The 72,089-nt window shown below is 44.6% G+C and overlaps 3 protein-coding genes across 3 annotated transcripts; 1 reads left to right on the top strand and 2 right to left on the bottom strand.

The window, feature by feature from the left end:
* The first annotated feature begins 34,524 nt into the window (after positions 1 to 34,524).
* Positions 34,525 to 35,140, top strand: LOC147990843 (uncharacterized). The gene has a single exon (XM_087518571.1). The coding sequence runs from the start codon at positions 34,621 to 34,623 to the stop codon at positions 34,954 to 34,956; it is 336 nt and encodes a 111-aa protein (XP_087374697.1). The 5' UTR covers positions 34,525 to 34,620; the 3' UTR covers positions 34,957 to 35,140.
* Positions 35,141 to 35,340: 200 nt separating this feature from the next.
* On the bottom strand, positions 35,341 to 39,273 carry LOC125506368 (uncharacterized). The gene is made up of 5 exons (XM_048671197.2): positions 38,357 to 39,273; positions 38,182 to 38,224; positions 37,960 to 38,057; positions 36,367 to 36,683; positions 35,341 to 36,261 (listed from the first exon to the last, which is right to left on the bottom strand). Exons 1-5 carry the CDS (start codon positions 38,392 to 38,394, stop codon positions 35,483 to 35,485), a joined length of 1,275 nt encoding a protein of 424 aa, XP_048527154.1. The 5' UTR covers positions 38,395 to 39,273; the 3' UTR covers positions 35,341 to 35,482.
* A 226-nt stretch (positions 39,274 to 39,499) lies between these two features.
* On the bottom strand, positions 39,500 to 41,372 carry EMB2768 (Tyrosyl-tRNA synthetase, class Ib, bacterial/mitochondrial). Its single transcript, XM_048671171.2, has one exon. The coding sequence runs from the start codon at positions 41,264 to 41,266 to the stop codon at positions 39,728 to 39,730; it is 1,539 nt and encodes a 512-aa protein (XP_048527128.1). The 5' UTR covers positions 41,267 to 41,372; the 3' UTR covers positions 39,500 to 39,727.
* Between the last annotated feature and the right edge of the window lie 30,717 nt (positions 41,373 to 72,089).

Here is a 72,089-nt window from a genome sequence, read left to right on the forward strand (position 1 = left end):
GCCAGGGAAACCATATCGTGGGGCAGTACGTGGATGAGTTCAGTAAGTTAGCTCGTTATGCCCCAGATGATGTGTCCATAGATGCCGCAAAGTAGGAGAAGTTGATGGAAGGGCTGAATGATGCGCTGAATATGCAGTAGATGGTGGCAACATTTACTAACTACCAGGAGATGGTAGACAAGGCTCTTATGATTGAAGGCAAGCAACAGTAGATAGAGAGCTGCAAAAGGAAGTATGGATATGGGAAGTACAACTCTGGAGCTCAGTAGAAGCCTCGTTTTACTCCAAACTCAGGAGGACATACCCATCATAACCATGGAGGCCACACTCACAATGGAGGGAGTTTACATAACCACAATGGCCCCAAGAATGGTAATGGCGATGGAGGAAACAATGGTCAGAACCATTTCAACCCCACTACACCCGCCAAGAAGTATCTAAGTCACATTACTTGTTTTAAGTGCGGGAAGACTGGACACTACGCCACCGAGTGTCCTGAAGCAAAGAATGGAAATGGCAATGGAAGCTCAGGGAAGAAGCCAAACCCTTTCACCAGAGGTCAGGTGAACCACATCAACATGGAGGAAGTTGAAGAGCAGCCTGATGCAGTGATTGGTAAGTTTTTTATTAAGTCATTTACCGCTCTCATTCTTTTTGACACTGGTGCATCGCATTCATACACACTGGTGCGCATCGGTCCTAAACAAACGGGTTTTAACCCATTTCCGCGACGCCATTTGGAACCATCGCCAAGTGAGTGTGGGCGATAGGGGGTCCTTCCCACACGGCCCGAAAACCATCGGGGATATGCCCTCTTGGCACGCAGGCTTGGCAAAATGAGAACGTGTGCGATCAGCAAGGGCTCAAATATGGAAATATGTACAATAGAGATAAAAAAATACAATTATACAACAAAATTATTTCCGGTCGCAAGTACATCCCACACAGTCAGTCCCCGCTAAACGTTTCCGTTCGTATGTACATCCAACACAGTCTCTCCAAGGAAAACGTTTCCGTTCACAGGTACATCACACACAATTTTTCCCGTTAAATCGTTTGCGTTATTGAATGTATCACCCATGGTGCATAGAAGAAACTGTGTGGCAAAGGTTGTCCATCACACACACTTTTTATGTGGTAAACATTTGCGCAAGGTGGCCTAATGCAAACAACTTTCAAGAGAAAGCCGTGGTGCAGTGGAGATTGATCGCACACGTAGTGGATCCTAGAAACGTTTCTGATCTCCACGTATATCGCACACATTACGCTTTCGCAAACCGTGTGCAGTGTAATCCCTAATTAATCCATAATTTAAAAATCACATGTTTTGAATTTGAAAGTAGGCAATCACTTATTTCATATCCAACCATGTTTATTACAAATATAGGTTCAACCACGAATCCATAATTCGATGCACAGGTACATATACTAAAGAACTACAGAAGCACCAAGTAAAGAATGATGAACCACAGTTGTACTAAGGACTGTAAAGAGAGAGGCGAAAGACATTCTGGTTGCTAGAGAAGGTGAAGTGGAATGCCCATATTGTGCCCTCCTCCATGCGTAAGGCGCTCACGACTCTAGGCCAACCCCTTGTGATGGCTGCCCATCCATCCTTCACTATCTTCATTAGGACTTCTCGATGCTCCTTGTAGTCTAGATGAAATACTTAATCCTTCATTGTGTGTCCACCAATCATGTACTTTGCGAGGTAATATTGAGTGAACTGCTTCGGGAACCACTGGAATGAAAAAGATTTAGACATTGTTGTCTAGCAACTCATTATGGGCAGTAAAAAGAGAAGGCTGCAGAGTTTGTAGTTACCACCCTACAGCTCGCTGTTGTGTTGGATAGAACATAAACAAATAATTTGCTTGCCACCATTCGTATCTTTTTGCTAATAATCCTTATCAGTTTCCTCACTTGATGCTTGTTCATCAATATCTCATTGCCCCATACGCAAAAAGGGTCGATGCATGGATCCTTGCCAAGGGCATATGTACCTACAAGAAACAAGTCAATATTAGAAGCTAACTAGTGTCCAGGCCTGGATCTATATGCACTACATTATGGAACGATGGGGGGAGTACAAGCCGAGGGATGAAGCTAACCTTGGCGAAAAATGGTGGCCACTCCCGTTGTTGTCCTGCATAAGTAGTGGAAAGGCATGATAAGTACAGCAATCTTAACATCAAACAAATATAGCAAAGGTAAACAACATCATCTCCAAATGATAGCTTGAATGTGTTGGTTTCAGCATGCTATTAAAGCAGATATAAAATGGAAGGCAATGTTACCGACACCAGGCTTAACAACCATCAAATATTGCAATTCGAACCGGTATTGTTGAAAATGAATAGAACGTAGGTAATACTTAAACATCACACTGCATAAATGTGTAAAACTGAAATAAAGGGCATGTGTTAACTACACCAGGAATAACTGGAACCAAATATAGCCGTTCAAACTGGTATTGATGTAGTCGAGCGGCACAGTTCCGACTTGCACATAATGAACACCGCGTTGTGAATGACTGAAATAAACAAGGCATAAATGACCAGTATAACAACCAAATATAGCCATTGAAAACTGGACAGAGTCTCACTGCAACCAACCTAACAAGCAAATACACATAAACAGGGCATATGCTTGAAAACTGGACAAATGCTCACTACAACCAACCTAACAAGCAGATAAAGATAAACAAGGCATCTGCTTGATAACTGGACAAATGCTAAAAAAAGCAACCTAACAACCAAATACAGATAAACAAGGCATCTGCTTGATAACTGGACAAATGCTAAAAAAATGAAACCTAACAACCAAATACAGATAAACAAGGCATCTGCTTGATAACAGGACAAATGCTAAAAAAGCAACCTAACAACCAAATACAAATAAACAAGGTATCTGCTTGATAACTGGACAAATACTCACTTCAACCAAACTAAGAACCAAATACAGATAAACAAGGCATCTGCTCGATAACTAAAAAAATGCTCACTCCAACCAACCTAACAACCAAATACAGATAAACGAGGCATCTACTCACTATAAACAACCAAATATAGCCATTCGTGAAACTAAAGTGGACAATTCATACTTAAACATCACATAGACCTATTGAACAATACATTTTTGCATAACTGAAATAGTTAAACACGGCACAGTTAAAGCACCGCACGGCAAATGCTACTACAAAAAAGGGTATAGGTTGGCAATCTAGAAAAGGTAAGATTTGCTGATAGAATGTTGCCTCACATTTCATGGATGGGATCCTTCCAGTTGGAAGAGCACAGACCCATGGTGCCCTCTCTAATGTCACAAATGGGTTGTTTCACCTTGGAAGAACCTTCGTGGGTGCCCTCCTCGAGGTCGTGGTCATGGTCGATGAGATCTGACTTAGCGATTGAGGATACCAAGCCACCGCCATAGAACGTGTCCTTCAGAAATGACAAAATGGGCTCGATGGTGTATAAAGCTTGCAAATCCTTGACCGCTTGGCAGAGGAGATTAGCGGTAGGGCCATCGAAGAGATTGACGGTGGTTGAACCAGAGGGGTTGGGGATGGACCCCTTAACCTATGACATGGCCCGTGTGAAGCCGTCGGTGTGGACGAGCTTGATGTCGTAGCCAGCTTTCTCGAGATAGAGTAATACGCTAGCCCATGGAGATGAAGCCTTCGGCATGGCAACATAGTCAATGTCTTCGCCGGCTTCCGCTGCGATGTGTTGCTCCGGGATCAACAGGTCGGGGCGAACAGCGGCCACCTTGCTAATGTCCGCCGGAGAGGCCATGATAAACCTCTTCTTGGCCGAACGCTCATCGGGCTCCCCGGGATACGTGGTCGAGCTTAGGCTGTGACATTCTGGAGCAGGGGATGTGGATCTAGCGGGGAGGGACACTGCATGCCTCATCTAAAAACTCAGGGGAGTGGGGCGATGGTATGGGAATCGCTGGGTAACCTGAACTTTATTATCTAAGCTAGGAGGAACGTGCAGACCGGCAGGGGTTGGCGGCGGCGCCAGCGGCGGCCGCGAGCTAGGGTTCAAGGGAGGGAGGGGGCGGGTGGGGGACTATGGAGGGGGGTTGGTGTTTGAGGATACACCACGTCTACTGAAAATTTTAGTAATGGTGGGTGGATATGGTGGTGGACGAGGGAGGGTGACGGTTCAAATGCCTCGGCTACTACAATTTTACTATAAGGTCGGTGCTGGAGGAGTGTGGGCGACGGTTGAAGTACGACGGCTACTAAAATTTGGGTAAAGGAATTGATGCGGGGTGGGAGTGCCCAAGATCGCGCACGGTCCAATAACAATATGCGTGTATGATAATAAGGAAAAGTGGCGCGGATCCACCGATTTTTGCAACGCTCAAGGCGGGTAGTTCTTTTATATTTCTAGCTAGCTGGTCTATCGCACACAGTTCGTCCTAATTTCCAAATAAACTTACCCACCTTTAGCTTGCACAGGTGATGGTTTTACAGCGCACTTGCATCGCACATGGTTAAGCCAGTACCTCCACTCTTTGCTCACGCTTGCGCGGTCGTGGTGATTTCAGTGCACTTGCATCGCACACGGTTTAGCCAGTACCTCCACCCTTTGCTCGCGCTTCCGCGGTCGTGGTGATTTCAGTGCACTTGCATCGTGCACGGTTGAGCCAGTACCTCCACCTTAATTTGCTCGCGCTTGCGCGGTCGTGGTGATTTCAGCGCACTTGCATCACGCACGGTTGAACCAGTACCTCCACCTTAATTTTCTCACGCTTGCGCGGTCGTGGTGATTTCAGCGCACTTGCATCGCACACGGTTGAGCCAGTACCTCCACCTTAATTTGGTCGCACTTGCGCGGTCGTGGTGATCCACATCGCACTTGTATCGCACACGGTTAAGATATTATACCTCGTGTCCGTTGAGGGTCATTAGAGGCTTTGCAGCAAAAAATAACGTTAGAGAGGGTCCAAAGACAGCCACACCAGCATGTGGCCCAAATATATATATGAGTGAAAAGGGTGGTATGTGATGTTCAAAATTCCAATGCACAACTTTGACCCCGCGGGCCCATGGTTGGGCGTGTCATTGAAGATCGATGAGAGGGGCCAGAAGTCAAGAACCACCTGGGAGTGGCCAAATATATGTACGAATATTGGGGATGTTTAAAACTTTAAATACACAATGCATAACTTTGGTGGCACCTGCCTCACAAACCCGAAAGCACCCTAACAACCACCTAGATAGGATATATATAATGACATAATGTCGTACCTAGCTAGGATGCTTGGCCCACCACCTCCCACTTCGTGTTAGCGGGGCGGATGCACGTATTGATCGATACTTTGCTCATATATGCATGTCGCCATGACCTACCATAAGATGGACCAATGAATCTTTCGTTTGGTCAAATGATAGTTGTTGTTGTCGATAAACCACTTGGGCCAATAGATTGGACCATCATAAAAATCGCACGAGAGGGACCACAAAACCAGCACCTCTTGCATGTGGCCCAAAATGATGTACGTTGGGAAGGGGCGATGTGTGTTTTCAATATAGAATAATGTACAATTTAGATGTGGTGCCTACCTCTCGATACAGACAACAACCATGAAGGCAAGGTAGTTAAGGACGAGATACACACGCAGGGTTTGATGTAGGTCGAACCCAGCAATCCGAGCATCTGGGAGGGAATCCTGACAACGCATGAGCTCGAGCTTTGGTTGACCGACATTTGACGGTGACCGGCCCTAACACGAACTAGGAGGAATCCATTCATAGCCAACACATACCCCTCATTATTGGTCAAAGGGATGATATATATACACTCGGGGAGCCCATAGATATTCGTGTCGTCACAAAAAACCCCACACAAGGGAGACGTGGTCGATCAGAAGACCCCGTATACACTGCATGTGGCCCGAAAATATGTATGGGTATGATGGTGTATGATGTGTTTAAATCCCAAATGCACAACTTCGATAGGCCATGCCAACTACATTACAAACCGAACACCGTACCCGACTCCAAGCCTAGTTCAATACCTATGATGTCAGTTTCCCAACTTCGAGGCGGCGGCGGTGGGGAGGGAGGGTCGTCCCACGCATGCGCTCAAACTTTATTTTGTCTAGCATGGGACACATCTATATATATACATATATACATCTATACACCTATATAGTGTGTGAATAACTATGAAAGTTGCTTGTTGGATGAAGCCAATCCAACGGTAGATAGATGGCAAATCCGAGCACTACTGGCCGTTGGATATCATCTACATTCCACCAGATTTTGCCACATATGCAATCTAGAAGACTCCATGGTTGAACTTAAGCATAATGCACAAACCTCAAAACACAAGCACTTCTCCTTTGTTCTCTAGAATCTTCCATATCTTAATTGCCCAAACCTTTTTTCTAAATGAATTGTCACGTTTTGTTTTTACCTTTACAATGCACAATTCCGTGAATCTTAAAATAGTTTTTTTATAAAACTATTTGATTTTGGATGAGATGAACTATAAGAATTAAATGAACATCTACATCATGCATATTTGGGAGAAGAGGCGGGAAACCGATGAGAGGAGTGGCGAGAAACGGTAGCCTGTTTTGAATGAAAACCTAGTAGAGAAGGAAGCGTGAGCTACACGAGCATGCGCACAGTGCTTACCCATGTACTCCATGTGCTGTCGAAAGGGCTCAGGGTTGTCGTTCGATCTGGGAGCATCCAACGGTGCACACGTATGATCCGTGGGGTTTGGGTTCTGGCCAGTCAGAATGTAGTACTTAGATCATAAGTGCAGCGGGGGGGTATCATACGGAAATCAACATTCGGTGGAAACCGGTGAAAACCACGAGAAAAAGATGTTTTGAAGTTTCAAAAAAATGCAAGATGTTAAGAGGATGATGTTTTATTGCCACACAAAATTTCAAGTTGAAACACATTACGAGATGTGAGCTATAAAAAAGATAAAATCAGTGTTGAATAGTGCCGAATAGTAATGTCACTATTGAGGGCAAAATTTGTATTTTTCATAGCTCACATCTCGTAATGTTTTTCAACTTGAAATTTTGTGTCGCAATAAAACATCACCTTCTTAACATCCCACATTTTTTCAGTTTTTTATGAAACTTTAAAATATGGTTTCCATGAAGTTTTCGTTGAATATCGGCTTTCGTGAGTGAACTGTGTGCTATTTGAAAACATTTCGTGAGAAGAATCTCGGTTTTTAAATCCTTGTAAATCCAAAACTAAGCTGAAAAATGTGAAACCTGCCATGGTGTCATGACATCGCACTTATATGTCGAGGAATTTTTTGTAACGCCTAGGACACACCCACCGGTGGTTGTTACTCCTGGCGGGATCTAGACTGGCCCCACAGATCAATACTAGTCTTTTCTGCACACTTTGTCCTCACTCGTGCGCACCCGGGAGCAACTTCCCGGTCGGTCACCCATCCTGACAGTACTCCAAGCTGAGCACGCTTAACTTTGGAGTTCTGTCCGAACGGGCTCCCAGAAAAGAAGGAATTCCTTATTGATATGAGTAGTCTATCATCCCTAATAAGCCAGGCCATCACATACACCCCCACTCAGAGGAACCGACGTCCTCGTCGGGCCACATGAACATTCCCTCTTGGCACATACGTTTGTGCATCCAGTCCGGTACATGTACCATGTCGTGTGCCACGACGGGTCACAAACTTCATGAACAACATGACCGCGCACCTGTCCGCAACCATCCGTGTAACCGTGAGGGTCGGCTCTGATACCAACTTGTAACGCCCCGGACACACCCGTCGGTGGTCTTACTCCTGGCGGGATCTAGACTGGCCCCACAGATCAATACTAGTCTTTTCTGCGCACTTTGTCCTCACTCGTGCGCACCCGGGATCAACTTCCCAGTCAGTTACCCATCCTGACACTACTCCAAGCTGAGCATGCTTAACTTTGGAGTTCTGTCTGAATGGGCTCCTGGAAAAGAAGGAATTCCTTATTGATATAAGTAGTCTATCATCCCTAATAAGACAGGTCATCACATTTTTTCGTCCATTGCGGCGCAAGTTTTATTACAAGCCTCTTACAAACTAGAGCTTCTCTCAAAGAAGCCTCGTGGTTCTGATAGGGAAACGTATCCCCCTTGGGCGAAACGTAATCACTGCCTCTTTTCACCTTCTATTTTCTTATACGGGCAACGTGGAATGACAGGATATATGTGCTGAAATTTAAACTTATTCAGGGTTCGTTTGGCCTTTTTATACAGTAATTGAGTTTCCTAGGCATTTAATGTCCATAATTCAAATCTGAACTACAAATACATGCTCCAGTTCACCAAAATGGCTAGAAAAATTATACATGTGTCCTTGGGTGCATGTTTAGGTCCCATGCCAGGAATGGGAATGAATTACAACCGTACTGGTGTCATGGCTCGTCCTCAAACATTTCGAATCTCGGTTTTTAAGTCCCCATAAATCCTAATCTCACCAGAAAGTCATCAAAGGTGGCATGGTGTCATGTCATGGCACATATATATCATGGTAAAAACATTGTCCAATTTGGGCCGAGCTTTATTACAAACCTCTGACAAAAACTTGAGCTTCTCTCAAAGAAGCCTCATGCTTTTGATAGGGAAACGTGTTCCCCTTTGGGCGAAATGTAATCACTGCCTCTTTTCGCCTTGTATTTTCTTCCACGGGCAACATGGAACGACAGGATATCCATGCTGAAATTTAAACTTATTCAGGGTTCATTTGGCCTTTTTATACACTAATTGAGTTTCCTAGGCATTTAATGTCCATAATTCAAATCTGAACTACAAATACATGCTCCAGTTCACCAAAATGGCTAGAAAAATATACATGTGTCCTTGGGTGCATGTTTAGGTCTCATGCCAGGAATGGGAATGAATTACAACTGTACCGGTGTCCTGGCTCGTCCTCAAACATTTCGAATCTCGGTTTTTAAGTCCCCATAAATCCTAAACTCACCAGAAAGTCATCAAAGGTGGCATGGTGTCACGTCATGGCACATATATGCCGTGGTAAAAACATTGCCAATTTGGGCCAAGCTTTATTACAAACCTCTTACAAACCGGAGCCTAGCATAAGAACCCTCATGGTTTCGATAGGGAAACGTGTCCCCTTGTGGGCCAAACCATAATCACTCCCTCTTCTAGCCTCGTATTTGCTTCTACACGAGACATGAAACAACTAGAGATTCGCGCTGAACTTTGAAATTATTCAGGGTTTGTTTGACCTTTTTTATTCATTAATCGAGTTCTCTAGGCATTTAATGTCCATCATTCAAATCCGAACTACAGATACATGCTCTAGTGCACCAAAATGGCTAGAAAAAATGTACATGTTTCCTTGGGGTGAATTTTTAGGTCCCATGGAATGAATGGGAACGAATTCAACCATCTCGCCATCCTGGCTAGGCCACAAACGATGCGAATCTTGGTTTTTAAATGTTTGTAAATCCATAACTCACCAGGAAATCATGAAACTTGGCATGGTGTCACTACATGGTACATATAATTATCCAATTTGGGCAAAGCTATATTACAAGCCTTTTACAAACCGGAGCATGTCGCAACCCTCGTGGCCCTGGTAGGGAAACATGCCCCTATTGTGGGCAAAACAATAATCGATGCCTCTTCTCGCCTTGAACTTTGTTTTCTACAGGCAACATAGAATAACAGGAGTGTCGAGCTGAAATTTGAAACTGTTCAGGGTTCGTTTGGCCATTGTATATATATTACTAATTACTAAGTTTTATATGCATTTAATGTAGTCCATAATTAAAATTTGAACTACAACCACATGCTCAAGTGAAGCAAAATGGGTGGGAAATCGTACATGTGTCATTGGGTGCATGTTTAGGTCTCGTTTAAGGAATGAGAATGAATTACAAACTTGTCGTCGCCCTGAAACAATGAGAATCTCGGTTTTTAAATCCCAGTAAATCAAAAAATTCACCCAAAAACATGAAACTTGGCATGGTTTCATGACATGGCACATATATGCCATGGTAAAAAAATCGTCCAGTTTGAGAAGAGGCGCACACATAGTAGCCAACGAAGTCCTTTTTGAAACAAAAAGCTGACACGTTAATATCGCAAACAGTTGTATTATATTAACCGTGTTGAAATTTAACCATACTTGGTGGTGTGCGTGCAGCTGTTTGATTAGACGGGATGAGCGCGAGAAGTCCGCCATGCAGGCTTGACAGGACGCATGCGAGCAGTCCGCCGCGCAAGCTCGATGGGACACGTGCATCCTGTCCACTTCGCAGGCTCGACGGGACACGTGCGAGCAGCAAGGCCGCCCATGCTCACCGGGAAGCGAGCTCTTTGACCTCCATGCACTAGCCGCCGCCCGCCTCGCTCACAACTTCTCCATTAATGAGTTAATTAAAGCACCTGGACGGAGGGTGTTTGCTTGTGATCCCATGGTAGCATTTGCTTTCTTCGTGTTTTCAACTCGTATTCCGCCCTAATTTAAATTGCCACATAGGGCAATGGATAATACGACCACAAATAAAATGGCAACGGATAATACGACGACAAATTTACAATGGTGCAAATAATAATTGTCTTACATATTCCGGATAATTTAAAATGCCACATGCGGCAAAGCCCGGAAGACATAGGGGCAAGAGAATAAGGAAATTGCAGACAACAATCTGGATCGCTACTGTCTCTACTCATCGATGGATCACCGGGCAGCAAAATCCTTCAGCTCCTTTTTCAATTCCTCATGACTTTGCTTGAAAGCATCCATAGATTCCTCCACCTCCTGCTCGCGCTTGATCTAGAGCTTCCTCAAGCCACCCATCAGTTCCTCGACGACCGCTTTCAGCGTCATCTCAGAGGCACTGCTCTGCTCATGCATCATCTTCTAGTCGGCGGCCTCCTCCTCCTTCTCGGTGACCAACTTGAGGAGCTTAGCATTGTCATCCATGAGTTGCTCGACGAGGCCGGTCGCCTTGTCAACCGAGGCATCGCTGATCTTGAGCAGCTTCATCAAGCCGTCGGCCAGCTCCTGCTGCATAGTGACACCAGCGAGAATGTCGTCGTCGCCGGTGAAGGAATTCAGGAACGCCAGCTTGTCGCGATGGCCGACGCTGCGAATGCGCTTGTGAGAGCCCTCTTATGCCTGTGAGAGCTCGTTCGAGGGCTCCACGGCGCGCCGAAACATCTCTGTTGTGGCTGCGGCTTCGCGACAGGACCTCCCTAGTGCTTCTGTGGCCTTGGTCTTTGCTGCCTGGTTATATGTCCACCCTAAACTCCTCCTACCGGTCATGGCGGAATGACTTGACAGAAAAAGAACAGTTTTGTGGGTGATGAGGAGAGGAACTGTGAAGTAACTTTCGCGTGGGTAGTTTTTATAGCCCAGTGCTAAGTGTGAACACATATTAGTTTGATAGGTGTGAACAGATTTGCAATTACTTATTGCGTTGTAATCAGCAATGTGACGAGAAACAAGGTCAAAATTTATTGATGGCAGAAGGTTGACCACGTGGTTGCTCACTGTTGAGGCCGCCGCGGCACGCTCCGCTCTGGCGTCCCTGCGCGCGCTCTGCTCGCTGTTCAGGCAAAGTTACAATGGCAACGGTTAATAATTCTTAATAATTGTGTTACATATTCAGGATAATTTAAAATGCAAAATGCGGCAAGGCCCACAACACTCACTACCTACATATGCATACAATTATAATAAAATATAAGCTCTGAGCTGGCGGCCTTCCGACGATGGTCTTCTCGGACTCCATGATCAGCATAGCACCCTTGCGGCCGTTCACTCCGAGTGTCCCAACCCGCCTCCGCGTACGGAGCTATTGGCGCTGATGGGAGGCACTTGGGGCTGCTGGGCCTCTTCCAGAAGAGCTTGACAGCGTCTAATTGCACGCATGACAACTCCGCGGAACCACTCCATTTCCATGCCTCTGGCCTGGTAGCAAATTCCGTCGATCACCTGCATCCTCAAGATATCACGTTGGCGATGTTCTACTTCGTCGGGGACGTCACCTCCGCCAAGGATGCGGTCGAGCCTGGCCACCACATCATCGGGATTGAGGTTGACACGGCCACCGCAGGCAATGATGAAGCCACGGGCTGCCTTTGTCTTGACTGAATCGCAGAGGTCCTCTGCCCATTCCTTGCGGGGCATCAGGCTCTCGATGAGCACTGGTGACGGCGGTTCTTCGGGTGGGTCATCGATCATGCCGTCGAGCAGCTCTGGATCTTTTGCACGGTGGATGGCAAACTGCTCATCACACCTCATCTGCAATATGTCGATTGTACTCCCAAGGACTGTGACGCCGATATCGCTGCTGATGGGCCATGGTGCCTGCACCAGCCGATGAAGCTCTTGCTCCCCGATCTGCTCCGGCTTGTTCTCCTCACCGAAGATGTAACGCGGGTAGGCGTCGACATCGAAGCTTTGGTCATTGCCTGGCATGCTTGGAATAACTAATGGTAGATGGGTGAGGACTAGATCTTCGCAGAGTGTCGCGGTGGTGCATTGCCGCCTAGTTTATATGCAGCAAGCCGTTAGCTGGTGGCGGGAAACCGGTGAGAGAATAGGCGTGGATTTTATAATTCACCCATGTGGAGCGCGAGAAGCATTCGCTGGAGCGCGGGAAGACTAAGTGGAGCACACACACAACACGAATATCGTATCCGGTGCCACGTGTTAACATAAGGAAATGCATGTGTAACTTACTAATCATCGCACATGAGTACTCGTAGACGCATCGTGTGCGATACTCCTAGCCACCGCAAGCAACTAGTTTGCATTTTTTTTAAAATTGTACACACAAAATCGCACACGAACTAACTGTATTAACCATCTGTGTTGTAAATTCTCATCGCAAATAGTTCATCCGAGTCGGCTGTTTGCCACGTATCACACACATCTTGTTAAGTTGAACCATTTCTATTCTGTTCGCTAATCGAAAATAGTTCGTCCGAGTGAACCGTATGCCCTATATCACACACACCTTGATCTGGCTAACTGTTTATGTTGCACTCGCTAATAGCAAACGATTCATCGAAGCGAACTGTATGTCGTATATCGCACACACATTGATATGGCTGCCCGTTTATGTTGTTCTACCTCATCGCAAACAGTTCGAACGGGTTAGCCGTATGCCCTACATCGCACACGCAACTAAAATCTGAACCGTGTTTGATGTGTCCTCCATAGCAAATGTTTTGCACCTTTTTTGACGGTTATTTTACACCACCGTTTGCGATTATGACATCGCACACAGTTTCGTCGAAGGGTCTCTGATCGTAGTGTCATGTTAGCAGCATCCTGCAGTAGTGACATATCAAGGGGATTTGTGGACAAGTTTAAGTTGCCAACCTTAGCCCTTAGGTCACCCATGTTAGTAAGCTCGCCAGGAGCAGAGTATATGGCCAGCCGATGGTGTGATCGGTTACCATTAACCATTGGTAGCCATGTTTTCCCCTCAGACCTAGTAATTTTGGACTCACAAGGATTGGATATAATACTAGGCATGGATTGGCTATCGAAGTATGGAGGAAATATCGCGTGTGCTAGTAAGTCGATACTACTCACCACCCCTGAGGGAAAGAGGATCAAGTATGTATCTAGGCATGCGCCAAGGAGGACTCAAGTAATTTCCCTCCCGGGAGTTGTTCAGGAGGAAGTACCAGTTGCGAAGGATTACACTGATGTATTTCCAGAGGAATTACCAGGCATGCCACTAGATCGAGAAATAGAATTTTTGATAGAGTTGTTGCCACGCACTGGACCAATATCAAAGAGACCGTATCGGATGCCCGCAAATGATCTGGAGGAAATTAAGAAGCGGAGTAAGGAGTTATTGGAGAAAGGTTATATTCGACCAAGTTCATCACCATGGGGAGCCTCAGTGCTCTTAGTCGAGAAGAAGGATGGATCTTTGAGAATGGTTGTTAATTATCGTGCATTGAATGAAGTGACGATCAAGAAAAAGTACGCACTACCGATGATCAATGATTTTTTTGACCAGCTACAGGGAGCCAAAGTGTTCTCCAAGATCGATCTTCGATCAGGATACCACCAGTTGAACATCCGAGAACAGGATAGACCTAAGACAGCTTTTACCACAAGGTACGGGCTATATTAGTACACAGTCATGTCTTTTGGATTGACTAACGCCCCTGCCTATTTTATGATTATGATGAATAAGGTGTTCATGGAGTTCTCGGATAAGTTTGTTGTGGTGTTCATAGACGACATATTAGTGTACTCGAAGAATGAAGAGGAACACAAGGAACACTTGCGCTTAGTTCTTGAGAAGCTCAGAGAACATCAGCTATATGCCAAGTTCAGCAAGTGTGAATTTTGGTTGAAAGAAGTTGGATTTCTTGGACATGTTATATCAGGAGAAGGTATAGCAGTAGACCCTACCAAGGTTCAGTCTGTTACTGAGTGGTTGGCACCCACCTCAGTTGGGGAGATCCACAGTTTTCTGGGACTCGCAGGATACTATAGGAGGTTCATTGAATTTTTTTTCCAGGATTGCGAAACCCATGACAGAGTTGTTGAAGAAGGACACCAAGTTCAAATGGACCGAGGAATGTGAGGCCAGTTTTCAGGAGTTGAAGAAAAGTTTGGTTACAAACCCCGGTGCTAATTCTTCCGGATATACGCAAGGACTTTCAAGTGTATTGCGATGCTTCTCGCTTGGGACTTGGAGGTGTACTTATGCAAGACGAAAGAGTTGTTTCATATGCCTCATGATAGCTTCAACTGCATGAGTTTAATTATGCCACGCATGACTTGGAGTTAGCAGCCATAGTGCATGCACTCAAGACCTGGAGACATTTTCTTATTGGAAATTGTTGTGATGTATACACGGACCATAAGAGTGTGAAGTATATCTTCACACAGAAGGAGTTGAATCTCAGGCAGAGGAGATGGTTGGAGCTAACAAAGGATTATGATATGAAGCTACATTATCATCCAGGAAAGGCCAATGTCGTAGCATACGCTTTGAGCCGCAAGAGTTATATCAATACCCTCGTAAGCGGAGGATTACCGCAGGAGTTAGTTGACGATCTCCAGGAACTTCGTTTGGAGATAGTTCCAAGAGGATTTGTTGCAGCAATGGAGGTTCAGTCTACGTTATCGGGAAGGATTCGAAAAGCTCAGAAGGATGATAAGGAGATTGCCGAGATAAAGGAGAAGATGAGCGAATGAAAGGCCAAAGGTTTTCGTGAAGATGAGCACGAAACTTTATGGTTTGAGGACCGTGTTTACGTGCCTAATGACTCAGAGATCAGGAAGTTAATACTTCAGGAGGCTCATGACTCACCATACTCGATTCACCCCGGAAACACTAAGATGTATTTGGATTTGAAGGAACGTTTCTGGTGGACAGGTATGAAGAAGGATATTGCCGAGTATGTAGCAGTATGTGATGTATGTCAGAGAGTTAAGGCAGAACACCAGAAGCCAGCAGGATTATTACAGCCTATGCCGGTACCTGAAAGGAAGTGGGATAAACTTGGCATGGACTTTATCACCGGATTACCCAGGACAAGATCAGGTTATGACTCCATCTGGGTAGTAGTTGATCGCTTGACCAAAGTGGCTCACTTTATCCCCATGAAAACCACTTATACGAGCGCGAAGTTGACCAAGATATATATGACCAAGATCGTATGTCTGCATGGAGTTCCGAGGACCATCGTATCAGATAAAGGAACACAGTTTACTTCGAAGTTTTGGAATCAGCTGCACCAGACTTTGGGTACCGGGTTAGAGTTTAGTACAACCTTTCATCCACAGACAGATGGACAGACCGAGAGAGTCAATCAGATTCTGGAGGACATGTTGAGAGCTTGTGCGCTGGATTATGGATCTAGTTGGGATGATAATTTGCCTTACGTAGAATTCTCATAGAACAACAGTTATCAAGCTAGTTTGAAGATGGCCCCTTTCGAAGCTTTGTATGGAAGAAGGTGCAGGACACCATTGATGTGGGATGAAGTTGGCGACCGTCAGTTGTTCGGACCAGATTTAATCAGAGAGTCTGAAGAGAAGGTTAAGTTAATTCGTGGTAGACTGAAGGTAGCCTAGTCCACGCAAAAAAGTTATGCTGATACGAAACGCAAGGAGGTAGTCTATGAAATCGGATACAGGGCATATCTTCGTGTGTCACCATTACGAGGAGTTAAACAATTCGGAGTTAAAGGAAAGTTAGCCCCAAGATTTGTAGGACCATATCGAGTTTTGGAACATATGGGAGAAGTGGCCTACAAGTTGGAGTTACCAGAAGGACTGTCGGGAGTTCATGATGTGTTTCACCTTTCCCAGTTGAAGAAGTGCCATGCTGAGATGACCGATATTCCTTTGAGAGATGCCGTGCCCTGGAAGCAATTCATTTGGAGAGTGACCTAACCTACAAGGAGAAACCAGTTAAGATTCTCGAGTTTGCCAGCCGAGTTACACGCAGCAAGGTTATCAAGTTTTGCAAAGTTCAGTGGAGCCACCATACCGAGGAAGAAGCCACCTGGTAGCGAGAAGAAGACCTACAGAAAGACCACACACACCTATTTTCTAGCCAACCCAAATCTCGAGGGCGAGATTCATCTTAAGGGGGGTAGGTTTGCAACATCCCAATTTTTCAATTTGGATGTTATACATAGGTCATCATATGCATATCATATTTGTTTTTGGTTGTGATCCTAGAAATCTTAAGGAACTCAAGGACCCAAGGAGAGAGTTGGAGGTTTCACAAATTCTGTGTCCAATTAAAACTTCATACCCATAAATATTGCGTGAGTGTCAGCAATTGTGAAAGACTAAAAGATGGTTGAGTATGTGGACTTGCTGAAAAGCTCTTATATTGACTCTTTCCTATGTTATGATAAATTGCAATTGCCTCGATGACTGAGATTAGAGTTTGTTGGTTCTCAATGAAGTTTATGATCCATACTTGAAATTGTGATTGAATTATTACTCTAGCATAAGAGATTATATGACAAGAATTATATAAGTTGATGTTCTAAAAATGATCATGATGCCCTCATGTCCATATTTTATTTTAATCGACACCTCTATCTCTAAACATGTGGACATATTTTTCGATTTCGGCTTTCGCTTAAGGACAAGCGAGGTCTAAGCTTGGGGGAGTTGATACATCCATTTTGCATCATGCTTTTATATCGATATTTATTGCACTATGGGTTGTTATTACACATTATGTCACAATACTTATGCCTATTCTCTCTTATTTTACAAGGTTTACATAAAGAGGGAGAATGCCGGCAGCTGGAATTATGGGCTGGAAAAGGAGCAAATATTAGAGACCTATTCTGCATAGCTCCAAAAATCCTGAAACTTCACGGAAGTTATTTCCAGAATATATAAAAAATACTGAGCGCAAGAAGTACCAGAGGGGGGCCACCCACCAGCCACGAGGGTGGGGGCGCGCCCTACCCCCCTGGGCATGCCCCCTGCCTCGTGGGCCCCCTGGTGGCCCTCCGATGCCCATCTTCTACTATATGGAGTCTTTCGTCGAGCAAAAAATCATAAGCAAGCTTTTGGGATGAGACTCCTCCGCCACGAGGCGGAACCTTGGCGGAACCAATCTAGGGCTCCGGCAGAGCTGTTCTGCCGGGGACACTTCCCTCCAGGAGGGGGAAATCGTCACCAATGATCCTCTCATCGGGAGGGGGTCAATATCCATCAACATCTTCACCAGCACCATCTCATCTCAAACCCTAGTTCATCTCTGTATCCAATCTTTGTATCCAAACCTCACATTGGTACCTGTGGGTTGCTAGTAGTGTTGATTACTCCTTGTAGTTGATGCTAGTTGGTTTACTTGGTGGAAGATCATATGTTCAAATCCTTTATGCATATTAATACCCCTCTGATTATGAACCTGAATATGATTTGTGAGTAGTTACGTTTGTTCCTGAGGACATGGGAGAAGTCTTGCTATTGTAGTCATGTGAATTTGGTATTCGTTCGATATTTTGATGATATGTATGTTGTCTTTCCTCTAGTGGTGTCATGTGAACGTCGACTACATGACACTTCACCATTGTTTGGGCCTAGAGGGAGGCATTGGGAAGTAATAAGTAGATGATGGGTTGCTAGAGTGACTGAAGCTTAAACCCTAGTTTATGCATTGCTTCATAAGGGGCTGATTTGGATCCATATGTTTCATGATATGGTTAGGTTTACCTTAATACTTCTGTTGTAGTTGCGGATGCTTGCAATGGGGGTTAATCATAAGTGGGATGTTTGTCCAAGTAAGGACAGCACCCAAGCACCGGTCCACCCACATATCAAATTATCAAGGTACCGAACGCGAATCATATGAACGTGATGAAAACTAGCTTGACGATAATTCCCATGTGTCCTCGGGAGCGCTTTCCTTCATATAAGAGTTTGTTCAGACTTGTCCTTTGCTACAAAAAGGATTGGGACATCTTGCTACACCTTATTTACTTTTATTACTTGCTACTCATTACCAATTACTTTATCACAAAACTATCTATTATCGATAATTTCAGTGCTTGCAGAGAATACCTTGCCGAAAACTGCTTATCATTTCCTTCTACTCCTCGTTGGGTTCGACACTCTTACTTATCGAAAGGACTATGATAGATCCCCTATATTTGTGGGTCATCATTGTGCTGATGGAACTCTCCCTCGTCCTCAACTGGATCAAGAGATCGAGGGACGTCATCAAGCTGAACATGTGCTAAACGCGGAGGTGCCGTATGTTCGTTGCTTGGATCGGTAGGATCACGAAGACGTTCGACTACATCAACCGTGTTACTAAACGCTTCCGCTTTTGGTCTACGAGGGTACGTGGACACACTCTCCCCGCTCATTGATATGCTTTTCCTAGATAGATCTTGTGTGATCGTAGGAAATTTTTGAAATACTATGTTCCCCAACATTGGCATCCGAGCCAGGTCTATGCGTAGATGTTATATGCACGAGTAGAACACAAAGAGTTGTGGGCGATAATATTCATACTACTTACCAGCAACGTCTTACTTTGATTCGGCGATATTGTTGGATGAAGCGGCCCGGACCGACATTACATGACCGCATTCATGAGACTGGTTCCACCGACGTGCTTTGCACACAGGTGGCTGGCGGGTGTCTGTTTCTCCAACTTTAGTTGAATCAATTTGACTACGCCCGGTCCTTGTTGAAGGTTAAAACATCACACTTGACGAAAAAATGTTGTGGTTTTGATGCGTAGGTAAGAACGGTTCTTGCTAGAAGCCCGTAGCAGCCACGTAAAACTTGCAACGACAAAGTAGAGGACGTCTAACTTGTTTTTGCAGGGCATGTTGTGATGTGATATGGTCAAGACGTGATGAGATATAAATTGTTGTATGAGATGATCATGTTTTGTTAAATTTATCGGCAACTGGCAGGAGCCTTATGGTTGTCTCTTTATTGCATAAGATGCAAGCGCCATATAATTGCTTTACTTTATCGCTATGTGATAGCAATAGTTGCAAAAGTAATAGTTGGCGAGACGACCATGTGATGACACATTGATAGAGATCAAGATGATGGAGATCATGGTGTCATGCTGGTGGGGATGGAGATCATGATGGTACTTTGGAGATGGAGATCAAAGGCACAAGATGATGATGGCCATATCATGTCACATATTTTGATTGCATGTGATGTTTATCTTTTATGCATCTTATTTTGCTTAGTATGATGGTAGCATTATGAGATGATCCCTTACTAAAATTTTAAGGTATAAGTGTTCACCCTGAGTATGCACCGTTGCGATAGTTCTTCGTGCTGAGACACCACGTGATGATCGAGTGTGATAAGCTCTATGTTCACATACAACGGGTGCAAGCCAGTTTTGCACGCGCGGAATACTCGGGTTAAAGTTGACAAGCCTAGCATATGTAGATATGGCCTCAGAACACTGAGACCGAAAGGTCGAACGTGAATCATATAGTAGATATGATCAACATAGAGATGTTCACCATTGAAAACTACTCCATATCACGTGATGATCGGACATGGTTTAGTTGATATGGATCACATGATCATTTAGATGACTAGAGAGATGTCTATCTAAGTGGGAGTTCTTAAGTAATATGATTAATTAAACTTTAAGTTATCATGAACTTAGTCCTGATAGTATTTGCAAATTATGTTGTAGATCAATAGCTCACATTATAGCTCCCCGTTTATTTTTGATATGTTCCTAGAGAAAAATAAGTTGAAAGATGATAGTAGCAATGATGCGGACTGGAACCGTGACCTGAGGACTATCCTCATTGTTGCACATAAGAATTATGTCCTTGATGCACCGCTAGGTGACGGACCTATTGCAGGAGAAGATGCAGACGTTATGAATGTTTGGCAAGCTCGGTATGATGTCTAATTGATAGTTTAGTGCGCCATCCTTTACGGCTTAGAACTGGGACTTCAAAAATGTTTTGAACGCCACAGAGCATATAAGATGTTCCAAGAGCTGAAATTGGTATTTCAGACTCATGCCCGAGTCGAGAGGTATGAGACATCTGACAAGTACTTTGCCTACAAGATGGAGGAGAATAGCTCAACCAGTGAGCATGTGCTCAAAATGTCTGAGTACTATAATCGCTTGAATCAAGTGGGAGTTAATCTTCCAGATAAGATAGTGATTGATAGAGTTCTCTAGTCACTATCACTGTAACGCCCCGAGACCGATGTGCCAGGTGTCGTCCAGTTATTCGCTGTTGTTGTCTTGTCATTGCTTGCGTGTCATGCATTGCATATCATGTCATCATGTGCATTTCATTTGCATACATGTTCGTCTCATGCATCCGAGCTTTTTCCCCGTTGTCCGGTTTGCAATCCGGCGCTCCTATGTCACCCGGTGTCCCTTTCTACCTCTTTTCGTGTGCGGGTGTTAAACGTTTTTGGATTGGACCGAGACTTGTCATGCGGCCTTGGTTTACTACCGGTAGACCGCCTGTCAAGTTTCGTGCCATTTGGACTTCGTTTGATACTCCAACGGTTAACCGAGGGACCGAAAAGGCCTCGTGTGTGTTGCAGCCCAACACCCTTTCGAAGTGGCCCAAAACCCACCTAAGACCTCTCCATCATCTCGGTCGTTCGATCACGATCGTGTGGCCGAAAACCGCATCTCATTTGGACTCTCCTAGCTCCCTCTACCTATAAATATGTGTGCCTCCCCGGAGTTCTCGCGGATGAACCCTAAACCCCGCTCCTCTCGCGCCGGCGGACGCGTCCATCCAGCCGGCCACGTCGCCGAACCAATCAGCGGCTGACACGTCGTCACCGCCGCCTCCCTCCTCCTCTAGCGCGCCGCCACGTGTCTCCCAGCACCCCACTTCGCCGCGGGCCCGCCGAGCCCATCTAAGGCCCGCGCAGGCCCGGATCCCTGCCACCGCGCCCGTTCCAGGTTTCCGCTCGAGGGGAGGAGCCCCTCGATCCTGCAGCTCGTCGCCGGCCTCGCAGGGGCTCGCTGTGCCGCCGCCGGAGATCTCCCAGGCGAGCTCCCCGCCGCCTGCCTTTCTTTCCTTCCTCCCCGTCGCCCTTCCTCTTGCTTCTCTCTCTCAGATCTCTCTCTCTCTCTCTCTCTCTCTCTCTCTCTCTCTCTCTCTGCAGAACCCGCCGCCGATGGTCCTCGACCCACTTCGATGCCGGGAACGGGTCCCCTACCTCGCCCTCCGCCGGATCCGCCAGAGCCCAGCCTCCCCGCCGTCCAGGGGCAGCTCGCCGGAGTTCCAAGGACGACGCCGGTGCCCCTGCCTTGTCCCCGTCCAGGAACAAGGAGGACGAGGAGGCCTCCCCGCGTGGTCCAACGCCTCCCAAGGCCCACCTCCATCGCCGGCCCACCTGGCCTCTTCTCCGTCTTGGGCCAAGCCCATGGTGAGGCACCACCTAAACCCCGCCCAGGGCACATTATTATATATAGCGCTCCTCCTGTTTTTTTCGAAAACGGCTAAGTCCTGAAATTTCCAGATTCACATGCCCATATTCATCGCATCATAACTCCCTCATCGTAGCTCCGATTTGCGCGTGTAGCATATCAAAATGTTCGCCTCGACGAGTACATCATTTCATCTCATTGCATAATTTTCATTTGAGCTCATGTTGATGCCCGAAATGTTATTGGAAGAGGGCTATGTGAGTAATTTGTCAGATCTGTTTCAACAAATGGCATTTTGTCATTTTTGCCATGATTAATGTGTGCATGCTATGATCCTGAGCTCTACATGTGTTTTGTTAAATGTCATGCCATCTTTACAGGGGTGTATACCATGTATTTTTGTGATCTTTGTGGTGACTAGTACAAGCTTGCAAAGTAGCGTAATCGGTAATGCTGATTTCAGGGACTTAGAATCTCACTATAGTCCTTGTCCTGATTTTGTTGTTATGCCATATGTTCATGTTGTTTCCTAGTGATCCGTGCCTCTTTTGAGGATGACCAGTAAGGATGTTTTATTAACATTGTGGTGCTCGATCCATCCATGTCTTTGTTTGCAATTATGGAGCAACCTAGCTTGAGTCAATCGAGCTCTAATTTTGCTATAAAATGTTCCTGGCAGATTGTTAACATGTTTAGCGATTTTGTCGGGCTCGTTGTTATTGATCTGTGCATGCTATGCTGTTGTTCTTGCCATGTATAGCTTCTATGCCATGTCTTCTTGATGGGTGTATGCTTAGTTTGTCATGCCATGCTCTGTACTGAGTGCGTCGAGCTCGTAAACATGCCTACTCGTTATCTGTTTTGCATGCTCCAGTTTTTCACCAAGTCTGAATCTGTTTATGTTTTTGCCATCTTCACATGCTTGCAATTGTATTTTTCTGATCCCTTTTGGCTCAAGGTCACTAAGGTACTTTTGCTAAGTGCTTTGAGTAGCTTCATGCCATGCCTTGCTTTGCCATGTTAAGTTCCTGTAGCATGTAGTTTTCATGCTCTAAAGTGTGCTTCCTGATGATAAATTCCAGACTTGTGTTAATTTCACTAAGTCTGAAACTTGTTATCGTTTGCACTTTTGCCATGATTGTTTGAACCTGTTAATGAGTGAATTAGACGTAGCTCAGTGTTCATCTTTTGTCAAGCATCATGAGTGAATCCCTGCCATGTATCTTGTTGCCATGTTTGAGTGCTGTAGCATATTTATCTTGATGCATTTAGTTGGTCACTTGCTGATTATCGCAGACCGGTGCCATATTTGTTTTGCTTGCCATTTCCAAACCGTGCATCCGATTCCGGTGATCTTTATATCGATTTCAACCAAAATCACCTCATCTTTCCAGTGGCACTTTTCGATTTCCAAGTTGAGGCCAGGTTCAATCATTCCTTTCCAAGTCATGCATATGCACCGCATATCGCATCCCGCATATCATACCATGTTCGTGTGTGGTTTGTTTACTATGTTGTGTGCTTCTTTCCGGTGTTGCTTCTTCGGGTTGGTTCCGATAACGTCACATTTGTGAGGACCCGTTCGACTACGTCCGTTTGTCTTCTTCATGGACTCGTTCTTCTTCCTTGCGGGATTTCAGGCAAGATGACCATACCCTCGAAATCACTTCTATCTTTGCTTGCTAGTTGCTCGCTCTTTTGCTATGCCTATGATGCGATACCTACCACTTGCTTATCATGCCTCCTATATTGTAGAGCCAAGCCTCTAACCCACCTTGTCCTAGCAAACCGTAGTTTGGCTATGTTACCGCTTTGCTCAGCCCCTCTTATAGCGTTGTTAGTTGCAGGTGAAGATTGGAGTTTGTTCCATGTTTGGAACATGGATATTTTGTTGGGATATCACAATATCTCTTATCTAATTAATGCATCTATATACTTGGTAAAGGGTGGAAGGCTCGGCCTTATGCCTGGTGTTTTGTTCCACTCTTGCCGCCCTAGTTTCCGTCATATCGGTGTTATGTTCCCGGATTTTGCGTTCCTTACGCGGTTGGGTTATAATGGGAACCCCTTGATAGTTCGATTTGAATAAAACTCCTCCAGCAAGGCCCAACCTTGGTTTTACCATTCGCCACCTAGCCTTTTTCCCTTGGGTTAGGCCAGCCCAAGGGTCATCTTTATTTTAACCCCCCCCCCCCCGGGCCAGTGCTTTTCTAAGTGTTGGTCCAAAACAGAGACACTTGCGGCGCCACCTCAGGGAAACTTGAGGGCTGGTTTTAGCTGTACGTAGTGTTCATCCAGTGTTGCCCTGAGAACGAGATATGTGCAGCTCCCATCAGGATGTCGGCGCATCGGGCGGTCTTGCTGGACTTGTTTTACCATTGTCGAGGATGTCTTGTAACCAGGATTCCGAGTCTGATCGGGTCTTCCCGCTAGAAGGAATATCCTTCGTTGACCGTGAGAGCTTGTGATGGGCTAAGTTGGGACACCCCTGCAGGGTTATGAACTTTCGAAAGCCGTGCCCGTGGTTATGGGCAGATGGGAATTTGTTAATGTCCGGTTGTAGAAAACCTGAAGTTGACCTTAATTAAAATGCACCAACCACGTGTGTAACCGTGATGGTCTCTTCTCGGCGGAGTCCGGGAAGTGAACACGGTGTTGGAGTTATGGTTAACGTAGGTTGTTCTAGGATCACTTCTTGATCATAGTTTCTTGATCGTGCTTTGCCTTCTCTTCTCGCTCTCATTTGCGTATATGTTAGCCACCAAATTTGCTAGTCGCTTGCTGCAGTTCCACTTCATACCTTTACCTCACCCATAAGCTTAAATAGTCTTGATCGCGAGGGTGTGAGATTGCTGAGTCCCCATGACTCACAGATACTTCCAAAACTAGCTTGTAGGTGCCGTTGAACCGTGCAGATGACGCAACCAAGCTCAAGGAGGAGCTCGATGAAGACCTTGTCCTTTGTGTTGTTTTCCGTTTCCAGTTGATCAGTAGTGGAGCCCAGTCAGGACGATCGGGGATCTGTGTAGCATTTGGGGTAGTCTTCTTTTATTTTGGTTCCGTAGTCGGACCTTGATTGTATCTGGTTGATGTAATGCTTTATTCATGTAATTGTGTGAAGTGGCGATTGTAAGCCAACTATGTATCTCTTTCCCTTATGTATTACATGGGTTGTGTGAAGATTACCTCACTTGCGACATTGCTTTCAATGCGGTTATGCCTCTAAGTCGTGCTTCGACACGTGGGAGATATAGCCGCATTGAGGGCGTTACAATCACCAAGTTACTGGAACTTCATGATGAACTATAATATGCAAGGGATGACGAAAACGATTCCCGAGCTCTTCGCGATGCTAAAATCAGTGAAGGTAGAAATCAAGAAAGAGCATCAAGTGTTGATGGTTAACAAGACCACTAGTTTCAAGAAAAGGGGCAAAGGAAAAGAAAGGGAACTTCAAGAAAGAATGGCAAGCAAGTTACCACTCCCGTGAAGAAACCCAAATCTAGACCTAAGCCTGAAACTGAGTGCTTCTAGTGCAAAGGGAATGGTCACTGGAAGCGGAACTACCCCAAATACTTGGCAGATAAGAAGGATGGAAAAGTGAAAGGTATATTTGATATACATGTTATTTATGTGTACTTTACTAGTGGTCATAGTAAATCCAGGGTATTTGATATCGATTCAGTTGCTAAGATTAGTAACTCGAAACAGAAGTTACAAAATGAATAGAGACTAGTTAAGGGCGAAGTGACGATGTGGGTTGGAAATGATTCCAAGGTTGATAAGATCACCATCACACACTCCTTTTACCTTCGAAATTAGTGTTGAACCTAAAATAAATGTTATTTGGTGTTTTGCGTTGAGCATGAATATGATTGGATCATGTTTATTGCAATACAATTATTCATTTAAGTCAAAGAATAATTGTTGTTCTGTTTACGTGAATAAAACCTTCTATGGTCATACACTTAATATAAATGGTTTATTGAATCTCAATCGTAGTGATACACATATTCATAATATTGATGCCAAAAGATGCAAAGTTGATAATGATAGTACAACATACTTGTGGCACTACCGTTTAGGTCATATTGGTGTAAAGCGCATGAAAAATCCCATGCGGATGGACTTTTGGAATCACTTGATTATGAATCACTTGATGCTTGCGAACCATGCCTCATGGGCAAGATGACTAAGACTTCGTTCTCCGGAACAATGGAGCGAGCTACTGACTTATTGGAAATAATACATACTGATGTATGTGGCCCGATGAGTGTTGAGGCTCACGGTAGGTATCGTTATTTTCTAACCTTCACAGATGATTTGAGAAGATATGGTTATATCTACTTAATGAAGCATAAGTCTGAAACATTTGAAAAGTTCAAAGAATTTCAGAGTGAAGTATAAAATCATCATAACAAGAAAATAAAGTTTCTATGATCTGATCAGGGAGGTGATTATTTGAGTTATGAGTTGGTCTTCATTTGAAACAATGTGGAATAGTTTCACAACTCACGCCACCTGGAACACCACGGGGTAATGGTGTGTCCGAACGTCATAACCGTACTTTATTAGATATGGTGCGATCTATGACGTCTCTTACCGATTTACCGCTATCGTTTAGGGGTTATGCATTAGAGACAACCGCATTCACGTTAAATAGGGCACCATCTAAATCCGTTGAGACGACACCGTATGAATTATGGTTTGGCAAGAAACCAAAGCTGTTGTTTCTTAAAGTTTGGGGTTGCGATGCTTATGTGAAAAGGTTTCAAACTGATAAGCTCGAACCCAAATCGGAGAAATGTGTCTTCATAGGATACCCAAAGGAGACTGTTGGGTACACCTTCTATCACAGATCCAAAGGCAAGATATTCGTTGCTAAGAATGGATCCTTTCTAGAGAAGGAGTTTGTCTCGAAAGAAGTGAGTGGGAGGAAAGTAGAACTTGATGAGGTAATTGTACCTTCTCCCGAATTGGAAAATGGTTCATCATAGAAATCAGTTCTAGTGATGCCTGCACCAATTAGTGAGGAAGTTAATGATGATGATCATGAAACTTCAGATCAAGTTACTACCGAATCTCGTAGGTAAAGCAGAGTATGATCCGCACCAGAGTGGTACGATAATCCTATTCTGGAAGTCATGTTACTAGACCATGATGAACCTACGGACTATGAGGAAGCGGTGATGAGCCCAGATTCTGACAGATGGCTTGAGGCCATGAAATCTGAGATAGAATCCATGTATGAGAACAAAGTGTGGACTTTGGTGGACTTGCCCGATGATCGGCAAGGCATTGAGAATAAATGGATCTTCAAGAGGAAGACGGACACTGGTAGTAGTGTTACTATCTACAAAGCTTGACTTGTCGAAAAGGGTTTTCGACAAAGTTCAAGGTGTTGACTACGATGAGATTTTCTGACTCGTATCGATGCTTAAAGTCTGTCCGAATCATGTTAGCAATTGCCACATTTTATTAAATCTGAAAAATGGATGTCAAAACTGCATTCCTTAATGGATTTATTAAAGAAGAGTTGTATATGATACAACCAGAAGGTTTTGTCAATCCTAAAGGTGCTAACAAAATGTGCAAGCTCCAGCGATCCATCTATGGACTGGTGCAAGCATCTCGGAGTTGGAATATACGCTTTGATGAGTTGATTAAAGCATATAGTTTTATACAGACTTGCGGTGAAGCCTGTATTTACAAGAAAGTGAGTGGGAGCACTACAGCCTTTCTGATAAGTATATGTGAATGACATATTGTTGATCAGAAATGATGTAGATTTTTCTAGAAAGCATAAAGGAGTGTTTGAAAGGAGTTTTTCAAAGAAAGACCTCGGTGAAGCTGCTTACATACTGGGCATCAAGATCTATAGAGATAGATCAAGACGCCTGATAAGATTTTTTCAATTAGTACATACTTTGACAAGATTTTTAAGTAGTTCAAAATGGAACAGTCAAAGAAGGAGTTCTTGCCTGTATTGCAAGGCGTAAAGTTGAGTAAGACTCAAAACACGACCACGTTAGAAAATAGAAAGAGAATGAAAGTCATTCCCTATGCCTCAGCCATAGGTTCTATAAAGCATGTTATGCTGTGTACCAAACCTATTGTGTACCTTGCCATGAGTTTGGCAAGGGGGTACGATATTGATCCAAGAGTGGATCACTAGACAATGGTCAAAATTATCCTTAGAAGAATAAGGAGATATTTCTCAATTATGGAGGTGACAAAAAGTTCATCGTAAAGGGTTACGTCGATGCAAGCTTTGACACTGATCCAGATGACTCTAAGTCTCAATCTGGATACATATTGAAAGTGGGAGCAATTAGGTAGAGTAGCTCCGTGCAGAGCATTGTAGACATAGAAATATGCAAAATACATACGGATCTGAATGTGGCAGACCCGTTGACTAAACTTCTCTCACAAGCAAAACATGATCACACCTTACTACTCTTTGGGTGTTAATCACATGGCGATGTGAACTAGATTATTAACTCTGGTAAACCCTTTGGGTGTTGTTTACATGGCGATGTGAACTATAGAGTGTTAAATCACATGACGATGTGAACTATTGGTGTTAAATCACATGGCGATGTGAACTAGATTATTGACTCTAGTGCAAGTGGGAGACTGAAGGAAATATGCCCTAGAGGAAATAATTTATATTTCCTTATATCATGATAAATGTTTATTATTCATGCTAGAATTGTATTAACCGGAAACTTGGTACATGTGTGAATACATAGACAAACAGAGTGTCTCTAGTATGCCTCTACTTGACTAGCTCGTTAATCAAAGATGGTTAAGTTTCCTAACCATAGACATGTGTTGTCATTTGATAAACGGGATCACATCATTAGAGAATGATGTGACGGACAAGACCCATCCGTTAGCTTAGCATAATGATCGTTTAGTTTTATTGCTATTGCTTTCTTCATGACTTATACATGTTCCTCTGACTATGAGATTATGCAACTCCCGAATACCGGAGGAACACCTTGTGCGCTATCAAACGTCACAACATAACTAGGTGATTATAAAGATGCTCTACAGGTGTCTCCGATGGTGTTTGTTGAGTTGGCATAGATCGAGATTAGGATTTGTCACTCTGTGTATCGGAGAGGTATCTCTGGGCCCTCTCGGTAATGCACATCAATATGAGCCTTGCAAGAAATGTTTCTCATGAGTTAGCCACGGGATGATGCATTACGAAACGAGTAAAGAGACTTGCCGGTGACGAGATTGAACTAGGTATGATGATACCGACGATCGAATCACGGGCAAGTAACATACCGATGACAAAGGGAGCAATGTATGTTGTTGTACGGTTTGACCGATAAAGATCTTTGTAGAATATGTAGGAGCCAATATGAGCATCCAGATTCCACTATTGGTTATTGACCGGAGATGTGTCTCAGTCATGTCTACATAGTTCTCGAACACGTAGGGTCCGCACGCTTAACGTGCGATGACGATTTGTATTATGAGTTTCGTGTTTTTGATGAACCGAAGTTTTTTCGGAGTCTCGGATGAGATCACGGACATGAAGAGGATTCTCGAAATGGTCGAGACATAAATATTGATATATTGGACCATGTTATTCAGACACCGGAAGTGTTCCGAATAGTTTTGGATAAAAATGGAGTGCCGAAGGGGTTACCGGAACCCCCCGGGGGAACTAATGGGCCACCATGGGCCTTATTGGAGAGAGAGGAGGGCAGCCAGGGCAGGCCACACCCCCCTGCAGTCTGAATTGGACAAGGGAAGGGGGCGGCGCCCCCCTTTCCTACTCCCTTTCCCTCTCCTTCCTTCCCCCTCTCTCCCTTTTGGTGGAATCCTACTAGGACTCCTAGTCCTAGTAGGACTCCCCTCTTGGGCGTGCCCTATGGATCGGCCGGCCCTCCCCTCCTCCCTCCTTTATATACGTGGGGAGGGGGGCACCCTAGAACACACAAGTTGATCTTTTAGCCGTGTGTGGTGCCCCCTCTACAATTACACACCTCGGTCATATCGTCGTAGTGCTTAGGCGACGCCCTGCACCGGTAACTTCATCATCACCATCGCCACTCCGTCGTGCTGATGGAACTCTCCCTCGTCCTCAACTGGATCAAGAGATAGAGGGACGTCATCGAGTTGAACGTGTGCTGAACGCGGAGGTGCCATACGTTCGGTGCTTGGATCGGTTGGATCGCGAAGACGTTCGACTACATCAACCGTGTTACTAAACGCTTCCGTTTTCGGTCTATGAGGGTACGTGGACACACTCTCCCCGCTCGTTGCTATTCTTCTTCTAAATAGATCTTGTGTGATCGTAGGAAATTTTGGAAATACTACATTCCCCAACATTTACCTCTTCGAGAGGGTTGAACCTGGGTAAACATCGTGTCTCTTGTTCATCCTGTTACCATCTAGCCAAGATCACCGGGTCGGACCCCCCTACCCGAGATCAGCCGTATTTAACCCCGACATCGGCAAGGAAGCGGCGGAGAAGGAGGCGACCGGGACGGCGGTGATGGTAGATTGAGCATGGAAGCTCAGATTACCAGTTCGACATGGTAGAATTTTTTTTTTGCATGGACTATCGGACTGGTGTTTTTCTTATGATCGGGCATGATGCATACTAGCCCATTTTTGTTTTGATCGAGCACTGATGTGAGCAAGCACTTATGGATTTGAATTTCAAATTAACCGTACTGACGAACATTTAGGGGATAGCTTTGAATTGCTGGCTCTCGCATTAGTATTCACAGACTGGCCCCACCAATCCGCGGACGGTGTCCAGTTTGAGGTGAGCATTGCAGTTTGGATCTGAAGTATTCTGCCCACATCAACTATAGAGAAAATGTATCTCAAAAGCACCTCGTCCCAAAGTAGCCGGATCAACAACTCGTTAACAGTCTGGAGCAGGATCAGAAAAAAACTCAACTTTTCTTTTGCTCCATTTTTCTAAACATAACGTGTTTGGTTCATGCGAATTAGAGACGAGATGGAAGTTGAGGGGTGAGGAGATTAAAATCCGTTGATTGATTAAGTGGGCAGAGAAATGGAAGTTGAGGAAGCCAATTCGCACTATTTTCTTCCCATGGGATACACTAGGCAAAATTTAACCCCACACTAATTCTCATCGTATGCCAAATAAGAAAATGGGAGTAAAAATATATTTCTCATGAAATCCCTCGGCAATCTCTTTTGTGCAAACCCCCCTTTCCCTCTCCAAGCGGTTGTTGGAAATGAATTGATAGTTTGCAGATCTTTTTCTTTGAAGGAGTAGATTTTTTCTATAGGTCTTGCTCTAGTTTCGCCGCAAATCAAACTAGGCCCCGGAAAGTAGAGGGTTCCCCAGCCATGGGGTACTCCCAGTGCTCCAATGTCAAAAAACATTTTTAGATATTTCGAAAAATTCAAGTCCAAACTCAAAACGCACATTGAAAAAAAAGTGAAATCTAGCATGAATAGTGTAAAAAAGACAAAGCAACATTTTTTGCAAACAAATTCCTGTATTACTCCAAAAACTCAAAAGTTTACAATCAAGTTCAAAAATTTCTAAAGTGCCAGGGGGCTGATCCAAGCCAAACAAACAGTGCGGCGTTCGGATCTCCCAAAATTTGCCATGAAATGACTAGATTTATTTTGGCGATGACGAATATGAGTAATACAAGAATCTCGTTCCTCCATGCTTCTTTTGATATCCTCAACCAAAAAAGCGTATTCAATTTGTTGCCTTCTCTACTCTTGATCATCATGACTGCCTCAAGGCAATCACTTTCAATATCCAGTAGATGGGAACAGCACTGCAGTGCAAGAGATATACCTCCCTGAATGGCTAGAAGTTCAGATTCTAGGCCATCATTACAAAAAAATTAATTGCTTGCACACACTGAGTATAATTGACCCCTCATGGTCTCTGAGAACCATGCCTGCTCCTGCTTCATTGTTGAGGAAAGAACCATCAACATTCAATTTATTTTGGCCGTACACAAGGCACGACCACATCACATCAGGTTGCAGCCTTTTATTGTGTATTGAATCAACATGTTGAAAGCACAAAGTGGTGGCTGCTTTTCCTTTAACATGTTCAAAATTTGGGTATGTGCTAATGGAGTATAGTGTACGGTAGCTACATAAAAACCTTTTTGACACGTCATCTAGCGGAGCTGTTTTGAATGCACAATCTCATTTCCGACATACCACATCCTCTAGAACAGCAGTAGCACTTGTGCACGCATTACTTCTTCCAGATTGCAAAAGAACCCTGAGAATCAATCATCCCCAGTCGCACTAATGCATGTTAACGCTGGCAAAGACCAATCCAATAGCAATGCATTCCAAAGTTTCCTAGCATTGGACAGGAGCAGAATACATGGAAAGTGTCCCCCATCTCCAAAACCACAAATCAGACATGTCGCACTCATAGCCATATTTCTTTCCATCTTGTTACTCCAGGTCGTCAGTGTTAGTAGCTAGTCCCCAACCAAAAGAAAGGACCTTTTGGGGGGGGGCTGGGTAGACCAGATAGCTTTCCATATGTCCCGCCCCCTTGAATGTTGGTATTGGAAGAGCTAATCGATGCATCATGAAGTTCATTATAAGCCAGCTTATAAGCGCTTTTGACCGAAAATTGCCTAGTTTTTTCAGGCGCCCACCCAAGGAAGTTAGAGCCAAATCTTGGAGATGGACGGATCTTTTTTATTCCCATGAAATCCATTGGGAGAGAGAACTGCTGCAGTTTAACATCATCCCACATTGCCATTATGGTCCAGAAGCTCTGAAACCCACGGAATCGACATTTACCTTTTGGTGTTATAAGGCCACCTGTGGGAACACGAGCTATCCACCTTTTTTCGAAATAAAACGAAACTTTATTCATTAGAAATAACCAATACATCGTTTGTGAGGATGAGTACAATTTCATTGATAGGTTCCTCGAACCAATTCAAAGTTGAAGAAAATCTAGGTAATCTAGCAAGTTCATGTGCTACTCTATTTGCCTCTCTATTACATGTTCGAATCTAGTCATGATGAAATCACATGCGTAGTGGAAGCAGTCATCGAAAATTGCCGCCGCCGCACCCGTTGACTGTCCTCCGTCCTGCATGGTCTCAATCACCTCTAGATTATCTGAGTTGATGATTAGGCGATTGCACCCCGCCCTTTGCGCTAGTGTTAGTCCAAATTTGAGGGCTAAAACTTCTCCCATCAGAACATCCGCGCAATGGTCAATCTTTCCATTTCCTCCTGCAATAAACCTACCTTTGTCGTCTCGCAAAACCGCCCCCATCGTACCCTTCAACATGTCCTGGTCAAAAGAGGCGTCAATATTGAGTTTCACGAAACCCCTAGGGGGACAATGCCAATCCCCCTTTTTCATGGACGCCTTTGAAGATGATGCATTTACAAAATTGTATGTGAGGGCTATGATCCCCATTGATATCTGAGTTGCATTCTAAGTTGTTTCCTTATGCACTAATTTTCGTCTCTCCCACCATAGATACCAAGCTGAAATAGCTATCATTTCTCGTACATTTTGGTACCCCATAATACGCAAATCTTGATCTGGGAGAACTAAAAGGTATTCCAGTATCGCTTCTCCAGCACGATCAACCTCACAAGCTCTATCAATAATCTCATCTAATCCTAGCCTCTTCCAAACCTCCTTTGCTTTAGTACATAGGAAAAGCATGTGCTTCGTGTCTTCTACACCCTGAGAGCAAGTAGGACAAAGGGGCGAGACCTTCATGTGTCTATTAGCAAGTGTTGCCCGGCATGGGAGCGTGCCATGTAACGTACGCCATATAAAAATTTTGACTTTTGCCGGACAAAATAACTTCCATATCTGACACCAAATAGGGTTAGGTGTGGTTTGCCCCATCCCCATTAGAGTGTTTTAGTTTACTCTCATACTGATCATTCCACTCCACGGAATAAGCAGACCGTACCGAGAACATACCATTTTTTGTATAACTCCAAGCAATGAAATCTGACATGTTATGTTGCGAAAGTGGGATTGAAAGAATCCGTTGAGCGTCAATGGGCCACATAGTTTGTCTAATCAGATCCTCATCCCAATTATTGGAAACAGGGTCAATCAAATCAACCACTCTTGATAACAATTGTCCCCCCTAGGAGTCACAATTTTCCTAGTGGCACAATTTGGGATCCATGCATCTTTCCAAATATTGATGTTATGTCCATTTTCCACTCGCCAAATATAGCCATGTTTCAGAGTAGTAATGCCTGCCATAATGCTTTGCCAGGTGAAAGAAGCATCATGATTTGGCTTGGAATTCAGCAGATCGCCATCAGGGTAGTACTTGGCCCTTAGAATAGTGACACACAAGGAGTCAGGATTATCAAGGAGACGCCATGCCTGTTTGGCCAGCAGGGCCAGCACGAGCTATCCACCTTAAATTTGGTGTTATAAGACAAAGCAACATTAACACTATTCACATTTGGATTGTTTTTTTATTTCTCAATGTGCATTTTAAGTTTGGACTTGAAATTTTTAGAGGCTGTACTCACATTCCTTATGAACATCAGATTTTTTTTCCGGAATTTCTTGAAACATCTAAAAGTGTTTTTGTGACATTGGAGGATCTGTGTTCTGTGAACACTGAACACCCGATACTTTCCCCTCCTTCCGCTGCCCGTCCTCACAGAACGGCTTCCTGTCACACACCCCATCATCCTAAAAAAAAAGGAAAAAAAGTCAAACACCCCATCGAGATGGCGGACAGGGAGGCCCCACCTGGGTCCGGGTCCGGGAGGAAGCGGAGATGCAGGGACGCCGGCGCCGCGGCGGGCCTACCTGACCCGGCCGCCGCCGCTGGCGGCGGCAACAGGCTCCTGGCCGGGTACCTCGCTCACGAATTCCTTGCGTGCGGCACGGTCCTGGGTGAAAGGCGTGCGCCCGGCGGGCCGGACACGGGTTCCGAGGCGAGTCAGGGCCGGGGGCAGGCCGCGCGCTACGAGGCCGTGGCAGCGCTGGTGCAGGTGGGCGGCGCCTGCGTTCCCGGGGTGGTGAACCCCTCGCAGCTCGCCGCGTGGGCGACGACACGGTGAGGAGGCCGCGGGGAAGGCGTACATGTATGTAAGTGTAGCTAAATCCCTGCCGATCATCCGGAGTCTCATTAGTTAGAGCTTATGCTGACGATATAGGTTGGATGAGCTTGAGATCTGTACAGCTATGTTCTCAGTGATACCATACGGTTGGAGTACTACATATATGGTAGTAATATTGCCTTGCTGTGGTTGGTTCTACTAGTAGTGTCTGATCATGTTGGTGTTCATCGACTACTGCATTGATTTTTCTTCTGATCTAGTGATTCCCGAGGACTGAATCTAGGAAAATTAGTGCCACTTGCCTGTTGTAAGTTTCCTATAGGTGCGTAATTCTTAGTTGAGGAAAGGCTACTCTTAGGCCAAAAACTATTGCAGCAAGCACAATCTGAAAACCTCGGATAGGTCATAGGTGATCCCCTATCCATCCACAACTGAGCACAGTAATAACCAGATAAATGTATATGATGGATGTAACCAATGATTACATCTTGAGCATGCGGTTCAGCATACAAAGGGCACACATGTTCTACCCTCGCTGCGTGGGAACTGTGGTGCGCCGCAGCCCGTGCCGCTCCATGACCCTTCTCATCGCAAGGGCAGCCGCATCACCAGCCTGCACAGTCCCTGTCGCCATGATGGCCACAAACTCCTGCTTTAGCTCCTCCTGTGCTCGCCTCTTCGCCTCTCCGAGGGGGTCTGAAGCTGCTGCCGCTGGCAGAGTCACCTTGGCCACCGTCGCTGCTGGAGCAGCAGGTTGCACGGCTGGCGGGGTGACCATCCTAGTGCCCTCGTCCACTGTATGGAGCTCAATGCTATTTATGGAGGTCTCTGTCTGCGTCGCTGCTGCTGGAGCAGCTGGTTTTGCCGGAGGCGGGATGATGCCACCATCACTGTCAACCATTTCATCAGCGCCAGTTTCATTGGCGGTGACTGATCTTGACTCTATCTGGTCGTTGTTCATGGAGGGCTGTGTCTGCCCCGCTCCCTTGGGAGTGAGTAGCACCACCACAGGCGGGATGATCCCGTCATTACTCACTGTCTCATCCGTGGCAATTTCATTCTGAGTGCTACTTGCGGAAGGCTGCACCTCCCCTGCTTCTTTGGGAGCAGGTATGATTCCACTGTCATGGTCCGCCGTCTTGTCAGCACCTGGTTCATCGGCGGTGACTGATCTCGACTGCATCTGAATGTTATTCGTGGAAGGCTGCGTCTGCGCCGCCGCTGCAGGAGCAGGCACGAATTGTGGAGGCTGTTGTGGAGCAGCTCCGGCTTTCATGGTTGTCTCCAGCCCCTGAATCATCGGCACTGGAAAGCCAAAGATAATAGTTTCCATTAGACCTAGACTAGACCGTCGCCCCAAAATTCAAACTCTTAAACCGGGAAAAGGCTAGTGGGGAGAAGAGATCTTACTTATCAGCGCGCCAATCGGGCTCTTCATTGCCTCCTTGGGCTGGTCGAGGATGTAGCTCGGAACCGTGGAACCAACGAGGAACTTGACCACCTCATTGCTGAAGTGGTTGCAGTTGTTGCTGAGGAGGTTGTAGGTTTCTGGTGTGTAGCGCGGGCTGATCTCGTGCAGAAAGTCTTCAAAGTCCTCCTTGCCGACATGCGTGACCCCAAAATGCTCTACTCGGGCAGGAGTCCCGTATGGCGTCCTTCCAGGCCGGTCTTGCTGGACGCCTCCCCCGAAGAAGTACTCTTTGCCATGAACCACCACGCCTGTGTGCCTGTGATGGTAGGGCCATTATCCATCAACATTAGGAGTCGTCAAGTTTGCAGAATATACATATTTAGCGCGTAAAAAGGGCGCTTCATCCATAATCCGCAGCTACATGCAATTGCATAAGAAGAGCAGAAAAGCCTGGAGATGCATCTTGTGAAATGTAGGATGTGCACTGGGAATTCCAATCTGCACCAGGGTCCCTTCCTACTCTATTTTCGTCAGATTTTTTGGAGCAGGAACGCACTGGGGTAAAGAAAAATTGTTTTGCGGTAATATACCGGGGGAGTAAAATCTGCTCAATGGCATTTCCTTTACGTGATTGTGTAAGAAATCTACTGGAGTCCAGTAGGTAAGAAACAGAATGGTGCCACCAAATTTTGTTGATCTATATAAATTCGGCAGATGTTACAACTGAGTTATTAGCCTGCATTGAGTAGATGCATGTAAAATAGACAATCAAGACTACAGATGTGCCCAGAAATCTAGAGTTTGCAGAATTCAACTGTAATTTCTATTCGAATCTAAGGTCCTGCAGACTCAAGATAAACTTTTGTTGACAAGGTGAAAACCGAAAATGCAAATGGAGACCGAGCTCCATGGAGGTCTTAATTTGAAATCATCAAAATTTAAACTTTTCAGTTTCAAAAAACTCAAACAGACACACATATACCTAGAAACATAATATACATGTGTGTAAATTCAGGTCGAAATACGTTAAAATGAGAGCTACAAAAAAATGAATCTAAGGCTTTTTAGCACATGTAGTGTTCCTCCTCAAATTCCATGATTTTGTTTTTGTGTGCGCAGCTCGCAATTCAAGGTATTTCATCTTGAAATTTTACACACATGTACATAACATCCTTGTATCACGTGTATTCTTTTCAGAATTTTTTGAAACTGAAAAGTTTGAATTTTGATTTTTTCAAAATTAAGGGCTTCATGGAGCTCAGTCTTGATGTAGCCAACCAAGTTAAACACCACGAGTGAATTAGCGGCGGCAACTTTTATGTTACAAATTTTCTACTCCCCGTCCCATAATATAAGATGTTACAAATGACATGTTATTACAAGCAACAAATATAAGAAAACTTTTATGTTACAAAGTTTGGTACGGCGAGACGTGCATGTATACATGTGGCTTATTAATTACTCCCTCCGTCCCAAAGTTGAGTCATTTACTTTGGGACGGAGGGAGTATTATATAGGGAAAGAAAAGAAAGTCCTATTCCCGATGGTCGTCAAGAGGAAGAAAAAGATTTGCATGATTCAAGGATGCTCACCAGATGGCATCGATAGGCTTGCCGAGCACCGTGGTGGAGAGCTGCCGCGCCATCCCCCGACTGAGATCGTAGATATGCAGCTTCACCGGGTACTCATCCTGCAGGGCACCCCCAACCATGAATCATCTCTCAGCTCCAATGCTCCATGCAGAGCTGAGACATCACCAGCTTAATTCCAACGGAAAACATAGGCACAGGCACAACAATTCCTTCCTTCCTTACCTCTGCCACCTTCCCCCGAGCCTGGCCTCCGAAGCATCCGCACCTGGCAACAACAGGCAGCTTCCATGACGACAGAGAACAACAGCATGCCCGCTCGAAGCAAGACCGCCGGCCGGCAGCTTCAAATTTCTACGGGGCACATAGAAAAGAGTAAGGATGTCGAAGGAAGATATACCCGGCGAAAGTGAATCTGCTCCGGCGTGGCTTCGCCATGTCCGAGCTCGTTGGATGGAGTTTGCACGCACGCACCAGAAGGCGAGGTCGTTGAATAAAAGCAAGCGGCAGCCGCCCCAGCTCCGATTGGTTTGGTTCTGTGCTGGTCAAGGACTCGATCGCCTTTGGTTTTCTTTCTTTCTTTCTTTCTTGCGCAGGGGTTTCTCCTCTCCTCCTACTCCTCCTGTCTGCGTTGCGTGGAGTGGAGAGGACTCCGGCCCAGACAAGGCAAGAGGAATGCTACCCTGATGTTTTTTTTTTCTTCTTCTTTGGATTTGGATTGGAGGCGGACAGGTCGGGTGGTTGCTTCTTGTGTTGGTGCGGGAAACAAGCAACCATCAGTGATCAGACCAACCGCCGTCTCATCTCCGTTTCCAGCAGCAGCTGCTGGTCATGGTCAGGCACACACACAAACAAAACCATATTGACGCAATCGCCTTATACTACATGGTTTCATTTGTAGTTTTTGTACAAATCACTCGACTAAATTCTGCAGGGATCCAAGCCCAGCCGTGCACTGCAACTCTTGCTTGCTTTTACACCAAGAAAACTGAAACCAGCCAAGTCCCTGCATGTATTTCCATCGTACTCTATCTCTGCTTTCAGAATCCCGCAAAACAATGGAAAACCCCTTCAAAGTTAACGCACCCGATACATCATTGGTTTTTGGTTACACTGAAGACTTTTATCTATTTGTATGTATCGAGGTGTACCTTTAGTGCAACTTAAGAATTCAACAGGTTGAGCCCCGCTTAAGCCCATGGCAACAAGGCACCAATGATTCCAGGGCAAGAAGCAGACTATTAGGAAATTTGTATCAACAACCAGAGTGATTGATGATGTCTCAGCAACCTGCATCTACACCTTACATGGGCACATATCACGCGCACATTAGTTTACACATAATTTGGTCTAGTCTAGTTTGCTACCTATGCTTACATGTCCGAATGAACAGTCCTTTCAGTAATGTCACCAAATAATTGTTTAGAGATACTGAATGTGCAAGGACTGCGCCATCCAAAGATGCTGACATAAAAACTGCCACTGACTATCCAAATTCAAATGTTACGAAGATCGACGAAGAGTGAACAAAAGGTCAGGAAACTTACAAACAAATAGCAAACGCGTGATATACTAAAGCAAAATGACCAGTACAAGGGGCAATGCCGCTCACAGCAGCCATCAGCAAGCCAAATATCCTGACCAAATTATTGGTGTAGCATTTCCAGTAAAGCAATGTGTATGTTCACGGGCAGCTAATCTGAGTACAAGGCTCATGCTGTTACTTTTTCTCCTCGCCAGCAAAAAATTAGACACAAACATATCAGAACAGTTAAGATATCCGCACAACCATCTTGTTCTTCTTTCCGGCAGATAGCAGCAGCACCTTCCCGTCAACTATATCACCTTCCTCGACCAACTTATCCTCACTATCGATCTTCTTGTTATTCAAGTATAGACCACCCTGCTTTATAAGCCGCCTAACCGCTGACTTGCTTGCAAGTAAACCTGTAGAGGCAGCCAGATCAACCAGGGGAGACTTCAATACTTGGTCGTATGGTAAGGAACAAGACGGTACATCATCTGCTATTCCCTCAATTGTTTGTGAGTCCAACTGTGTCTGTGCCCCAGGCCGCAAGGCCTCAGTTGCCTTCAAGGCCTCCTCCACTCCCTCCTGGCCATGGACGAAGCGTGTCACCTCTTCTGCAAGCCTCCTTTGAACCGTGTTTGGCACATAGCCGGGTTTCTTCATCGATTCTTCCAACTCATGAATCTCACCCAAGCTCAAAAATGTAAGGATTTTCATAAACCTTACGACATCAACATCCGGGACTGAGAAAAAGTACTGGTAGAACTTGTAAGGGGAGAGCATCTTTGGTGAGAGCCAAATCGCCCCATCTTCTGTCTTCCCAAATTTGGTTCCATCGCTCTTCAGCAAGAGTGGGAATGTCAGACCGTGCGCTCCCTCAACCTGGAGAATTTTCCGGATCAAGTCGGTACCTGCGGTGATGTTTCCCCACTGATCACTACCCCCAATCTGCACATTGACACCCATGTTCTTGAACATGTACAGGAAGTCATAGCCCTGGAGAAGCTGGTAGGTGAACTCAGTGTAGCTCATACCATCCTCTGAATTGAGTCGCTTCTTCACACTCTCCTTGGCAATCATCGTCCCAACACGCGCGAACTTGCCCACCTCCTTGAGGAAATCAAGCAATGTGATGTCTTTCCACCAGTCGTAGTTATCCAAGATAACGAAGGAACCCATACTTTCCCCCACATTGCCCGATTTCTCTGATAAATCCTGGTCAGAATTGGCAAGAGCATCTTCATGTTTGTCCAAAATCGCTTCTTTACCAGATTGGGCGAGATGAGATGGCTCGGGGGCGCGGGTGAGGATCTGAGCGATGAGCGACTTGATCGCGTCAGAGTTGGCGACCACGGCGGCGAGGTCTAGCTCAGGGCGCTCGGCGCTTTTTCCGGAGGGATCTCCTATGCGGCCGGTCGCTCCGCCGACGAGCGCGACGGCGGTGTGGCCGCAACGACGGAACCAGGAGAGCGCGACAAGGCCGAGGAGGTTGCCGAGATGCAGGCTCTCGGCCGTGGGGTCGAAGCCGCAGTAAACCTTGAGCTTCTGCTGCTCCCCTGAAGCTGCCGAGGAAGAACCGAGCGCCTCGGAGGTGGTAGCCTCCACGAGCCCGCGCTCCCGGAGAACGTCCACTACTCCGCGCCGGACGGTCGTGGCTGCGGCGTTTGCTGAAGCCAAAGCACTGGCGGAGAGGTGGCGGCGGCGGCGAGGGTCAGGGAGGAGGAGGAGGCGATGCGGACGGAACAAGGCTCTGGAAGAGGCGGCCATGGCGGCGGAAGCCATCGCTGGGAGAGGAGGCGGAGGTGAGGGTTCCGGGCCTCGAGCTGTTGATAGGGCTTGCCGGGTTAGCCAGACGCCGAATGATTCCGCATGAGCAGCGCCACATCGGATCACACACTCCCTATACTTTATGGGCTTTTTGTAGGCCGACCTACTGGGCCGTCATACACTCATGTCCATGTTCATGGATTGTCATCACAGGTCTCTTTATCACTGGTCATGTTTATCTCAATCATCACAGGTCTCTTTATCACTGGTCATGTTTATCTCAATTAGAACAATGCCCGTGCATTGCAACGGGATATAAATATTTTAATATGTTAATTTGTGATTTACCTGTCAATAATAATGTGATTGTGTAGATACTCATTAAATTATGTACGTGAATTATCTTATATTTTGATTAGAAGTTTGGTAAGTAAATTAAAGTGAAATTGGTTCAGAAGATAAGTAAACTAAGGTGATTGATTATCATATGCATGAAAGGTTGGACGAAGGGGTGATGGAAAGAAAGATGAAATGGGAACCTTACATTCTTTTTAAGTAGTAGAGATGATGTAGGGTAGAACCCTAGTGGCCCGATCTTTCACGAAAGGAGCGGATCCCGCGAAGAACGCGAAGAACACGAGGAGGGAAACGAGGGGAAAATCACGAGGGGGACACAAGAGAACACTCAAACCAACAAGATATGGTCACACATATGCTAGATCCTCGAAACACAAAGAGATACACGATCCAAATCCAACAAGGGACGATACAAAGGGTAGCCGGTTCTTCTCCGTGAGGAGGTCTTGAATCCACAAGGGGGTCTTCACTTAAAGGGGTTTTGAATCCAAGGTGGATCTTCTCCTAAGAGGGGCCGCGGTCTCTCTCAAGGAGTAGATCCGATATGCATGAGCGAAGCTCTATCTCACAAATGAGCTAACACAACGCTAACCTTAGAAAGGAGGAGGGAGAGGTCTATTTATAGTCTTAGTGCAAATGGGGGGTGAAGTGAAGGGGTACATGGCCAAAGGCCCGCGGCTGCACACAGGCAGGTAGCGGACATTCGCTGGGGACCGGACATCCGGTGGCTCAGTATGGTCCGGACGTCCGGCGCGCGTCGAACGTCCGCTGATTCTTCTCGGGACAGGTGGCGTCGGACGTCCGGTCGGCGTCGGTCGTCCGGTCGCTGGGCTCGGTCTGTGGCTGGTCGAGGGAGTGTCGGACGTCCGGTGGACGCCGATCGTCCGACCGCTGTAGAGTGTCGGACATCCGATGGCACGTCGGACGTCCGGCCGTTGTAGACTCCGCAGCTCCATCTTCTTCCATCTTCGCTTCCACGCTTCCCTCGCGGATGGTGTAGTTGTTCCTTGGCGCTTGCACTCCTCCTCGTCGTCCGTAGTGTTCCGACAATACCTATGCATGCACATAAGTGGAGTGTCAAGTAGTATACCATCCTCGAAGGGGTTAAGTGAACACGGGTAAAGGAGATGATTCACCTTTGTGTATGTGAAGTGGATGTCGAACATGTCACTTGACAAACGGACTCTTGACATGGTGATGTCCGTAGGATGCTCCGCATCATCTCCCCTCCCTTGGGAAAGATCCGACCTCGGATCAAAAACCAAATCACCATGGGAAAGAGATGGCTTCGACGTGTAGAAGTGGACATTCACCAAGTTCTTGTCATCTTGAAGCTTGAAATGGGCACTCTTCAATGTCGCACCGTCTTTGATTCCTTCAAAAGGATTAAGGACAACGAACACTTGGAAAAACAAATGTGGTTAGCGCTAGTGCAAAACCAAGCATTCAAGAGTTTATTCACCAAACAAGTATCGTCATCATGCAAAGCATATGGTGTGACAAAGGGTTCTGACATGGCATGTACGCATATCAATCGAGCACAAGCAAATAAATCATGGGTTTAAGCATGTGAATGTGAGGTAGTGATGCAAATATGTGTGACAAGAGAAGAAGCCTCTACCTCAAGTTCATAGCTAGCATTCACAAATTTCTCAATGAAAGGTCTATGGTAGGCATAGGAATCATTCACAACACCAAATAAAATGAAGTGTCTAAACACATGTGTCAAGTGCAAGACAATCCAATCATAATGTGCATTGGGTGTAGTGAATATCGTGTGGCACTCAACACAATAGAAAGAGCAATTGTTCATCATGTGTGAGGCAATCAAGTCAAGCATAGTAATCAAGTCGTGCAAGCTAGTAGTGCGAAAATGCAACATACTAGAGGAAATCATGGCAATCATGTCATGTGAGCAAATAATAGACATAGACAATGCACATGACATATCGCAAGTACGAACACAAAGCAAAATGAAAGTATCATCATATGCATGGGGCACAAAGCAAACATGGCAATAACAAGCAATATCTCCGCCAAGCTTGCAAATACACATACAAGTATGAGAATCTATCATCATGTGTAATGCAAAGCATGAGTCACGAATGCGTGGCAAAAGCATAGTAATGAGCATAGCATGCAAAGTGAACATGGAAAGATGGGCATAGAATATGTAATGGACAATAAGCCATAGCCAAGTGATGGTCATGTAGAAGAAATGCGCGAAGTCTTTGCGCGAAGAGAGCGGTGGGAAAAACAATCCATGGGATCCCAAGTCATCATTGCTCTCTAGAGCTCGTTTTGTCAACTCGTGGGATTGCGAGGTTGACAAGTATTCATGGGTACCTACACAAAAGAAACACAAACGAAAGAAATTGTGTGTGTGGTAAATGTACACATCATCCATCATGATGTGTATGTGCACGTGAGAGTTAGCACAAGATAAGCATCGCTCAAAGAAATTTAATGCATGGTATAAGAACATGTCATCCATCATGAAAGAATAGTTATTGTGTATAACATGATGGGGATGCAAATTGAGCATACAAGTATAAGGATCATGCAATGGATGGGAGAGATCAAAATTTCCTAAAATGTATGAGGAAACTATGGGGGTCTCCTCATGTGCAATATTGGAAACATCATATGGAGAAAATGGGTAATACCCAAAACAATGCATATCCGAAGCTAGGTGGTCATGGCATGGCATATGAGATAAAGGATGCAAAGGGAGCATATCAATATCATCACAAGAAAAACAAATGCCGATAACCATGGGCTTGTCATCTATGCCATATGTGCAAATTGGGTTCATTTTAATAGCATATGCATAGTCACTATGAAGAGATTGCAAATATGACATATGATTGATCTCATGCATAGCATATGACAAGTCAAGCGGATTGGCAAACATGATGTGACCGAGAATTAGCACAAGAAATCCTATGTAACATGGCATCACAACTAATAGACTCCACATGGCAATCATCATACTCATCATAAATGGGTAAATCATCGCATGGGGAAGTCACACTAGCATGAAGCATGGAAATAGGTTGATCAACATCATGCAAGCAATCAATGTCATGATAGTCCACTAGTGGGACAAGAGCATCACCTTCACCCATGTTACCTTTGTCATTCCACTCACGTGGTGTAGGTGAGGTGGGTAAGACCGAATGGTGGTCAAGATCATCATTGTGATGGAACCATGTGGGGGGTGCATCACATTGCACCATGGCCATCATCTTGTCCAAAGGTAGGACGAAGTCGTCGAGAATCGGCGCGTCATCATATAAGGGACCTAGCACCAAATGAGAAGACACAATAGAGGTAGAGGTCAAGTCGTTAGTGTTAAAAGTGGCCTCACATGACCTATCAACTATCTCACTCTCTCTATGTGGTGGTTCACTCACTCCCACAAAATAGGTGCACTCAATCTCACATATGGTGGAGTCACTCATCTCACTCAAATGGTGGGGGTTATGGCTCTCCTCACATGGGAATTGACGCAACACATCATATATGGGGCTAGTGGTGAAGTCACTCTCACTCTCAATATGGTGGCAAAAGTCACTCAAGTCATCAAACGTTGTCGTGGTCGAAGGGAAAATCCCATGCTCAACCATCTCATCGTTGTCGCCATGGATGAAGGCCGAAGATAGCACATCATCATTCTCGCCTCCTAAGATAGAAGCATCATCCTTGCTCGCCACCTTGTTGCTCACCTTCAAAGCTTGGTCCTTGAGGGTCTCCGTAGTCGTACTCGTCGCCGCACCGTCTTGAAAAAGAGTCAAGGAGGACTCGGCATCGTCAATGCCACAAAGAGGGATGGCGTCGAACTTGGGAGTATCGTCTTGGAGCTCGTCGGGCTTGGACATCATGGTGGTACTAGCCTCATGCTCATTCTCATGGAGCTTGGTCGTTGTGAAGTGAGCTTGGGGTGGAGAAACTTTGGCCTTCATGAGTTCTTGTTCCGCCTTGAGAGCACCAATGTAGTTGTCATCGAGGGACTTGTAGTTCTCGAGGAAGATCGTCTTGGAGATGTCATTGTGCAATCCCATCATGAAGTGGAACTTCATCGAAATGGGGTCGTCCACGCCGGCTTGTCGCAAGGCAATCTTCATCTCCTTGAAGTACTCGTCGATGGACTTGGATCCTTGGATGGTGTTCTCCAATTGGCGTTGAAGTTGTTTTGTGTAGGTTGGAGGCACAAACTCTCGCCGCAAAGCTCTCTTCGTCTTGGGCCAACTCATGTCGTAGCTCTCCGAAGGTGTGTGAAGGCACCATGTGGACGCCTAGTCGTGGAAGTTCCTTGTGGCGCACTTCACTTGATCTTCGGGAGGGACTTGATGTAGCTCGAGGTAGTTGTCCATCAAACGCTCCCACTCGAGATACTCCTAGGGTTCTTGAGTCCCATATAAAGGAATCATGTGGTCGATGTCGAGGTCGTAGTAGCTCGTGGAAGTCGCGGACTTGAGCTTGGGGAGCTTCTCTTGAGCGTAGTCTTGAGGTGCTTGTTGGCGAAGATGCCATATATCCGTAGGCGAAGATGCCTTGAAGTTGCTTGGCGAAGATGCCAAAGTGGTTGGTGTAGCCGTAGCTCCGTCTTGGTGGTGCTTGTCTCGCGATCTTCTCTTGTGGTCATGAAGTTTGGACTTGGTGTGAAGTAGGGCTTGTTGCGACTTGTAGGTAGGCGCATCTCGAGCATCTTCATGATGATGTTGTCGTTGTCATGCTTGAGCTCGATGTAGATGTCGTTCGTCGTCGTTGTGCACATGTTGCTTGGAGGTGACTTGCCCTTCATGACGAGGTGGATCACGAATGTGATGGTGGTCGCCATGGAGATGTGGACGAGGACGACTTGCGCTTGCATCATTTTTGTACTCCGAAGACTTGTGACTTGAACGTCGCCGCCTTGAGGATGATGAAGGGGAAGAACGGTTGATCAACAAGGTACGAATCTCCTCCATCCTTGCATCTTGCTCCTCCTTTTGTGCGGAAAGCTTGTTGTTGATGTAGTTGTACACGCCGTCGTTGTTGTGGAAGACCGGAGATGAAATGCCTTGCCTATCCATCACAAGATTCGAGCCAATATGAGTGGAGAAAGAGAAGAACGAATACCAAATGTACCTTGACCGAAGATGAAAGTGGATCAATGATCACTCCAATGTGGACAAGGAAATAGCACAATTGGTACCAATTCTTGTTGGTTTCTCACACCTACACAAATAAGGCTTATGGTGGAGCTCGGTGAGGATAGTGGCACAAAAATTTGATGTAAAATGTTAGCAAGAGTCAATAATGTTGAAAGAGATTCATAAATTCGCAAGTGTAACAAGTAGACCAATAGCAATATGTGGCACACGGAAACACAGACACGGATAGATAAATGGGGTCGTGCAACCAAGGATGAGCACAAAATGTGGAATCGACGGAAAACGCTCATGTTGCACAACTCAAGAGAGACGCTAGCACGATTGCTCTATAGGCGGATACGACACTTGTGCACAACTTATGATATGCAAAATGGATAAACTTTCTATCCCAAGTATGCTATGTATGTATGGTTCCCGGTGTTTGATCCAAGATGATCGGATATGACAATCTTATGCAATGTGGTGGATGCTATGGCTATTGCTTACAAGCTTCTTTGCTCTTTCTCTTTTGCTTAAAAGCTTATTCTTTTTTTATCCACTTTGCGAAATGCACAAACCAAGATAGTAATTGTGTATATGCGGGAACAAACTTGAGGCACAAGGGATGATATGATACCAATATGATATGGTATGTATGCAATGTATGGTGTAGATCACTAATGTGCACAAGTAATGTTGCCGGCAATACTCAAATGGCTAGTCTCGATAGGCAAGTAACGCAAAATGGGCTAGGGGTTATCAATGCAATGGCAAGGGAATATATAATGAAGGGGTACCACGATACCAAGATGATATGGAGGTTACCGTCCGTGGTGATGATGAGTGGCGGTGATCTTGATGGAGATACCAAGATGATGGAGACTCGTCCCTAAGTAGCCGAAACACCTTAGGAAACGGAAAAACCGCGAACTCAAAATCTCAAACGTCAAATGTCAAAATGGTGGTAGCGGGATGCGGTGGTGGTTGCGGAAGCTCAAAGGGATTGCGGAAATGCAATGATGGGTTGTGGAGTACGCAATGCGGAGGTGGAGGGTAAGGTGGTGTACTATACACAGTGTCGGAGTTGGAAGCACGGTCCCTAAGTAGCCGAAACACCTTAGGAGACACAACTCACAACACTAACAAAATTGGGTTAAGTTGACGTGGCGGAAGTGTATAGTGGTCAAGCCTTTGCGAAAGTGGTGGTGGTGGTTGATGAAGAAGCAACCGTCCCTAATTAGCCTATACACCTTAGGAGACTCAAATCACTCCTCAAGCAACCACTAATACGATGGGGAACAAAATTGGTTAGGTTGCGGAAGTCGGTGGTGGTGTAGCGGATGATATTGTGGAAGTCCTAGACAAAGATGCCAAAATTGTCAAAATTGATGTAGTCAAAAGATGTTGGTTGTATTTTTGTGGGAAGGATGATGTCAAGAGCTTTTCAACGAGCTAAAGAACGTCAAAATCGGACTCCGGATGAATTAGTTATGGCCGAAACAAAATTTGAGCGAAGTTGATATCTACAGGTAGCGGACGTCCGGAAAAAACGGTCGTCCGGTGGCCGGACGTCCGGTCGGGTCGGAAATCCGCTGATTCTGCTTGGGTTAGGGGGTTCCAGTCGTCTGGTAAGGTCGGAAGTCCGGTGGTTCCTGTGGCTCCGGACGTCCGGTAAAGGGCCGGTCGTCCGGTGTATCGGGGTCAACTCGAGATCCGAGATTCGGGACGCGATTTTGGGCAGAATTTGGGGATTTGGGGGTCAAAATTGATGAGATTTCATGGATGAAAGATGGGGAAACTTGGGGAGATGCTAGATCCACTTGAAACCAAGCAAATCCATGGATCAAAATCAACAAAACATCATCAAACCAACAAATCACAAAAAAAATTGGGGCTATTTTTGGTGGGGATTTTCGAATTTAGGACGAAATCAAGCAAAAGAAGGCTAGAAGATGGTGGGGGAGGCTTCGAAATCGTGATCAACATGGCTCATAATACCAAGATGATGTAGGGTAGAACCCTAGTGGCCCAATCTTTCACGAAAGGAGCGGATCCCGCGAAGAACGCGAAGAACACGAGGAGGGAAACGAGGGGAAAATCACGAGGGGGACACAAGAGAACACTCAAACCAACAAGATATGGTCACACATATGCTAGATCCTCGAAACACAAAGAGATACACGATCCAAATCCAACAAGGGATGATACAAAGGGTAGCCGGTTCTTCTCCGTGAGGAGGTCTTGAATCCACAAGGGGATCTTCCCTTAAAGGGGTCTTGAATCCAAGGTGGATCTTCTCCGAAGAGGGGCCGCGGTCTCTCTCAAGGAGTAGATCCGATATGGATGAGCGAAGATCTATCTCACAAATGAGCTAACACAACGCTAACCTTAGAAAGGAGGAGGGAGAGGTCTACTTATAGTCTTAGTGTAAATGGGGAGTGAAGTGAAGGGGTACATGGCCAAAGGCCCACGGCTGCACACAGGCAGGTAGCGGACATCCGCTGGGGACCGGACATCCGGTGGCTCAGGATGGTCTGGACGTCCTGCGCGCGTCGGGCGTCCGCTGATTCTTCTCGGGACAGGTGACGTCGGACGTCCGATCGGCGTCGGTCGTCCGGTCGCTGGGCTCGGTCTGTGGTTGGTCGAGGGAGTGTCGGACGTCCGGTGGACGCCGGTCGTCCGACCGCTGTAGAGTGTCGGACGTCCGGTGGCACGTCGGACGTCCGGCCGCTGTAGACTCCGCAGCTCCATCTTCTTCCAGCTTCGCTTCCACGCTTCCCTCGCGGATGGTGTAGTTGTTCCTTAGCTCTTGCACTCCTCCTCATCGTCCGTAGTGTTCCGACAATACCTATGCATGCACACAAGTGGAGTGTCAAGTAGTATACCATCCTCGAAGGGGTCAAGTGAACACGCGTAAAGGCAATGATTCACCTTTGTGTATGTGAAGTGGATGTCGAACGTGTCACTTACCAAACGGACTCTTGACATGGTGATGTCCGTAGGATGCTCCGCATCAAGAGATTTTAAGTAGTAGAGAAAAACAAAATCACTGGTCATTCCATGTTCATGGTGTGTGAGGCATAAGGCGATGGGTGGTACTAGGCGTCGGCCCAAAGTTTCGACCGGTCGCGCGTGGGCCATTGGATCAGGCAAAAAACTGTTCTCCCCGAGCTTCTTCCTCGCATTGGTCCCGCATGTCGCGCGGCTCCTCGGATGTGCGGCGTCGCGATCTGTTGCCTCCGGTCGCAGTACCGCGCCGCCCGTCGCTCCAAGTTAGATAGTTATCCTACTTGTCGTCGCGCTCGTCACCGCCGTCGTGGTTCGCAGCAACCCACCACCGACATCTCGCCTCCCGTGAAGCACGGTGGGAGTTCATGAATGGATGTAGAAAAAAGCACCGATAGTAGCAAAAAATTGATATGGTTGCAGCAAAAACTTCTGCCGTTGCTGGTTGTAACTATCCGTGCAAGGCGTAGCATCATCGTCTCTGGGTGTTGTGGGTTGCAGCTTCTTGACAAAACGATTGTAGCATCTGATGTTGCCAGTTGCAGCCTTTGTTGTCCATAGTTGTAGCATTCGCCGTCGCCGGGGTCGTTCATGGTTGTAGCATTTGTCATCCATGGTTGTAACATCTTGTCAAAGGGTTGTAGCATCTGTTGTTGCCGGTTGCATCCTTCGTAGTTCCATGGTTGTAGCATTTGTCGCCCGCCGACAATTGGCCATTATTGTAACATCTGTCAAAAGGGTTGTAGCTCCTAACTGCGCCGGTTGCAACCCTCGCTGTAGTTTCCAGCAAAACAATGTTTGCTGTGGTTGTAGCAAATTTCCAACATGGTTGTAACTCCGACATCAGCCGGTTCCAGGAAATTTCCACTATGGTTGTAGCTCAACGTCAGTTAGTTCTAGCATGTGGTGACCGCGTCTCCAACCTCGGGCTGCCAGGTCGCATCTCCGGCATCGCTAGGTACACCGCCTGGCTTGCTGGTCGGTTCTCGCTCCTCGTCGCGCACGGCCATGGCGTCCTCTACATGGAGCATGTGAAGAGCCCAATAAAAGTAGTAGGGGTGGGTCTGCGGCACAAGGGGAAGGCGGGGGGATGCTGTTGGTCAACGACGGGAGTTAGAAGGGAGAGAGAGAGAGGATTGGTGGAATCATTCGTTTATTGCTTGAGCCTCGTGGGTATATATATAGGAGTACATGGTCATCTTGGAGTACAAGGCAAGCCAGAATATTTCCTAGTCTATCATTATGTTTCCAATCTAACAATGATACTCAACATCCCCCCACAGTCACAACGGTAGCGACGTAGACGGTGAGACTGGAGAAGAATCTGAAGGCAAGCCAACGGACACCCCCCAATAGTCGTAACGGTCGACGCATGATGGAAGTCGTGGCTGGAGTGGAAACCGACGAGGTTGCTCAAGCAAGGCGGTATCCCTTTGTGCCGTTTGTCGATGCCGAGAGCGTAGGGTGGTGTAGCCGTGGTTGAGGTAGCCGTGCGAGAGACGCCGTGGCTGATGTCGAGTCGGGGGTCGCCGGTGTCGAGGTAGTCGCCGTGTTGCCGCGAAAGAAGAGCAGCGGCAGCCTTAGGAGGTGGCGGCGGCTAGAGAAGGAGCGCGGCGGCGATGCTCAATGTAGGCGATAATGAACCCGACAGCGTGACGAAGACCGACGCGGAGAGTGATGTTCCCGCGCTAAGGGAGGCGGCGCGACGCATATCGCATGGAAGTTGACGCGCGTGAACGGCGGTGGACCGCGGGCCGCAACGCTACGGCCCGAAGGGACGACGCAGCGGCGGCAGGCAGGTCGGGGCGACGGTGGGGAAGACCTCATGGCGGTTGCAGGGATCGCGTGCCACACTCGCTACGGCCCGACGGGGCGACGCAGTGGTAGCACGAGGGTCGGTGCAGCCTCAGGGACGGCCTGGAGCGAACGGCCTTGGTGCGGCAGTTGACTGCGGGCCGTGGCACTACGACCTGAAGTGGCGACGCAGCAGCAGCGCGCGAGTTGGTGCAACCGCAAGAACGGCCTCAGGATGGCGGCGGGGACCACGTGCCGCGACGCTATGACCCGAAGGGGTGACGCAACAGTGACGTGTGTCGGCGTCCTGGGAACGGGGGTACCTAGACTTGCCTGCCTGCGGCCCATGGCGTGGCTCCATCAACGGCCCAGTACGACCCATCTTCAGCAGCAACAACTCAAGACCCTCGCGAGGGGCTGAACTCGTGAGGCGGACGACACCAAGACCTCCGTGGGGGCAGCCTCGCTAGGTTGGCTCCCGAGGACCGGAGATATCTATGCAAGGGGCACCTCGCGAGGTTCGCGTGACGTGAGCCATGACGACCGAAGCCAGGAGGGCACTAGCGTGCGTAGTGTACCAGTTTTTCTTTGGTGCTAAGGAGACAAGTGCAGGCGCGGGGTCCCGAGGAATCAGGCAAAGGTTTCCATATCTGTGCAACAAGACCAAGACCCCACCGCAGCGTCACCACCAGAGCCTTTGGCAGGTGAAGACTACTTTTGTCAGGATAGCTTATACTAGTTGTCCCCCTTCAAACTTGGTCGTTGTGGGATCCCTTCCTGCCTAAATACTTGGGAAGAGGACCAAGGCCACTATAAATAGGACCTAGCCACCACCATAGAAAGGGACGGATCATTGAGATCACCCCCTCAACCACCAGCTCGTTTAGCTCAAGAACACTGATACGTCTCCAACGTATCTATAATTTTTGATTGTTCTATGCTGTTATATTATCAATCTTGGATGTTTTATAATCATTTTATAGTCATTTTATATCATTTTTTGGTACTAACCTATTGACATAGTGCCAAGTGCGAGTTCCTGTTTTTTCCGTGTTTTTTACATAGCAGAAAATCAATATCAGACGGAGTCCAAATGCCATGAAACTTTATGAAGATTTTTTATGGACCAGAAGGAACATGTTGGGCCCTGGTTGCACCTGGGGGAGTCCCGAGGAGGGGACAACCCACCAAGGCACGCCAGGAGGCCCAGGCGCGCCCTGGTGGGTTGTGCCCACCTCGGGTGCCCTCGGACCGCCTCTTTGCTCTATAAATACCCCAAAAATACCAGAACCCTAGGGGAGTCGACGAAACATTCATCCATCCGCCGCAGAGTCCAGAACCACCAGATCCAATCTAGACACCATCTCAGATGGGGTTCACCACCTCCATTGGTGCCTCTCCGATGATGCGTGAGTAGTTCTTTGTAGACCTTCAGGTCCGTAGTTAGTAGCTAGATGGCTTTCTCTCTCTCTCGCTGAATTCTCAATACAATGGTCTCTTGGAGATCCATATGATGTAACTCTTTTTGCGGTGTGTTTGTTGGGATCTGATGAACTTTGAGTTTACGATCAATCATATCTTTTTATATCCATGAAAGTTATTTGAGTTTCTTTGATCTCTTATATGCATGATCTCTTATAGCCTCGTATTTTTTCTCTAATATTTGGGTTTTGTTTGGCCAACTTGATCTATTTATCTTGTAATGGGAAGAGGTGCCCGGTAGTGGGTTCGATCTTACGGTGCTTCACCCCAGTGACTGAAAGGGAACCGACACATATGTATCGTTGCTACTAAGGATAAAAAGATGGGATCTATATCTACGCAATAGATAAACGGATCTTGTCTACATCATGTCATCGTTCTTATCGCATTACTCCGTTTTCCATGAACTTAATACACTAGATGCATGCTGGATAGTGGTCGATGTGTGGAGTAATATTAGTAGATGCAGGCAGGAGCCGGTCTACTAATCTTGGACATGATGCCTATGTAATGATCATTGCCTGGATATCGTCATAATTATTTGAGGTTCTATCAATTTCCCAACAGTAATTTGTTTACCCACCGTTTGCTATCTTTCTCGAGAGAAGCCACTAGTGAAACCTACGGGCCCCGGGTCTTCTTTCTCATATATTTGCTTGTGATCTACTTTTCCTTTGCATTTTTATTCAGATCTATTAAATCAAAAATAGAAAATATTTTGTTGCACTTTATTTTATTTGCAATCTATTATTTCAATCTACTACAAATTTTTGGCATCGTTACCCGAAAGGGATTGACAACCCCTTTAACACGTCGGGTTGCAGGTGTTGTTATCTATGGGCAGGTGTTGTTTACGTTGTGTTGCTTGGTTCTCCTACTGGTTCGATAACCTTGGTTTCTTCACTGAGGGAAATACCTATCGTCGCTGTGCTGCAGCATCCCTTCCTCTTCGGGGAAATACCGACATAGTCCTAGCAGACAGGAGGTTTTCTGGCTTTATAGTCAGAGAGCAAACAAAAGGAATTTCTGGTGTCGTTGCCGGGGAGGATCTTCAACATAACCAGGTTCCTAATCACAAATCTCATCTCCTTGCAATTTACATTATTTTCCATTTACCTCTCATTTTCCTCTCCCCACTTCACGAAAATTCGTCGTTTTCTTGCCGGGTCTGTTTTTGAGTGCAATCTTGTTGTGTGGTCATCATGACTGAAGAGAACACCAAGTTATGTGATTTCTCAAACACCAACAACAATGATTTTATTGGCACTCCGCTTGCCCCTCCCGCCGCTAGTGCGGAGACTTGTGATATTAATACTGCTTTGCTGAATCTTGTTATGAAAGACCAATTTTCCGGTACTCCTAACGAGGATGCCGCATCCCATCTTAATACCTTCGTTGAATTATGCGATATGCAAAAGAAAAAAAGATGTGGAAAATGATGTGGTCAAGATGAAATTATTTTCGTTTTCTTTGCGTGATTCTGCAAAAAATTGGCTCTCTTCTTTGCCTCGCAATAGTATCGATTCTTGGAATAAGTGCAAAGATGCTTTTATCACAAAGTATTTTCCTCCCGCAAAAATTATTTCCCTTAGAACCCAGATCATGAATTTCAAGCAACTTGAACATGAGCATGTTGCACAATCTTGGGAAAGGATGAAAATGATGCTAAGGAATTGCCCAACTCATGGGTTAAATCTTTGGATGATCATACAATTTTTTATGCGGGATTGAATTTTGTTTCTCGTAATCTTTTAGATTCCGCTGCGGGTGGTACTTTTATGGAAATTTCTTTGGTGAAGCCACCAAATTGCTTGATAATATCATGGAAAATTATTCGCAATGGCATACCGAAAGAGCTCATACTAGTAAAAAAGTTAATTCGGTGGAAGAAATTTCTTCTTTTAGTGAAAAGTTCATGCTCTTGTGAAATTGGTTGCTAGTAGAAGTGCTCCTATTGATCTTAATGATATGCCTTTGTCTACTTTGATTGAGCAAAATAGTGATGCCATTGATGTGAATTTCATTTCTAGAAATAATTTCAACAACAATGCTTATAGAGGTAATTTTAATCCTAGGCCTTTTCCTAGTAATTCCTCTAATAATTATGGTAATTCATATGGAAATCAATCTTACGATAATAATGGGAATACCTTTGATCTTGAGAATAATATTAAAGAATTTATCAACACGCAAAAAATTTCAACACTTCCATAGAAGAAAAGTTGAATAAGATTGATGATTTGTCTAGAAGTGTTGATAGAATTGCTCATGATGTTGAAAATCTCAAGATGGAATTTTTTGTGCCTAAAGTAGATGAATCAATTAAGGCTCTTTATGTTTCTATGGATGAAAGTAAGAAAAGAACCGCTATGCTTAGAGCTAAAAGAGAATTTTTGGAAAAGGCATTTTCTAGTGATTTCTTTCGTAAAAGTGATGAAGATCTTAAAATGGTTGGTGTTTCTTCTATTTATTCCTTCTTCACTGAAGTTAATATTGATGAAAAAGGGACTGGAGATGAGTCAACTTTAGGTAGAAGGCGTCCCAATATTTCAGAGGGTGAAAATCTTGTTGAGAAAAATGATAAAAATGGGTTTGGAGAGGTCAAAACTTTAGCTAGTGATGTGCCCACTCTTTTGGATTAAAAAGACTTTAATTATGATAGTTGCTCTTTGATTGATTGTATTTCTTTGTTGCAATCCATAAGACCATGATAAATTCACCCCATGCCTATGAACAAAATAAAGCTTTTACTAAACATATTGTTGATGCTATGATGAAAGCTCTTGAAGAAAAATTGGAATTGGAAGTTTCAATTCCTAGAAAATTGCATGATGAATGGGAACCTACTACAAATTCAAGATTAAAAATTATGAGTGTTTTGCTTTGTGTGACTTGGGAGCTAGTGTTTCTACAATGCTAGTGTTTCTACAATTTCGAAATCTTTATGTGACGTGCTTGGTCTTACCAATCTTGAATCGTGTTCTTTGAATTTGCACTTGGCGGATTCTACTATTAAAAAGCCTATGGGAAGAATTAATGATGTTCTTATTCTTGCAAATAGGAATTATGTGCCCATAGATTGTTCTTGATATTGATTGCAATCCGTCTTGTCCAATTATTCTTGGTAGACCGTTTTTACGCACTATCGGTGCAGTGATTGATATGAAAGAAGGCAATATTAAGTTCCAATTTTCTTTGAGGAAGGGTATGAACACTTTCCTAGAACTAGAATTAAGCCACCTTATGAATCAATTATGAGGGCATCTTATGGATCTCGAACCAAAGATGAAAAAACTTAGATCCTTGCTTTATGCCTAGCTAAGGGCGTAAAACTATAGAGCTTGTTGGGAGGCAACCCAATGAATAAAATTTATTTTTGCTTTTTGCTTTCTGTTTTTGCGTGTTATAACAATTATTCTACTGTTATGATTGTGTTTTTTATGTTTTAATTAGTGTTGGTGCCAAGTAAAGCCTTTAGGATCTTCTTGGGTGATAGTTGTTTGATCTTGCTGAAAAAACAAAAACTTTTGCGCACGCTAAATCAATTTTCATTTTTTTACCATAGAGTGATAAAATACCCATTCCACTTGCAGTAGATCAATATACATATTTCTCAGGTCGTCCTATTTTTTCACAATTTATGGAGTTACAGAAGTATTCGAAATAGTCAGATTGCTACAAACTGTTCTGTTTTGACAGATTCTGTTTTCTTTGTGTTGTGTGCTTATTTTGATGGCTCTATGGTTTTCTTTGATTAGTTTTTGCCATAGAAAAGTTGGAATACAGTAGATATAATACAAAAAACAAAATATGAATTGGTTTGATACAACACTTATAGTAGTGATTTATTATTCTTATACTAACGGATCCCACGAAGGTTTTGTTGAGTTTTGTGTGATTGAAGTTTTCAAATTTTGGGTTATCTTACGATGGATGAAGGAAGGATGGAAGAGCCTAAGCTTGGGGATGCCCCGACATCCCAAGCTATCATCCAAAAATGATCAACCAACTAAGCTTGGGGATGCCCCGAGTGGCATCCCGGCTTTCTTCCGACAACTATCGGTATTTTACTCGAGACTATATTTTTATTCGTCACATGATATGTGTTTTGCTTGGAACGTCTTGTATGATATGAGTCTTTGCATGTTTTATTTTGTGTTTTAAGTCATCAATCCTTGCTGGACACAACTATTTGAGAGAGCCAAAATTATGTCAAGACTTTTTAGAATTGCTCTATGTGCTTCACTTAAATCTTTTATGAGTTAGGACTTGCTCTAGTGCTTCACTTATATCTTTTTGAGCACGGTGTGCTTAGTATTTTTGAAGAAATGCTCTCTTGATTCACTTAGATTTATTTTAGAGTTATTAAATTTTTTAAGAAATTCTCTCTTGCTTCACTAAAATTTATTTGAGAGAAAGAAAAATTTATTATGCTCATGATCTTCACTTATATTTGTTTGAGCTTATGAAAAGCAACATGTGAAAAGTAGTCCCAAAGTGATAGATATCCAAGAAGGATATAATAAAAACTTTCATGAAGATCATTGGACAAAACAAACTTGATTCTTAGTAATAGTTTTGAGATATGATGATGTGATATGTGAGTCATCTTGATGAGTAATTATGCTTTAGTAAGAATATTGGTGTTAAGGTTTGTGATTCCCTATGCAAGTACAAAAGTCAATAGTCATGCAATGAAATTATATCCGATTTATGGTGCATTATTCGGTGTTATTTATGCTTAATGCTTGCTTATGAGATTATATGTTTCTTAGTTGGTCGCTTCCCAATCTTTTGCTAGCCTTCATTTTGCACTAAGTATGATAACTACTTGTGCATCCAAAAACCTTTAACCCAGTTTTGCCACATGAGTCCACTATATCTACCTATATGTGGTACTCTTTTGCCGTTCTAAGCAAATTTGCATGTCCCTTCTCTAATTTTCAAAATAAACTTCTCTTTTGTGTGTTTGTTTCGCTCGCGGAGCAGTGAGGGGTGGCTAATATTTTCCGTGCTAGATATGTTATTCTCAAGATGAGTGTTTATTCACTTGTCATTGCACGAGAGTAAGGCAAAGGTATTAGGGAAGCCCAGTCCCGAAATGCAAAAAAATGAATTTACTTTATGTTGTCAAATAATAAATTCCTTGGAAAGTGTTGGTATGGAGGTGTTGGGTTATGTAGTAATTTCAAAAAATTTCCTACGCACACGCAAGATCATGGTGATGCATAGCAACGAGAGGGGGAGTACGATCTACATACCTAGTAGATCGACAACGGAAGCGTTTGGTTGATGTAGTCGTACGTCTTCACGGCCCGACCGATCAAGCACCGAAACTATGGCACCTCCGAGTTTTAGCACACGTTCAGCTCGATGATGATCCCCAGACTCCGATCCAGCAAAGTGTCGGGGAAGAGTTCCGTCAGCACGACGGCGTGGTGACGATCTTGACGTACTACTGCTGCAGGGCTTCGCCTAAGCACCGCTACAATATTATTGAGGACTATGGTGGCTGGGGGCGCCGCACACGGCTAAGGAATAGATCACGTGGATCAACTTGTGTTCATGGGGTGCCCCTTGCCTCAGTATATAAAGGATGGAGGAGGAGGAGGCCGGCCAAGGCTAGGTGCGGCCAGGATGTGGAGTCCTACTAGGACTCCAAGTCCTAGTAGGAGTCCACCAAGAGGGGAGGAAGGGAGAAGGAAGTGGAGGAGAAGGAGAGGTGGCCGGCCCCCTTTTCCCTAGTCCAATTCGGACTAGAGGGGAGGGGGGGGCGCAGCATCCCCTTGGCCCTTTCTCCTCTTCCCACTAAAGCCCATCAAGGCCCATTGCTTCTCCCGTAACTACCCGGTACTCCGAAATACCCGAATCACTTGGAACCTTTCCGATGTCCGAATATAGTCGTCCAATATATCGATCTTTACGTCTCGACCATTTCGAGACTCCTCGTCATGTCCCCGATCTCATCCGGGACTCCGAACTCCTTCGGTACATCAAAACTCATAAACTCATAATATAACTGTCATCGAAACCTTAAGCGTGCGGACCCTACGGGTTCGAGAACAATGTAGACATGACCGAGACACGTCTCCGGTCAATAACCAATAGAGGGACCTGGATGCCCATATTGGCTCCTACATATTCTACGAAGATCTTTATCGGTCAGACCGCATAACAACATACGTTGTTCCCTTTGTCATCGGTATGTTACTTGCCCGAGATTCGATCGTCGGTATTCCAATACCTAGTTCAATCTCGTTGCCGGTAAGTCTCTTTACTCGTTCTGTAATACATCATCCCGCAACTAACTCATTTAGTTGCAATGCTTGCAAGGCTTTAAGTGATGTGCATTACCGAGAGGGCCCAGAGATACCTCTCCGACAATCGGAGTGACAAAACCTAATCTCGAAATACGCCAACCCAACATGTACCTTTGGAGACACCTGTAGTACTCCTTTATAATCACCCAGTTACGTTGTGACGTTTGGTAGTACCCAAAGTGTTCCTCCGGTAAACGGGAGTTGCATAATCTCATAGTTATAGGAACATGTATAAGTCATGAAGAAAGCAATAGCAACATACTAAACGATCGGGTGCTAAGCTAATGGAATGGGTCATGTCAATCAGATCATTCTCTTAATGATGTGATCCCGTTAATCAAATAACAACTAATTGTTCATGGTTAGGAAACATAACCATCTTTGATTAACGAGCTAGTCAAGTAGAGGCATACTAGTGACACTTTGTTTGTCTATGTATTCACACATGTATTATGTTTCCGGTTAATACAATTCTAGCATGAATAATAAACATTTATCATGATATAAGGAAATAAATAATAACTTTATTATTGCCTCTAGGGCATATTTCCTTCAGTCTCCCACTTGCACTAGAGTCAATAATCTAGTTGACATCGCCATGTGATTTAACAGCAATAGTTCACGTCACCATGTGATTAACACCCATAGTTCACATCGATATGTGATCAATCACCCAAAAGGGGTTACTAGAGTCAGTAATCTAGTTCACATCGCTATGTGATTAACACCCAAAGAGTACTAAGGTGTGATCATGTTTTGTTTGTGAGATAATTTTAGTCAACGGGTCTGCCACATTCAGATCCGTAAGTATTTTGCGAATTTCTATGTCAACAATGCTTTGCACGGAGCTACTCTAGCTTATTGCTCCCACTTTCAATATGTATCTAGATCGAGACTTAGAGTCATCCAGATCTGTGTCAAAACTTGCATCGACGTAACTTTTTACGACGAACCTTTTTGTCACCTCCATAATTGAGAAATATTTCCTTATTCCACTAAGGATAATTTTGACCGCTGTCCAGTGATCTACTCTTAGATCACTATTGTACTCCCTTGCTTAACACAGTGTAGGGTATACAATAGATCTGGTACACAGCATGACATACTTTATAGAACCTATGGCCAAGGCATAGGGAATGACTTTCATTCTCTTTCTATCTTCTACCGTGGTCGGGCTTTGAGTCTTACTCAACTTCACACCTTGTAATATAGGCAAGAACTCTTTCTTTGACTGCTCCATTTTGAACTACTTCAAAATCTTGTCAAGGTATGTACTCATTGAAAAAACTTATCAAGTGTCCTTATCTATCTCTATAGATCTTGAAGCTCAATATGTAAGCAGCTTTACCGAAGTCTTTCTTTGAAAAACTCCTTTCAAACACTCCTTTTATGCTTTACAGAATAATTCTACATTATTTCCGATCAACAATATGTCATTCACATATACTTATCAGAAATGCTGTAGTGCTCCCACTCACTTTCTTGTAAATACAGGCTTCACCGCAAGTCTGTATAAAACTATATGCTTTGATCAACTTATCAAAGCATATATTCCAACTCTGAGATTCTTGCACCAGTCCATAGATGGATCGCTGGAGCTTGCATATTTAGTTAACACCTTTAGGATCAACAAAACCTTCTAGTTGCATCGTATACAACTCTTCTTTAGCAAATCCATTAAGGAATGCAGTTTTGTTTATCCATTTGCCAGATTTCATAAAATGCGGCAATTGCTAACATGATTCGGGCAGACTTAAGCATAGATACGAGTGAGAAAATCTCATCGTAGTCAACACCTTGAACTTGTCGAAAACCTTTTGCGACAATCCTAGCTTTGTAGATAGTAACACTACTATCAGCGTCCGTCTTCCTCTTGAAGATCCATTTATTTTCTATGGCTTGCCGATCATCGGGCAAGTCAACCAAAGTCCATACTTTGTTCTCATACATGGATCATATCTCAGATTTCATGGCCTCAAACCATTTCGCGGAATCTGGGCTCATCATCGCTTCCTCATAGTTCGCAAGTTCGTCATGGTCTAGTAACATGACTTCCATAACAGGATTACTGTACCACTCTGGTGCGGATCTCACTCTGGTTTACCTACGAGATTCGGTAGTAACTTGATCTGAAGTTACATGATCATCATCATTAGCTTCCTCACTAATTGGTGTAGTAGTCACAAGAACAGATTTTTGTGATGAACTACTTTCCAATAAGGGGGAAGGTACAATTACCTTATCAAGTTTTCTACTTTCCTCCCACTCACTTCTTTCGAGAGAAACTCCTTCTCTGGTAAGTTTCCGAATTTAGCAACAAAAGTCTTGCCTTCGGATCTGTGATAGAAGGTGTATCCAATACTTTCTTTTGGATATCCTATGAAGATTTACTTCTCCGATTTGGGTTCGAGCTTATCATGTTGAAACTTTTTCACATAAGCATCGCAGTCCCAAACTTTAAGAAACGACAGCTTAGGTTTCTTGCCAAACCATAGTTCATACGGTGTCGTCTCAACGGATTTAGATGGTGCCCTATTTAACGTGAATGCAGCTGTCTCTAATGCATAACCCCAAAACGATAGTGGTAGAACGGTAAGAGACATCATAGATTGCACTATATCCAATAAAGTACGGTTATGACGTTCGGACACACCATTATGCTGTGGTGTTCCATGTGGCATGAGTTTGTGAAACTATTCCACATTGTTTTAATTGAAGACCAAACTCGTAACTCAAATATTTGTCTTCACGATCAGATCGTAGAAACTTTATTTTCTTGTCACGATGATTTTCCACTTTACTCTGAAATTCTTTGAACTTTTCAAATGTTTCAGACTTATGTTTCATCAAGTAGATATACCCATATCTGCTCAAATCATCTGTGAAGTTCAGAAAATAACGATACTTGCCGTGAGCCTTAACACTCATCGGACCGCATACATCAGTATGTATTATTTCCAATAAGTCAGTTGCTCGCTCCGGAGAACGGAGTCTTAGTCATCTCGCCCATGAGGCATGGTTCGCAAGCATCAAGTGATTCATAATCAAGTGATTCCAAAATCCCATCAGCATGGAGTTTCTTCATGCGCTTTACACCAATATGACCTAAACGGCAGTGCTACAAATAAGTTGCACTATCATTATTAACTTCGCATCTTTTGGTTTCAATATTATGATTATGTGTATCACTACGATCGAGATCCAACGAACTATTTTCATTGGGTGTGTAACCATATAAGGTTTTATTCATGTAAACAGAACAACAATTTATTCTCTTACTTAAATGAATAACCGTATTACAATAAACATGATCAAATCATATTCATGCTTAACGCAAACACCAAATAACACTTATTCAGGTTCAACACTAATCCCGAAAGTGCGATGATGATCATATCAATCTTGGAACTACTTCCAACACACATCGTCACTTCACCCTTAACTAGTCTCGGTTTATTCTGCAACTCCCATTTCGAGTTACTAATCTTAGCAACTGAACTAGTATCAAATACTGAGGGGTTGCTATAAACACTAGTAAAGTACACATCAATAACATGTATATCAAATATACTTATGTTCACTTTGCCATCCTTCTTATCTGCCAATCACTTGGGGTAGTTCCGCTTCCAGTGACCAGTCCCTTTGCAGTAGAAACACTTAGTCTCAGGCTTAGGACCAGACTTGGGCTTCTTCACTTGAGCAGCAACTTGCTTGCCGTTCTTCTTGAAGTTCCCTTTCTTCCCTCTGCCCTTTTCTTGAAACTAGTGGTCTTGTCTACCATCAACACTTGATGTTATTCTCGATTTCTACTTTCGTCAATTTCCGCATTACGAAGAGCTTGGGAATCGTTTCCGTTATCCCTTGCATATCATAGTTCATCACGAAGTTCTATTAACTTGGTGATGGTGACTAGAGAATTCTGTCAATCACTATCTTATCTGGAAGATTAACTCCCACTTGATTCAAGCGATTGTAGTACTCAGACAATCTGAGCACATGCTCACTAGTTGAGCGATTCTCCTCCATCTTTTAGCTATAGAACTTGTTGGAGAATTCATATCTCTTAACTCGGGTATTTGCTTGAAATATTAACTTCAACTCCTGGAACATCTCATATGCTCCATGACGTTCAAAACGTCTTTGAAGTCCCGATTCTAAGCCATTAAGCATGGTGCACTAAACTATCAAGTAGTCATCATATTGAGCTAGCCAAACGTTCATAACGTCTGCATCTGCTCCTGCAATAGGTCTGTCACCTAGCAGTGCATCAAGGACATAATTCTTCTGTGCAGCAATGAGGATAAACCTCAGATTACGGGTCCAATCTGCATCATTGCTACTAACATCTTTCAACACAATTTTCTCTAGGAACATATCAAAATAAACACAGGGAAGCAACAACGCGAGCTATTGATCTACAACATAATTTGCAAAATACTACCAGGACTAAGTTCATGATAAATTTAAGTTCAATTTAATCATATTACTTAAGAACTCCCACTTAGATAGACATCCCTCTAATCCTCTAAGTGATCACGTGATCCAAATCAACTAAACCATGTCCGATCATCACGTGAGATGGAGTAGTATCATTGGTGAACATCACTATGTTGATCATATCTACTATATGATTCATGCTCGACCTTTCGGTCTCCGTGTTCCGAGGCCATATCTGTATATGCTTGGCTCGTCAAGTATAACCTGAGTATTCCGCATGTGCAACTGTTTTGCACCCGTTGTATTTGAACGTAGAACCTATCACACCCGATCATCACGTGGTGTCTCAGCACGAAGAACTTTCGCAACGGTGCATACTCAGGGAGAACACTTCTTGATAATTAGTGAGAGATCATCTTATATTGCTACCGTCAATCAAAGCAAGATAAGATGCACAAAAGATAAACATCACATGCAATCAATATAAGTGATATGATATGGCCATCATCATCTTGTGCTTGTGATCTCCATCTTCGAAGCACCGTCGTGATCACCATCGTCACCGGCGCGACACCTTGATCTCCATCGTAGCATCGTTGTCGTCTCGCCAATATTATGCTTCCACGACTATCGCTACCGCTTAGTGATAAAGTAAAGCATTACAGCGCGATTGCATTGCATACAATAAAGCGACAACCATATGGCTCCTGCCAGTTGCCGATAACTCGGTTACAAAACATGATCATCTCATACAATAAAATTTAGCATCATGTCTTGACCATATCACATCACAACATGCCCTACAAAAACAAGTTAGACGTCCTCTACTTTGTTGTTGCAAGTTTTACGTGGCTGCTACGGGCTTAAGCAAGAACCAATCTTACCTACGCATCAAAACCACAACGATAGTTTGTCAAGTTGGTGCTGTTTTAACCTTCGCAAGGACCGGGCGTAGCCACACTCGGTTCAACTAAAGTTGGAGAAACTGTCACCCGCTAGCCACCTTTGTGCAAACCACGTCGGGAGAACCGGTCTCGCGTAAGCGTACGCGTAATGTCGGTCCGGGCCGCTTCATCCAACAATACCGCCGAACCAAAGTATGACATGCTGGTAAGCAGTATGACTTATATCGCCCACAACTCATTTGTGTTCTACTCGTGCATATAACATCAACATATAAAACCTGGCTCGGATGCCACTTTTGGGTTATGTAGTAATTTCAAAAAATTTCCTACGCACACGCAAGATCATGGTGATGCATAGCAACGAGAGGGGGAGTACGATCTACATACCTAGTAGATCGACAACGGAAGCGTTTGGTTGATGTAGTCGTACGTCTTCACGGCCCGACCGATCAAGCACCGAAACTATGGCACCTCCGAGTTTTAGCACACGTTCAGCTCGATGACGATCCCCAGACTCCGATCCAGCAAAGTGTCGGGGAAGAGTTCCGTCAGCACGACGGCGTGGTGACGATCTTGACGTACTACTGCTGCAGGGCTTCGCCTAAGCACCGCTACAATATTATTGAGGACTATGGTGGCTGGGGGCGCCGCACACGGCTAAGGAATAGATCACGTGGATCAACTTGTGTTCATGGGGTGCCCCTTGCCTCAGTATATAAAGGATGGAGGAGGAGGAGGCCGGCCAAGGCTAGGTGCGGCCAGGATGTGGAGTCCTACTAGGACTCCAAGTCCTAGTAGGAGTCCACCAAGAGGGGAGGAAGGGAGAAGGAAGTGGAGGAGAAGGAGAGGTGGCCGGCCCCCTTTTCCCTAGTCCAATTCGGACTAGAGGGGAGGGGGGGGGCGCAGCAGCCCCTTGGCCCTTTCTCCTCTTCCCACTAAAGCCCATCAAGGCCCATTGCTTCTCCCGTAACTACCCGGTACTCCGAAAAATACCCGAATCACTCGGAACCTTTCCGATGTCCGAATATAGTCGTCCAATATATCGATCTTTACGTCTCGACCATTTCGAGACTCCTCGTCATGTCCCCGATCTCATCCAGGACTCCGAACTCCTTCAGTACATCAAAACTCATAAACTCATAATATAACTGTCATCGAAACCTTAAGCGTGCGGACCCTACGGGTTCGAGAACAATGTAGACATGACCGAGACACGTCTCCGGTCAATAACCAATAGCGGGACCTGGATGCCCATATTGGCTCCTACATATTCTACGAAGATCTTTATCGGTCAGATCGCATAACAACATACGTTGTTCCCTTTGTCATCGGTATGTTACTTGCCCGAGATTCGATCGTCGGTATTCCAATACCTAGTTCAATCTCGTTGCCGGTAAGTCTCTTTACTCGTTCTGTAATACATCATCCCGCAACTAACTCATTTAGTTGCAATGCTTGCAAGGCTTTAAGTGATGTGCATTACCGAGAGGGCCCAGAGATACCTCTCCGACAATCGGAGTGACAAAACCTAATCTCGAAATACGCCAACCCAACATGTACCTTTGGAGACACCTGTAGTACTCCTTTATAATCACCCAGTTACGTTGTGATGTTTGGTAGTACCCAAAGTGTTCCTCCAGTAAACGGGAGTTGCATAATCTCATAGTTATAGGAACATGTATAAGTCATGAAGAAAGCAATAGCAACATACTAAACGATCGGGTGCTAAGCTAATGGAATGGGTCATGTCAATCAGATCATTCTCTTAATGATGTGATCCCGTTAATCAAATAACAACTCATTGTTCATGGTTAGGAAACATAACCATCTTTGATTAACGAGCTAGTCAAGTAGAGGCATACTAGTGACACTTTGTTTGTCTATGTATTCACACATGTATTATGTTTCCGGTTAATACAATTCTAGCATGAATAATAAACATTTATCATGATATAAGGAAATAAATAATAACTTTATTATTGCCTCTAGGGCATATTTTCTTCAGGAGGGCACCCGTGGATACGGTTAGCCGTGGAAAGTGAAAGTATGGCGGAAAAAGGAATAAACTATATTTTTTGTTTGGGAACCGCCTGTGATATATCTATGCATGGAAAGTATTGGGAACTCTAAGTCGTTTTCGTTGGTGGGATGGATACACCTCTCAAAATGCTTTTATCTCTAAGCTTTTCGCTATGAGCTCTGGCACCTCTACAAATCCCTACTTCCCTCGCGAAGGGCCTTTCTTTTATTTTATGCAATTTTTATTTTGAGTCTCCATCTTCTCTTATAAAAGCACCAACTAGGAGGCAATATGATCGTACTTAAGTATTGGGCGTAGCTAATATTCGAGTGTGTTTCATGAATGGGTCAATGGTTGAGCATAATGGGCTAGGGATAACTTATTTTAGCATTGATATTTTGAAAGACATGGTTGCTTGTTGATACGCTTGAGTATTATTATGTCAACGCTAGACTATTGCTTTGAACAACTAAAAGTCCAATTGTCCATGCTATAAGGAAAATAATATGATATGACATGATAGGCAACATTCCACATCAAAAATTCTGTTTTTATCACTTACCTACTCGAGGACGAGTAGGAGTTAAGCTTAGGGATGCTGATACGTCTCCAACGTATCTATAATTTTTGATTGTTCCATGCTGTTATATTATCAATCTTGGATGTTTTATAATCATTTTATAGTCATTTTATATCATTTTTTGGTACTAACCTATTGACATAGCCAAGTGCCAGTTCCTGTTTTTCCGTGTTTTTACATCGCAGAAAATCAATATCAGACGGAGTCCAAATGCCACGAAACTTTACGAAGATTTTGTATGGACCAGAAGGAACATGTTGGGCCCTGGTTGCACCTGGGGGAGTCCCGAGGAGGGGAAAACCCACCAGGGCGTGCCCTGGTGGGTTGTGCCCACCTCGGGTGCCCCCAGACCGCCTCTTTGCTCTATAAATACCCCAAAATACCAGAACCCTAGGGGAGTCGAAAAAATATTCATCCAGCTGCCACAGAGTCCATAACCACCAGATCCAATCTAGACACCATCTCGGATGTGGTTCACCACCTCCATTGGTGCCTCTCCGATGATGCGTGAGTAGTTCTTTGTAGACCTTCGGGTCCTTAGTTAGTAGCTAGATGGCTTGCTCTCTCTTGCTGAATTCTCAATACAATGGTCTCTTGGAGATCCATATGATGTAACTCTTTTTGTGGTGTGTTTGTTGGGATTTGATGAACTTCGAGATTATGATCAGTCATATCTTTTTATATCCATGAAAGTTATTTGAGTTTCTTTGATCTCTTATATGCATGATCTCTTATAGCCTCGTATTTCTTCTCCGATATTTGGATTTTATTTGGCCAACTTGATCTTTTTATCTTTCAATGGGAAGAGGTGTCGGTAGTGGGTTCGATCTTACGGTGCTTGATCCCAGTGACAGAAAGGGAACCGACACGTATGTATCGTTGCTACTAAGGATAAAAAGATGGGATCTATATCTACGCAATAGATAAATGGATCTTTTCTACATCATGTCATCATTATTATTGCATTTACTCCATTTTTCCATGAACTTAATACACTAGATGTATGCTGGATAGCGGTCGATGTGTGGAGTAATAGTAGTAGATGCAGGCAGGAGTCGGTCTACTAATTTTGGACGTGATGCCTATGTAATGATCATTGCCTGGATATCATTATAATTATTTGAGGTTCTATCAATTGCCCAACAGTAATTTGTTTACCCACCGTTTGCTATCTTTCTCGAGAGAGGCCACTAGAGAAACCTACGGCCCCCGGGTCTTCTTTCTCATATATTTGCTTGCGATCTACTTTTACTTTGCATTTTTATTCAGATCTATTAAACCAAAAATACAAAAATACTTTGCTGCACTTATTGCGATCTATTATTTCAATCTACTACAAATTTCTGGCATCGCTACCTGAAAGGGATTGACAACCCCTTTAACACGTTGATACGTCTCCAACGTATCTATAATTTTTGATTGTTCCATGCTATTATATTTTCTGTTTTGGATGTTTAATGGGCTTTAATATACCTTTTTATATTATTTTTGGGACTAACCTACTAACCAAAGGCCGAGTGCAAATTGCTGTTTTTTTGCCCATTTCAGTGTTTCATGGAAAAGGAATACCAAACAGAATCAAAACGGAATGAAACCTTCGGGAGAGTTATTTTTGGAACAAACATGATCCAGGAGACTTGGAGTGGACGTCAAGAAAGAAGCGAGGAGGCCACGAGGCAGGGAGGCGCGCCTAGGGGGGGTAGGCGTGCCCCCCACCCTCGTGGGCCCCTCGCATCTCCACCGATGTACTTCTTCCTCCTATATATACCCATATACCCTGAAAACATTCAGGAGCACCACAAAACCCTATTTCCACCGCCGCAACCTTATGTACCCGCGAGATCCCGTCTTGGGGCCTTTTCCGTCGCTCTGCCGAAGGGGGAATCAATCACGGAGGGCTTCTACATCAACACCATAGCCTCTCCGATGATGTGTGAGTAGTTTACCAAAGACCTTCGGGTCCATAGTTATTAGCTAGATGGCTTCTTCTCCCTCTTTGGAGCTCAATACAAAGTTCTCCTCGATTCTCTTGGAGATCTATTCGATGTAATTCTTTTTGCGGTGTGTTTGTCGAGATCCGATGAATTGTGGGTTTATGATCAAGATTATATATGAACAATATTTGATTCTTCTCTAAACTATTTTAGGGATTTTTGCATTCGTGCCCCTAGTTGGGTCACACTCGACTGATTTGCCCCTAGTTTTTCAACAATTGCGGTTTTGCCCAGCTCACTTCACTCGCCTTGTGTTTTTGCCCTTCCAGGACGGTTCCGACTAATCACGGTTCGCCATGTGGCGACTGCTCATTGGTCAGAACCGCCCCGGAAGGGCAAAAACACAAGGCGAGTGAAGTGAGCTGGGCAAAACCGCAATTATTGAAAAACTAGGGGCAAATCAGTCGAGTGTGACCCAACTAGGGGCACCAATACAATTGTTCCAATATTTTATGCATGATCTAAATATCTTTGCAAGTCTCTTTGAATTATTAGTTTGGTTTGGCCTACTAGATTGATCTTTCTTGCAATGGGAGAAGTGCTTAGCTTTGGGTTCAATCTTGCGGTGCCCTTTCCCAGTGACATCAGGGGCAGCAAGGCACGTATTGTATTGTTGCCATCGAGGATAAAAAGATGGGGTTTATATCATATTGCTTGAGTTTATCCCTCTACATCATGTCATCTTGCCTAATGCGTTACTCTGTTCTTATGAACTTAATACTCTAGATGCATGCTGATAGCGGTCGATGTGTGGAGTAATAGTAGTAGATGCAGAATCATTTCGGTCTACTTGTCGCGGACGTGATGCCTATATACATGATCATGCCTAGATATTCTCATAACTATGCACTTTTCTATCAATTGCTCGACATTAATTTGTTCACCCACCGTAGAATTTGCTATCATGAGAGAAGCCACTAGTGAAACCTATGGCCCCCGGGTCTATCTTCCATCATATTATTTTCCTATCAACTTGCTATTTCTATTTTGCAATCTTTATTTTCCAATCTATACAACAAAAATACCAAAAATATTTATCTTATTATCCTTATTAGATCTCACTTTCGTAAGTGACCGTGAATGGATTGACAACCCCTTTATCACGTTGGTTGCGAGGTTCTTGTTTGTTTGTGCAGGTACGAGGGACTTGCGTGTAGTCTCCTACTTGATTGATACCTTGGTTCTAAAAAACTAAGGGAAATACTTACGCTATTGTGCTGCATCATGCTTTCCTCTTCAAGGGAAAACAAACGCAAGCTCAAGAGGTAGCAAGAAGGATTTCTGGCGCCGTTGCCGGGGAGGTTGCATCGAGTCAAGTCAAGATTTGATCTCCCGTCAACAAGCCATTTCTGGCGCCGTTGCCGGGTTGATCTACGCACAAGTCAAGATATACCAAGTACCCATCACAAAATCTTATCCCTCGCATTATATTATTTGCTATTTGCCTCTCGTTTTCCTCTCCCCCACTTCACCCTTGCCGTTTTATTCGCCTTCTTTTCAGTCCGCCTCTTTTCCGCCTGTCTCTTTTTGCTTGCCTCTTGTGTGTTCGTGTGTTGGGTCATTGGTTTTTGCTATCATGGCTAGTCCTTCTATCATTATTAGTACTCCCGATCATGAAGTTCTCAATTTTAAACAAAGGGAGGGAGAAAATTTAAAAGATGCTTGGTATAGAATTTGCAATGCTCAGAATAGATCCACTAGGAAGCAGTGCACTTCCGTTCTTCTTCGCAATTTTTATGTAGGCATCACCCGTTGGAATAGATATATTCTTGATACCATTACCGAAGGGAATTTCTTGGGTAGCCATACTTTTGATTCTTATAATGCTATGATAGATTTGTTTGGGCCACCACCTCTCTTGGTTAATGGAACTATTTTAACTTTGGAACATGTGATGCAAAGGCTTGAAATTATTGAAAATAAAGTTGCCACTGTAGAGTTGATTGAGAATTTAGATAAAAAGATCCACAACCAGATTACCCAATATGGATCTAAGGTGGGAGTTACTTTGAAAAGTTTTAAAGAAAAAGAACCCATAGTTAACGAAAAGATAGATCAAGATTCCACAAGGATTGATAAACTTGAGGATATTATTACCAACTTAGGGTCTGTCTTTTCTTCCTTGAAAAATACTCCAAATCCTCCTACCACTAGAGTTTCCAAGTTTATGTATGTGCCTAAAAATAAAAAGGGTGAATCTTCTAGTAAGGAAAATGCGGACCTCAAAGCAATAAGTGTTCATCCCAACTTTTTCACTATCATTAAGGAACCTTTTGCTAAAAATGATTTTCTTGACTTCTTTCCTAGGAGTTTGATCATTAATAAAAAGAAGGAAACTCCTAAGGGTTATAAGTGTTCTATTGAAGAATTACATACCAAAGATGACAATACCTAGATCTATTCTTGTTTTTATGCCTAGCTAGGGGCGTTAAACGATAGCGCTTGTTGGGAGGAAACCCAATTTTATTTTTGTTTCTTGATTTTTGGTTCTTATTAGTAATAAATAATTCACCTAGCTTCTGTTTAGATGTGGTTTTATGCTGTTAATTAGTGTTTGTGCCAAGTAGAACCTTTGGGAAGACTTGGGGGAAGTTTATGTGATCTTGCTGTAAAAAACAGAAACTTTAGCGCTCACGAGATTTGTTGTCATTCTTTGCTGGAGAGTGCGATTAGATTGATTATTTTTGAAGATGATTAGTAGACAAATTACTCACGTCTACCAATTTATTTCAGAATTTTTGGGGTTACATAAGTATTCTAAACCTACATATTACTACAGCCTGTTCTGTTTTTGACAGATTCTGT

The sequence above is a fragment of the Triticum urartu genome, chromosome 1A, assembly GCF_056163025.1.
Source record: "Triticum urartu cultivar PI428250 chromosome 1A, HENAU_Tu73, whole genome shotgun sequence".
Lineage (NCBI taxonomy): Eukaryota > Viridiplantae > Streptophyta > Magnoliopsida > Poales > Poaceae > Triticum > Triticum urartu.

Bases quoted from the DNA above. Each gene is read 5' to 3' on its own strand.
- LOC147990843 (XM_087518571.1), top strand. From the start codon at position 34,621: ATGGCGGACAGGGAGGCCCCACCTGGGTCCGGGTCCGGGAGGAAGCGG.
- LOC125506368 (XM_048671197.2), bottom strand. From the start codon at position 38,394: ATGGCGAAGCCACGCCGGAGCAGATTCACTTTCGCCGG. The intron at 38,225-38,356 runs GTATATCTTCCT...TGTTGTTGCCAG, and splicing joins AGCAGATTCACTTTCGCCGG to GTGCGGATGCTTCGGAGGCC. The intron at 38,058-38,181 runs GTAAGGAAGGAA...GGTGCCCTGCAG, and splicing joins CTCGGGGGAAGGTGGCAGAG to GATGAGTACCCGGTGAAGCT.
- EMB2768 (XM_048671171.2), bottom strand. From the start codon at position 41,266: ATGGCTTCCGCCGCCATGGCCGCCTCTTCCAGAGCCTTGTTCCGTCCG.